This window comes from Nicotiana tomentosiformis, chromosome 8 (assembly GCF_000390325.3).
Source record: "Nicotiana tomentosiformis chromosome 8, ASM39032v3, whole genome shotgun sequence".
In the NCBI taxonomy this organism is placed as follows: Eukaryota; Viridiplantae; Streptophyta; class Magnoliopsida; order Solanales; family Solanaceae; genus Nicotiana; species Nicotiana tomentosiformis.
The window spans coordinates 142,979,225-143,045,508 of record NC_090819.1 but is presented as its reverse complement, the minus strand read 5'-3'; the positions used below and the strand labels follow the sequence as shown (position 1 = coordinate 143,045,508).

Below are 66,284 nucleotides of genomic sequence, written 5' to 3'. Positions count from 1 at the left end.
AGGTACAACTTCATACAGTTTGGAGCAGTATGTTTATTAATTACATTACCCCATTGCGACAAGAATATATGAAGGATCAAAGCTGGAAATTAACAGTAATGGAAGGTGTTTCAGAGTAGTATGCTTTTTAATGTCATGACAATTTTTAGTGGTATTGACATGTAAACATGTCCAAACTGGAGGTGTTATGGCATTGCAAGCATGTGAATTACATTACACAATAACAAGCTTTCAACATAATAGGCTATTGGTTTAGACTTCACTGGATACAAGTATTGTTCATGGAATTAGGAATCTACTTGGATTCTTGGTTGCTTACAGTTGATGGTGTTGCTTGGAGTTCCACTTCGCTAATTGGCTTTCAACAGGGGTTATCAAATTCCATCAAACAACAGGATCAACAACAATATTGGGTTCTACTGCAATAACTTCAAGGCAAAAGATAAGTACAATACAGTTTCATTCGTGCTAGCTTATTTATGTATTCTATAGTCTGCTAGGGCACTTTCCAGTGATATTAACATGTTATCATGTTCGGTGGTGTTCTAATGGGATATGGAGGTGTATATGCAAGCAGGAAGTGATTACTTAACCATACAATCATACAAGAACACAATTGGTTCTAAAGTCTAATACTAGGCTAGTACGTGCCATATGCAGTTACCTGTTATATTACTCCATATATATTCTATTATTATTATTATTATTATTATTTTTCTACTTATTTAGATGCGGGAGTTGGACTCTTCGTCGCCCTGCTTCCTGATTTACAATTAGGTCCCTTTTTTGGGATCAAAAGTCGGGGTATTTTCGTTACTCTGCTCACTTTGTACTTTCTGCAGCGTCTTTTCCCTTGGCACTCTCCTCGATACGCGCCTTTTTCATGGACGTGGAAGACAAACCGGCTCTTGCTTCTGCTGCTGTCAGTTGTTTCTCTAGATGTGTAACACCTGCTTTTGGATGGATATCCGATTAGGGATGACCGCCAATAATATCTGCAACAGCTTCTTTTGCTTGGGTTTTCTTTTCGTTTTTCCGCTTCCTGGCTTACTACTCTCTTCCTTTTGGTCTCTCTGCTTGCTGGCTGGAACAAGTGAGTACTTCTTGCATCTTGCTTCCTTCTTTATCTCCTCCTTTAGATTTCTGTGTGTTCCAACAGACTAAATTGAATTAAATTATTTTTACGACTCTACTTGATGCTGTACCAGTTTTTTGAACTAAATTATTTTTTCAGTTCTTGTCAGTTTTACTCTGTTCTTGCCTTTTTAACTGAACCATGTTATTTCCCTGAAATCTTGGTGGGTGCCCAGCAGTTTCTCCGTTTGTTCGGATATTTCAGTTCTGAATTTTCACATGCGTGTCAACCTTTGCACACTGATACATTGTAGGTGTTTGTTAATATGTCTTAATCAACAAAATCTTTTGATTTTATGCCTGTGCTGACCTTCTCTCAACGCTTTAATTTTTCCTTTTTTGTTTAAGTGTGCACTTATAGAAATACTCTTAAATCTGACCATTTCTTCCACCTATATTGTTGTTACTATTTGTCTTACTTTGTATTAGCAAGAAAAATTAGATACAGATATATGTATTTTCAGATTCATACCAACCTAAAAATATTAAATTAAATTATACAAAGCCGTGAAGTGTTTGGAATAGAAATGTGTGGCAACAAAGATACTATGGATTTATTTCTGTATTTTTCAAAAGACTGAGGAATGACAAATTGTCGCTACAAATTTTAGACATCCCACTGCAAACTTTGAGTTTACCGCAGGTGATGCAATTAAGGTGTTTGATGATATGCTTGGAAAAACTAAATGATTCTTATGCTCCTCTATGAAAGGAAAATCCATGAAAAGTAGAAGCCATTGTTAAAGGAATATAAACAATTTGAATGGATAATTTACTGTTAATGTCCAGGTTTTATGCAATAATGATTCTGGAATTGGATTGACTTTATTTGAACGTTCTTATAGGATTGTTGATAAATATTTGTTGAATTTCGAAGGCAAATTGACTGATCCTTTGAATGGACAATTTACTGTTAATGTCCAGGTTTTATGCAATAATGATTCTGGAATTGGATTGACTTTATTTGAACGTTCTTATAGGATTGCTGATAAATATTTGTTGAATTTTGAAGGCAAATTGACTGATCCTTTGAATGGACAATTTACTGTTAATGTCCAGGTTTTATGCAATAATGATTCTGGAATTGGATTGACTTTATTTGAACGTTCTTATAGGATTGCTGATAAATATTTGTTGAATTTTGAAGGCAAATTGACTGATCCTTTCCTTCTCAATAATTTTGCCTTTATTTTCAAGATATCTTCGCCTAAAATTAATCTTATTAAGCCTATTACTTCACTCCTAAAAGCTATATGCTATTGATGTTTTGCAGTAATAGTTCTACCTTCAAGTTTTCTGATTAGCTTCATATTCCCTATGAATAAAAATCTTGATCGGTGGATTTTCATGTTCTGTGGTAATATGAAATATAGAACATGTAGATGTTGGATTTTTGCCTTTTGTGCCAGGTATTTTTTTCGAGTTCTCTCGACTCCATCAGCATACTATAGTTTGCAGTGAGATTGGGTGATATTCCTTAGCTTTTAGCTTTAATTAACCCATTTTAGGCTTACTGTAGTTCCTCCCTCGCATGCATGTGGAATTGGTTTTTTGGCCAGCATGTATATATGTTGTGTGTGATTTTTCTGACTCACAATCTTTTTTGCAGTTTCCTACATATATAATCACTTTTCCAGTGTAAATCAATTTAAAACATATTTCATAGGAGAGCTGGAAAGAATTTAAAGTAAATTAGTGGATCATGAGTTCTCCAACTGTAAGAAGAAAGCTCTGTATTTGAGAGAATGAATATAACATCAACTCAAGTTAATGAATTTAGGAATAATTGTTTATTTTGTCAGACAAGTCAGCCAACTTTATGTGTCAGTTAATGTGCTAGAACGATATTTTTAGTGAGTAGTATTTATTAGAACACAAACAAAGAAGGGAAAGAAAGGGGAAACAATTTGCTTTCACCCTACGGAGATGAATTGAACCATAATTGTTTTTTAATGTTTGCTATGAATTATGATAAAAGACTGTTGCCAAACTCCGTAAGAAATTTTCCTTTTTTAAATCCTGAAAGGTTCTCTCATGAAAATTGGTGAATTACATATTATTTTGATCGGTTAATCAGTCCACATCATAAACTAATGGAATAACCCAGTAGCACACACTAACAACCTTTTTTCTTCCTTGTACCATTGCATTTGAGACAGTGACGTTGCGATTTCCGTACAAAATTATTTCTAAGAGTATTTTCGATGCCCAACATGTTCTACATGTTACCACGACTGAAATTGTTTTTTGGCTTTGTAGAATTGTTGACGTTTCTCTTACGTTCAATACAACCAACATACTTGCAGAAGAAGTTCAGCACTGTAAAGGCAACTCCCCTTGGTGCACTTTGTACCAACAATCAGTTTTGTTGAAGCGCTTGTCTTCAACTCCCGTTGATGCATTTTGTCATTAACACCTAATTTTGTTGAAGCGCATTGTCTTCAACTCATGTTGATGCACTTTGTTCCCAAAACCCAATTTTATTGAAGCACATGTGTTCAACTCATGTTGATGCACTTTGTTCCCAAAACCCAATTTTGTTGAAGCGCATGTCTTCAACTACCGTTGATGGCCTTTGTCACCGACACCCAATGTAGCAACCCCTTTGGGAGGATGCTACTAACGAAACAAATCTAATTTACTACTTACAACATTAAGAAGATATTAGTAAAAAAATTTAGAATAATCTAGTAGTAGAAATAGACCCACGCAATAAGGTTCAAAGTGCAATATTTTTTATTTTTTTGAAAATACACTTCATAATTTTCTTTTTGAAAATAAAATACAGTGTCAAAATATCAACATACGGTGATATAACCCTTCTTGAATAATCAACACGTTAAATCAACTTCCTAACAAAATTATACTTTTATTCAACATCACTATAAGTTTGTATTGTACATAAATTTCAAACTATCAGGTATAAAAAAGGAAAACTAGTTTTCTCCTTCGTACATATTTACAAGACAAAGTGTAAATACAGCATATTACAAGACTTGAGTTATTAACACACCCTAAAACAACAAAACAAGTTATCAAATTCAAGTTACAGGATTTTAGTTTTTAGATCCAAATATGGAGTGATGAGGGATCTTCCGGAATACGTACGTAGTCCCAAAATAAATATGCAAGACAAGGGGACCTCCCGGAATACGTCTGTAGTCTCAATTTAAATATGCAACGCAAGATGAAATGACATGTATGACATCGAGTTATACAGTTTATACTGAATACAGATAAGGAAAGTAGGGATTTAACTAAGCATGCCGCACAGAATGTCAAATAGGCAGTTAAAACACGTAAGCATGCTCTTCTAATCTAAGCTAAACAATTAAATGTATTAGTGCAATTTAATAAGGGAAAATAGTTTATGATTTAGAAAGATAAAACGATATTTTTGCAATAATAGTCCATGTACGTACTCGTCACCTCACGTACACGGCGCCCACACATCAATTAATATCAAACATCTTAAGGGAAAAGTCCTCAACACAAGGTTAGACAAGCCACTTACCTTGAACCGCTCAAATCAACTCGATATCATGTTCTTGCCACCAGTATCCGACTCCAAATGGCCCAAATCTATTCAAATTAATTGCATAATGTAAATATAACTACAAGTAACTAATTTAGCTAATTAATTCGAAGCTAAAGCGTGAAATTACGAAAAACGCCCAAAAAGTCTCCCTGGGCCCACGTCTCGAAATCGGGTAAAAATTATAAATTATGAACACCCATTCACTCACGAGTTCACTCGAACAAAAATCATCTAAATCCGATGTCAAATTCCCATTCAAATCTCAGATTTTCAATTGGGGAACCTTTTCCCCCATTTTCAAACTTCTACCCTCAATTTCCTTAATTAGACGAGGAAAACAACAATAGATTAATGTATTATGATCAAAATAGAGTTAGAATTCGTTACCCAATAGTTCTCCTTCAAAATCCCTCGAGAAATCATCTCCAACCAAGCTCTAAATCAAATTAGAGAAAAAATGAGGGATGAATCCTCAAAGCTGCCTCTTCAACCGAGCGATCTCCGCACCTGCGCTCATGGGGCCGCATCTGCGGTCACGCACCTGCAGAAAAATCATCGCATCTGCGCATTTCACTAAGGCAGCCAGGCTCCGCACCTACGCCCACGCTTCGCACATGCGGGCTCGCAGGTGCGGTCAAACTTGCGCACATGTGCTCCATCACCAGCCCCACCAGTTCCGCATCTGCGCACTCCCTCCGCACCTACGTCACTCGCACTTACGGCCTCCCTTCCGTAGGTGCGAAACACCAGAACCACCAAAGGCACCAGATTTTTCTTAAGTCCAAATTCATTCCGTTAAGCATCTGAAACACACCCGAGACCCCCGAGACCTCAACCAAACATACCAACCAATCCTAAAACACCGTACGAACTTAGTCGAGCCTTCAAACTACATCGAACAACACAAAAATCATGAATTAAGCACGGATTCAAGCATAAGAATTTAAATTTTTCAAATTCTTCTAACGACGCCGAACCACATCAAATCTAGTCTGAATGACCTCAAATTTTATGCACAGATCACAAATGACACTACGAACCTACATCCACTTTCGGAATTCCATTCCGAGCTCGATATCAAAATTTCCACTATCGGCCGAAATCGCCGAAAAACTAACTTTCGCCAATTCAAGCCTAAATCTACTACAGACCTCCAAAACACATTCCGGACGTGCTCTTAACCCCAAAACCACTCAACAGAGCTAACGAAGTCGACGAAATTCCATTCCAGATCCGTCTTCACACAGTTCCGACTACGGTCCAAACTCTAAGGCTTAAACTCACAGCTAGGGACTAAGTGTCCCAAAACTCTCTGAATTCCATAACCAATCACTCCGGCAAGTCCCAAAAGTAGAAACAAATATGGGGAAAGCATATATTAGGGGATCGAGGCTCTAATTCTCAAAACGACCGGTCGGGTCGTTACATCCTCCCCTCTTAAAACAATCGCTCGTCCTCGAACGAGTATAAAGACATACCTGAAATTGTGAAAAGATGAGGGTACTAGCTTCGCATATCCTGCTCGGTCTCCCAAGTCGCCTCCTCGACTGGCTGATCCCTCTATTGGACCTTTACTGAAGCAATATTCTTTGACCTGCGCTTTCTGATCTGCCTGTCCAAAATGGCTAATGGCTCCTCAATATAAGATAGATCTTTGTCCAACTGGACTGAGCTGAAATCCAATACATGAGTCAGATCACCGTGATACTTCTGGAGTATAGACACGTGGAATACCGGGTGAACTCCTGCTAGGCTGGGAGGCAAGGCAAGCTCATAAGCAACCTCCCCAACTCGCTGCAATATCTCAAAAGGACCAATGAGCCTCGGGCTCAGCTTTCCCTTCTTCTCGAACCTCATGACGCCCTTCATAGGCGATACCCAAAGCAATACCCGCTCACCAACCATAAATGCCAAGTCACTAACCTTCCGGTTTACATAACTCTTCTGCCTGGATTGGGCTGTGCGAAGTCTCTCTTGAATCACCTTCACCTTATCCAGGGCATCCTGGACCAAATTTGTACCCAACAATCAGGCCTCGCCCAGCTCAAACCATCCCAATGGGGACCGACACCGCCTACCATACAAAGCCTCATATGATGCCATCTGAATGTTGGACTAGTAACTGTTGTTGTAAGCGAACTCTACAAGTGGCAAGTATTGGTCCCATAACCCTCCGAACTCCATCACACAGGCACAAAGCATATCCTCAAGAATCTGAATCGTGCGCTCGGATTGCCCGTCCGTCTGAGGGTGAAAGGTTGTGCTCAACTCCACCCTAGTACCCAACTCATGCTGTACAGCTCTCCAAAACCGTGATGTGAAATATGTACCTCTGTCTGAAATGATGGATACTGGAATACCATGAAGGCGGACAATCTCTCTGATATAAATCTCAGCCAACGTCTCAAAAGAATAAGTGGTCAACACTGGAATAAAATGAGCTGACTTGGTCAACCGATCCACGATCACCCAAATAGCATCTAACTTTCTCAAAGTCCGTGGAAGTCCAACTACAAGGTCCATGGTGATCCACTCCCACTTCCACTCTGGGATCTCTAACCTCTGAAGTAATCCACTCGGCTTCTGGTGCTCATATTTGACCTGTTGACAGTTGAGACACTTGGCCACAAACCCAACTATATCCTTCTTCATCCTCCTCCACCAGTAGTGTTGTCTCAAATCTTGGTACATCTTCGTGGCACCTGGATAAATGGAGTACCGCGAGCTGTGGGCCTCCTCGAGAATCAACTCTCGAAGCCCATCTACATTGGGCACACAGATCCGGCCCTGCATCCTCATCACACCGTCATCACCAATAGTCACATCTCTGGCATCACCTCGCCGAACCCTGTCCTGAAGAACTAGAAGATGAGGATCATCATACTGGCGCTCCCTGATATGGTCATAAAGAGAAAACCGAGCAACCACACAAGCTAATACCCGGCTAGGCTCTGATACCAACTGTCACGACCCAAATTAACCCTTCGTAAGGTGTCGTGATGGTACCTAGTCTTTACGACTAGGTAAGCCTAATATTACGAAAAAGATAAAGAAAACACAACATTTTTAAATATCAACAGCAAATACAAAATAATTTCCCAAGACCCGGAATATCACTAAGTCACAAGCTACTATAATCTATGTAGCAGTCTCTAGGCGAGGGAGTAGAAGGGGACTCCGAAGATCTGCGGACACAAGCAGTAGTACCTTGAAGTCTTCTAAAATCAGCAGCATGCACTAACCCCGAGGCTGATAGCTCGCACCTGGATATGCACACGAAAACATGTGCATGGAAGGGCATGAGTACACCACAATGGTATCTAGTAAGTGCCAAGCCTAACCTCGGCCGAGTAGTGACGCAGTCAGGTCAAGGCCCTACCGGAGTAAATATAATAAATTAAATCGTAGAAGATATAAGTAAAATTTACGGTAACACGGTTCAAGAAATTCTTGAAAATTTAACAGTTAAGGGAGCCCTCGGCTTAGAACAAGGTAAACACAGTGGGAAATCTCCCGGGATACCGTCCCGTAGTTCCAAATGAATATGCAGTACAATGCAAGACAATGGAATCTCCCGAAATACGTCTGTAGTCCCAATTTAAATATGCAACGCAAGATGAAATGACAAGTATGGCATCGAGTTATACAGTTTATACTGAACACAAATAAGGAAAGTAGAGACTTAACTAAGCATGGCGCACAGAATGTCAAATAGGCAGTTAAAACACGTAAGCATGCTCCTATAATCTAAGCTAAACAATAAAACGTATTAGTGCTATTTAATAAGGGAAAACAATTTATGATTTAGAAAGGAAAAACGTGATTTTTGCAATAATACCCTATGTACGTACTCGTTACCTCACGTACACGGCGCCCATACATCAATTAATATCAAACATCTTAAGGGAAAAGTCTCCAACACAAGGTTAGGCAAGCCACTTACCTCGAACCATTCAAATCAACTCGATATCACGTTCTTGCTATGAGTATCCGACTCTAAATGGCCCGAATCTATTCAAATTAATTGCATAATGTAAATATAACTACAAGCAACTAATATTGCTAATTAATTCGAAGCTAAAGCGTGAAATTAGGAAAAACGCCCAAAAGGTCTCCCCGGGCCCACGCCTCGGTAAAAATTACAAATTATGAATACCCATTCACTCACGAGTTCACTCAAACAAAAATCATCTAAATCCGACGTCAAATTCCCATTCAAATCTCAGAGTTTCAATTGGGGAACCTTTTTCCCCATTTTCAAACTTCTACCCTCAATTTCCTTAATTAGACGAGGAAAACAACAATAGATTAATGTATTATGATCAAAATAGAGTTAGAATTAGTTACTCAATAGTTCTCCTTCAAAATCCCTCGAGAAATCGTCTCCCACCGAGCTCTAAATTGAATTGGTGAAAAAAATGAGGGATGAACCCTCGAAGCTCGCTCTTCAACCCAGCGATCTCCGCACCTGCGCTCATGGGGCCGCATCTGCGGTCACGTAACTGCGGAAAAATAATCGCAGGTGCGAAGGTCACTTATCTGGGCTGGGGCCGCATCTGCGGGCAAATTCCTTGCACATGCGGTCCAAATCGACGCATCTGCGCATTTCATTAAGGCAGCCAGGCTCCGCACCTGCGCCAACGCTTCGCATCCGCGGGATCGCAGGTGCGGTCAAACTTGCGCACCTGTACTCCATCACCAGCCCCACCAGTTCCGCATTTGCGCACTCCTTCCGCACCTGCGGCTCTCACACCTGCGGCCTCCCTTTCGTAGGTGCGAAACACCAGAACCAGCAAAGGCACCAGATTTTTCTCAAGTCCAAATTCATTCCGTTAATCATCCGAAACACCCAAGGCCCCCGGGACCTCAACCAAACATACCAACCAATCCTAAAATACCGTACGAACTTAGTCGAGCCTTCAAACCATATCGAACAACACCAAAATCATGAATTAAGCACGGATTCATGCCGAAGAATTTAAAATTTTCCAAATTCTACAAACGACGCCGAACCACATCAAATCTAGTCCGAATGACCTCAAAATTTACACACAGGTCACAAATGACACTACGAACCTATAGCCATTTTCTAAATTCCATTCCGAGCTCGATATCAAAGTTTTCACTATCGGCCGAAATCGCCGAAAAACTAACTTTCACCAATTCAAGCCTAAATCTACTACAGACCTCCAAAACACATTCCGGACGCGCTCCTAACCCCAAAATCACTCAACGGATCTAACGGAGTTGACGGAATTTCATTCCGGATCTGTCTTCACACAGTTCCGACTACGATCCAAACTCTAAGGCTTAAACTCACAGCTATGGACTAAATGTCCCAAAACTCTTTGAATTCCATAACCAATCACTCCGGCAAGTCCCAAAAACAGAAACAAATATGGGGGAAACAGATATTAGCGGATCAGGGCTCTAATTTTCAAAACAACCGGCTGGGTCGTTACATCCTCCCCCTCTTAAAACAATCGTTCGTCCTCGAACGAGTATAAAGACATACCTGAAACTGTGAAAAGATGAGGGTACTGGCTGCGCATATCCTTCTCGGTCTCCCAAGTTGCCTCCTCGACCGGCTGACCCCTCCACTCGACCTTTACTGAAGCAATATTTTTTGACCTGAGCTTTCTGACCTGCCTGTCCAAAATGGCTACTGGCTCCTTAACATAAGATAGATCTTTGTTCAACTGGACTGAGCTGAAATCCAATACATGAGTCGGATCACCGTGATACTTCCGGAGCATAGACACGTGGAATACTGGCCGCTAGGAACACCTCGTGCAGGAGACAGACTAGATATTGGCGGTGCATAATAAGGCTCCTGGGGTCTAGAAGGAGCTGGAACACAGCTGGAGGCTGAAAGAGCTGAATGAACGGGGCGACTCACATAACCCCTACCATGGCGAGCTGCTGGGACACGAGCACCAGAATAAGAACCAGTCTCTCGAGACCTCTTGGCCTCCCTCTCCTCTCTATCCCAGGCAAGCATGCCCTCCAATCTCCTGGAGATACTCACAACCTGTTGATAAGAAATATCCATCTCCAACTCCCTGGCCATACTAATCCTGATACTGGGGTGGAGTCCCTCAATAAATTGTCGAACCCTTTCTCTAACTGTGGCAACCAAGGCCGGTGCATGTCAGGCCAAATCACTGAAGCGGACTGCATACTCTGACACAATCATAGCACCCTGGCGCAACTGCTCAAACTCCGCGTGCCATGAGTCACTGAGGCTCTAAGGGACATACTCTCTCAAAAATATGTTCGAGAACTCAGTCCATGTAAGTGAAGCTGCCTTAGCCAGACTACCCAACTCATAAGCACGCCACCACTGATAGGCTGCTCCTCTAAGCTGGAAGGTAGTAAAAGAAACCGCGCTCGTCACCGCTATGCCCATAGTACGGAGAATACGATGACATTCCTCTAGAAAACGCTGAGCATCATGTGTAGCCAATCCATTGAAAGTAGGTGGGTGGTACTTCTTGTAGTCTGAGCTGCTCCGCCTCAGAAGCTGCTGCCCTAACCTCGGGCTGAGCTGGAGCTACCGGCTGTATTGGTACAATCTTTGGAACCTAGTCGACCTGAACCCGCTGCTCTAGAGTACTGGCGACGGGAGTCTATGCTCCTCCCCCGGCCTGAGATGTGGCAGGAGCAAGTGGAATCAATCCAGCCTGAGCTATGGTGTTGAACATGCTCAGAAACTAGGCTTGAGTCTCTTGGAGGGTTGGTGCAGGAACATGTATCTCAGGTGTCTGCCCTCCAGCTTGAGCTACTGGGGGCTCCTCTATAGCAGCTTGTGCGGGTGCTCTGGCTGCACTACGTGGACGTCATCGGCCTCTATCCCGGCCTCTCGCGGCTCTAGTAGGGGGCACGGGTGCTTGGTCATCAGATATGCTTGTACGTGTCCTCACCATCTGTGAGAGAATAGAATACAAAAGTTTATAATCTTTGAAGTCAACAAATGTTTCGCACGACAAGGAATCAAAGTAGTGAAATTTTCCTAATAGTTTCATAACCTCCCGAAGATGAGTACAGACGTCTCCGTACCGATCCGCGAGACTCTACTAAATCGGTTTGTGAATCACGACACCTATGAACCTAGAGCTCTGATACCAACTTGTCATGACCCAATTTCTCCTCTGTGTGACGTCGTAACGACACCTAGTCTCTACAACTAGGTAAGCCTAATATTTTGCGGAATAATAAAATAAAAATATAAATTTAACCAACTATTAAAAAATACACAACAAATTCCAAAACCCGAAACATTGTGAATCACAAACTACAGAAGGAAAACAAATCTAGTGTTTTTATACATGGGAGTCTAACAAGGAAAAATACAGAAGATAATGGACATGAGAAAGAGTAGAAGGGGACTCCGAGGTCTGCGGACACGACGGATATACCTTGAAGTCTCCAAAGCTATCCCGGCTCACTAATAGTGCGGCTGATAAGGTGCACCTAGATCTGCACAAGAAAAACATGTGCAAAGAGTAGCATGAGTACACCACAATCGGTACCCAGTAAGTGCCAAGCCTAACCTCGGTCGAGTAGTGACGAGGTCAGATCAGGGCCCTACGGGCAAATATATAATAAAAATAATATAGAGTGTAATACCGCAATAAAATAAAGGCTGGAATTTAACAACAATGAAATCATATAAGGTAACAGCTCAGTACACAGAAATCACAACATGGGATCTCCCGAGATACCGTCTCGTAGTCCCAAACGTAAATGTGGAGGGAGATCTCCCGCAATACCGTTCCGTAGTCCCCAAGTAAATATGCAGTATAGCGAAATCTCTCGGAATACCGTTCCGTAGTCCCAAAGTAAATATGCAGTACAAGGGATCTACCGGAATACCGTTCCGTAGTCCCAAAGTAAATATGCGGCGCGAATGATAGAAATACAACTACATCACGAAATTCTTACAATTTAGACTAAGTACCAATCAAGGAAGAAGCAGGAAATTCACTAAGCATGCTGCACAGAATTCACGTAAACTATTAAGACACGTAGACATGTTGTATTAGACTAAACATGATAGCTACACATATTGGAATAACTCAATTAAGAATGAAAATAGATTAGTACTCATTAAAATGGTACAACTCAAAATAACAGGAAACCATGTTGCTGCTCAATAAGAAAAGTCGGGTTTTACCACAACTAGCCTGTGTACGTACTCGTCACCTCACGTACACGGCGCTCACATATCACAATAGTTCCAAATCTTAAGGGGATTTTCCCCACACAAAGTTAGGCAAGCCACTTACCTCGAACCAAGCTCAATCAATCGGTCACAATGCCTTTCCCACGAATATTCTGCTCCGAATGGCCCAAATCTAGTCAAAAGCAATTACATATCATAAATACAACCAAAATAGACTCATCTAATTAATGAAATCAACACTTTAACAAAAATTTTGAAATTAACTCAAAAATTGCATGTGGGGCCCACGTCTCGGAATCGAGTAAAAGTTACAAAATAGGAATGCACATTCTACCACGAGTCTAACCATACCAAAATTACTAAATTCCGATAACAATTCGGCCCTCAAATCCTCAAATTCATCCAAGAGGGTTTTCAAACTTTCCCAACTTAATTCACCAATTAAATGATAAAAACAACCATGGATTCACGAACGCGAAGATTTACCAGCACAGACCTTCGCGAACACGACCACCACCTCGCGAATGCGTAAAACAAGGACCTGGGGTCCCCAAAAGCCTCACTCCTCTTCGCGAACACGACAACACTCACGTGTTCGCGATGCACACACAGACCATACCTTCGCGTTCGCGTCCTCCCCTTCGCGAATGCGAAGAACAAAACCTCACACTCAAAAAACACTTTTCGCGAACGCGTCCTACTTCTCACGTTTGCGATGCTTCCACTGTCCACACCTTCGCGAATGCGAGCTCTTCTTCGCGAACACGAAGAACAAACTTCTGCAACAAAAACCAGAAAAATCTACTACTTCTCTAAGTCCAAAAATGACCCGTTGAGCATCCGAAACACACCCGAGGCCCCCGGGACCTCAACCAAACATACCAACAAGTCCTAAAACACCATACGAACTTAGTCGAACCCACAAATCACATCAAATAATGCTAAAATCATAAAGCATCCTCTGATTCAAACTTAAAGAACTTGAAACTTCCAAATTCGATAACCGATGCTGAAACCAACCAAACCACATCCGATTGACCCCAAATTTTGCACACAAGTCATATTCAATACTACGGACCTACTCTAACTTCCGAAATTGGATTACGGCCCAGATATCAAAATTTCCACTACCGGTCCAAAACTTCAAAATTTCGACTTTCGCTATTTCAAGCCTAAATGAGTTACGGGCCCCCAAAACACATTCCGGACACGCCCCTAAGCCCAAAATTACCCAACAGAGCTAACAGAATCAACAGAATTCCATTCCAGAACCGTCTTCACACAGTTCCGACTACGGTCTAAATTCTAAGACTTAAATTCTCATTTAGGAACTAAGTGTCCCAAAACACTCCGAAACTCGAAACCAATCATCCCGGCAAGTCACAATAACAGAAATAGATATGGGGAAAGCAGTTAATAGGGGTTCGGGACTCTAACTCTCAAAACAACCGGCCGGGTCGTTACAGTTATAACACCCTGCGAACAAAACAAACGTAAGATCTATAATGATGCCTTTTTTAGTCAACCAAATTTTTTTTATCAGTGAACCACAATTTATATTGAAAAATATATTACATAATGTTAGTCAGTTATACCAATACAAGGGAAATAAAAGTGCAAGGTAGAAAGTATAAATCATTTCAAGCACAAGAATGTCTTAGAAAACCTGTACAGATAAAGTAGTATTACTTTATAAGTAATTTTTTATCAGGAATAAAAAGTGTAACAATACTGAATTGAACAATATAAGTCAGTCAATGCAGCAGTTATGCAATATATTATCATAGGAACTTAGAGAATTCTTTTCTAGGAATGAACACTGGAACATTAATGATGTTTAATGAAAGGTAGTGCACTTGAAATTTAGCTGAAAATGGGTTATCAACATTATCAACACAATAATGTTTGCCAATCACCAGGCAGATTAGGAGTCACATGAAACTATTGCTTTCTCTGTCTTTTCTTTTTGGATTGGCTACGGGAGGGTGTTGTTTGAAGAGGGTGAATGTGAGCGAATTAGAGCTTATGAATGAATATAGAATGGAATGGAATATGCAATAAATATTTTTATTTATTTAAAGTTTTTTTTGAGTTGTTTGTGCTTCAACTATAATCTGCCACTCCTACATCAAAAATCAAAGAATGTATTCTTGAACATGAACAACAAGCTCCTAAAAGTTTTACCTTTAAGTATGATGCACAAAACAATTTGTTTTCTTAGAAGTCAACCACTGTTAGTGATTCGATATTAAACAATCACAAATAATAGTATGATGGGATATTTTGGTTGCTTTGTCGAACTGATTCGATATTAAACAATCACAAATAATAGTAAATTGCTTTGTCGAACAGATTCGATATTAAACAATCACAAATAATAGTAAATTGCTTTGTCGAACTGATTCGATATTAAACAATCACAAATAATAGTAAATTGCTTTGTCGAACTGATTCGATATTAAACAATCACAAATAATAGTATTTACTGCTAGTCTTTCAACCCACTATTTACATCAGTTACAGGACCAATATATTTTTCCGGCTAACAAAAATATAAATGTACATGCCAGTAAGTTACACAAAGTGAACTGCATTGTCCATATTTTCTGCAATATTGGAAACAAAAGGACGTCAGTAACAGCAAGTGGCAACGTATTTGGTAGCTAAAAATAATAGGGGTTGTTCTTTGCATTACCTGTCAAACACAAGCTAGCGACCTTCAAACACGTATGTACATAGCATGAGAAAACGTATATACAGACATTTTACAGAGTTATTACACCCTGCGAACAAAACAAACGTAAGATCTATACTGATGCCTTTTTTCGTCAACCAAAATTATTTTTATCAGTGAACCACAATTTATATTGAAAACATGTTACATAATGTTAGTCAGTTATAACAATACAAGGGAAATAAAAGTGCAAGGTGGAAAGTAAAAATCATTTCAAGCACAAGAATGTCTTAGAAAACCTGTACAAATAAAGTAGTACTACTTTATAAGTAATTTTTTATCAGGAATAAAAAGTGAAACAATACTGAATTGAACAAAATAAGTCAGTCAATGCAACAATATATTATCATAGGAACTTAGAGAATTCTTTTCTAGGCATGAACACTAAAACATTACTGATGTTTAATAAAAGGTAGTGCACTTGAAATTTAGCTGACAATGGGGTTTCAACACAATAATGTTTGCCAATCACCAGGTAGATTAGGAGTCGCATGAAACTATTGCTTTCTCTGTCTTTTCTTTTTGGATTGGCTGCGGGAGGGCGTTGTTTGAAGAGGATGAATGTAAGCGAATTAGAGCTTATAAATGAATATAGAATGGAATATGCAATAGCTTTTTTTTATTTAAAGTTTCTTTTGAGTTGTTTATGCTTCAACTATAATCTGCCACTCCTACATCATAAATCAAAGAATTTACTCTAGAACATGAATAACAAGCTCCTACAAGTTTATCACCTTTAAGTATGATGCACAAAACAATTTCTTTTCTTAGAAGTCAACCACTGTTAGTGAGCATTGTTTTTCTTAGAAGAAACCCTTCGTCTAAACAATGCAAAGATAAATCTGCAGGTCACACATTATAAATGAATAGAATAGCAGAAGTTGAAAAAGAAAAATTGTCAATTCGAATAGGAGTTCGACAAAAGTTGAGAGTGGAGAACTGATTTGATATTAAGCAATCACAAATAATAGTATGATGGGATATTTTGGTTGCTTTGTCGAACTGATTCGATATTAAACAATCACAAATAATAGTATGATGGGATATTTTGGTTGCCTGAAGTCAAAGCTTATTTAGTCTATCAGTATAATTATATAAATTTGTTTTTTGTTTTGTTCAGGAAAAAAGAGCAAAAAGGTAACAGATATACAGATACACTAAAGAAATTTATATCTACCGGTAACTCATATTGCTAAAAATGGAAAACTGAACAGTATATATTTTTGCAGTCTAAAAGTATTAATGTAATTAGATTTCAGAAGCCAATGAGATATGTTTCTTATCCTCAATTATAGTAAGATCAATATAGCTTTTAATCCAATGAGTTTTTGAAAATTTTTAGATGTTGGAGAGAAAATTGGGAAATGAATGAATAATCTCTATTTGTTGGAATATGCCCCTTCTTATATATATATTTAAAGTTTCTTTGAGTTATTTTTCTATTTACTAATTCTTACAGTGGTGCAATTCACTAATGATGTTACTAAATAATCTCTATTTGTGTTTTTTTCTTGTTTTGCTAGGAAAGTGCTAATCTAAATTTATAATGGTGTACCTACTCAACAAAATTTTATGATTGTGTTAACTGAAATATCTACACATAGGAATTATATGGTCTATTTGTTGGTACAAACAAACATGATATTAGATATTGGAGCAGGCCGAAGGCTAAATTAGTTTCTCTCAAGTTATATATGATGAAGTTGGATACTAACCCAAGTAACTTACATGTCGAAGGTACTAAGAAGAACATGAGGCTGCAAAGTTTTTGTTTCGGTGCTAATGACGACATTGTTACATTTGTTTATATTCAATTTTTTCCCTTGAATTTTTTATTTTCCAAGCTAGAAAGAATAGTAATATGAGAATTGTCGAATTTGCTCGCACAAGAGTAGTTCACTAACCTTTATTTTTTCTCTTGTGCGAGCAAATTCGACAATTCTCATATTACTATTCTTTCTAGCTTGGAAAATAAAAAATTCAAGGGAAAAAATTGAATATAAACAAATGTAACAATGTCGTCATTAGCACCGAAACAAAAACTTTGCAGCCTCATGTTCTTCTTAGTACCTTCGACATGTAAGTTACTTGGGTTAGTATCCAACTTCATCATATATAACTTGAGAGAAACTAATTTAGCCTTCGGCCTGCTCCAATATCTAATATCATGTTTGTTTGTACCAACAAATAGACCATATAATTCCTATGTGTAGATATTTCAGTTAACACAATCATAAAATTTTGTTGAGTAGGTACACCATTATAAATTTAGATTAGCACTTTCCTAGCAAAACAAGAAAAAAACACAAATAGAGATTATTTAGTAACATCATTAGTGAATTGCACCACTGTAAGAATTAGTAAATAGAAAAATAACTCAAAGAAACTTTAAATATATATATAAGAAGGGGCATATTCCAACAAATAGAGATTATTCATTCATTTCCCAATTTTCTCTCCAACATCTAAAAATTTTCAAAAACTCATTGGATTAAAAGCTATATTGATCTTACTATAATTGAGGATAAGAAACATATCTCATTGGCTTCTGAAATCTAATTACATTAATACTTTTAGACTGCAAAAATGTATACTGTTCAGTTTTCCATTTTTAGCAATATGAGTTACCGGTAGATATAAATTTCTTTAGTGTATCTGTATATCTGTTACCTTTTTGCTCTTTTTTCCTGAACAAAACAAAAAACAAATTTATATAATTATACTGATAGACTAAATAAGCTTTGACTTCAGGCAACCAAAATATCCCATCATACTATTATTTGTGATTGTTTAATATCGAATCAGTTCGACAAAGCAACCAAAATATCCCATCATACTATTATTTGTGATTGCTTAATATCAAATCAGTTCTCCACTCTCAACTTTTGTCGAACTCCTATTCGAATTGACAATTTTTCTTTTTCAACTTCTGCTATTCTATTCATTTATAATGTGTGACCTGCAGATTTATCTTTGCATTGTTTAGACGAAGGGTTTCTTCTAAGAAAAACAATGCTCACTAACAGTGGTTGACTTCTAAGAAAAGAAATTGTTTTGTGCATCATACTTAAAGGTGATAAACTTGTAGGAGCTTGTTATTCATGTTCTAGAGTAAATTCTTTGATTTATGATGTAGGAGTGGCAGATTATAGTTGAAGCATAAACAACTCAAAAGAAACTTTAAATAAAAAAAAGCTATTGCATATTCCATTCTATATTCATTTATAAGCTCTAATTCGCTTACATTCATCCTCTTCAAACAACGCCCTCCCGCAGCCAATCCAAAAAGAAAAGACAGAGAAAGCAATAGTTTCATGCGACTCCTAATCTACCTGGTGATTGGCAAACATTATTGTGTTGAAAACCCATTGTGAGCTAAATTATAAGTGCACTACCTTTTATTAAACATCAGTAATATTCCAGTGTTCATGCCTAGAAAAGAATTCTCTAAGTTCCTATGATAATATATTGTTGCATTGACTGACTTATTTTGTTCAATTCAGTATTGTTTCATTTTTTATTCCTGATAAAAAATTACTTATAAAGTAGTACTACTTTATATGTACAGGTTTTCTAAGATATTCTTGTGCTTGAAATGATTTGTACTTTCTACCTTGCACTTTTATTTTTCTTGTATTGGTATAACTGACTAACATTATGTAACATGTTTTTCAATATAAATTGTGGTTCACTGATAAAAAAAAATTTGGTTGACGAAAAAAGGCATCATTATAGATCTTACGTTTATTTTGTTCGCAGGGTATAATAACTCTGTTAAATGTCTGTATATACGTTTTCTCATGCTATGTACATACGTGTTTGAAGGTCGCTAGCTTGTGTTTGACAGGTAATGCAAAGAACAACCCCTATTATTTTTAGCTACCAAATACGTTGCCACTTGCTGTTACTGACGTCCTTTTGTTTCCAATATTGCAGAAAATATGGACAATGCAGTTCACTTTGTGTAACTTACTGGCATGTACATTTATATTTTTGTTAGCCGGTAAAACATATTGGTCATGTAACTTATGTAAATAGTGGGTTGAAAGACTAGCAGTAAATATGACCTCTTTTTTGACTTGAATTTGTTTTCTTCGCTCTGCTATATATCCAAGTTTCTAAGACTAAATCGAAAGAAACTTACTGCCATCCAAAGGATCATTTAAAGTGATCGCGACGCTCTTCGTCTCATATATCATAATGTTTAACAAATCAACTCATATATCTCAATACATAATTGATCATAATGCAAGTTGCTCCCTACAGAAAGTATTTTATTTTCTTTATAAATTAATATAATCTACTATTTTTATGTAGTTTGGGCCCGAGCTCAGCACATGCCATTCCCACTAGTATAAAAAAGAGAAGTTGCTCAACCAGGGATAGTTTTGAAATTTCGCATATATTGAGGGATAAATTGGTAAATCTACCACTTAGGAGAGAAGTTGGTCGACCAAGGGTAGTTTCGAAGTTTCGCATATTTTGAGGGATAAATTAGTAAATCTACCACTTAGATCATAGATACTTCTTTGCATAATCTATATCTTTCCCTTTGAATCAATGTCTCTCTCTTTTAAGAAGCACTCCCTTAATCTCTCTCCCCATAAGCTAATTTTTCTGAGTTTACATATTTCTTCATCCTAAAGTACTTCTTTCCCTTTTCATTGTTTGTTATGTTTTTGTCTGTTTTTTTTCTCTATATCTGTTTCACAAGACATATATCTTGGTTATAATTTCCAAGGTACTTCCCCCCCCCCCCCCCCCCATAATTTTGGGCTAATTTTTATTAAACTATCAAAAAGGAATCTTTCTGATGTGGAAGATAGAACTTCACAAAAGAACTTGAAATATAGATTCTTTGTTGTAACAATTCACGGAATAGACGCCCCAATTTGTTTTAATCATTTGTATACCTAAGCTAATAAAATAATAAGAAAGGGCTATGCAGACAAAGAAGATAAATTTGGCTGAAATTGATTACACTAATGGAGCTAATCTTCCCTATATCGTGACAAAGAAATAAAAGCTATTGAAGTAGACTATGCATATATGGTATTTGATGATATGCCTTGTCCATCTTATGTTATTGTGTGCTTACCTATTCCTTTGAGCATTTGCTTTCACTATTCTGTTTTTATTTTATTTTATGAAGTTCTTCTTTTTTGACGGAGAGGGCACTTTCAATCAGGAGATTGTGAGTTTGAGTTACTCCAAAAGCAAGTGAAGAGTTTTTGGAGCGAGGGAGCCGAGGGTTTATCGGAAACAACCTCTCTATCTCAGGATAGGGTTAAGGTCTGTGTACACATTACCCTTTCCAGACCCTACTAATGGTATTATATTGGGTTGATAGTTGTTCTTTTCTTTTTTGATGAAGTTCTTTATTTACGCTTTTCTATGTCGAATCTAAAAAATGAACTTTTTTTATTGAAACATTTTATATATTTATGTTTCATCGTTATTGATATCTTTGAGACAAATATTTTCATTTATTGATTCGAAATTTCTTCGGTCTCTTTGAAAGTGTACGTGGAAGGTGATGCATCCACTAATAGCTACCTCCTAACTGATGTTTGATAGGATGGAACAAGAGAAAGCTCCAAGGAAGACATGAAGCTCGGCCTGTGGTCTTTTGTTCACATAAACGTAAAAAAATTAAAAAGAGGAAGTTGAAAATATGAGTGTCAAAGAGAGGTAACCGACAAAAAGATACTCTTTCAAGTAAGTCAGGATGAACTTTTAAAACAATTCTTTGTACTTGAAAGCAAAAAGGGTGCAGTTTTTTTTATTGTTCTACAGTGTTACCATTTAGTAATTCTGATGGTGTGTTAGTGTGAAGCCTTTTCTTTCACGCTGTTATATTGTGATGGTCCTTTTGAAGTTTAGATACATAGTATAAGATTTATTCAACAGTCTCCCCTTGCACAACACAAAATCCTAAGAATAAAGTTAAGAAAAGCAAAGGTTGTGGCTTCGGCCACCCTTGCTTCAGTTAATCGTCAAGACAGAGCCAAGTTGATTGCATATTTAAATGAAATGAAAGAAGTGAAAGTTAGGATGCTTGTGGTGTTGAATTATAATGTTTAAGGTCAATTTGACGGACCAACGTTTTAGGATATCCATATGGAAAACATCAATTTGTCTTCGATGGTTCTGTGACACTTTCGTCCGGAAGCCCTATGCATGTTAAGTTTGATGCTCTTTTTGTATTTAAAAAGGGAATCATTCATTTTTTTTTAATAAGATGTTGCATATATATACCTTTTCAATGCCAGGTACTATATAATTACAGTTAGGGGTGTACATGGACCGGATTGGTTAGATTTTTATCAAAATCAAATCAAACCAACTATATCGGTTTGGATTGGTTCGATTTTGTCGGGTTTTGTCGGATTTTTTGTTACTTAAATATTATTTCAATCTCACTTTATCAAATTTTTGATAAGTAAATATATGTTTAGTAAAAACATAAAAAATTGATAAATATATGATCTATTAAAATATTCTTATGGGAGAATTTTCTTAGTAACACATAATAGTTATTTTTTTAGTCGTCTAACAATAATTTTTCGTTGATGTACACTTTCAAGGTGAACCGAATTTAGTAATTAAACATAAAAATCAATATGATACCTAAATAATAACAATCACTTCACATTCGAAAAAGATATAAGAATTTAATAGATCTTAACATATGATATGAATATGGAAGAACAAAGAGATTGACGCATTTCATTAACACTTGAAAAGAAAGTGATCATACAATCAATTATTTAAGGTTAATAAATATGGAGCACTTCATATACTATTAAATATTATATCCCGCAAGTTAATCCCAAATATTTCTAGACATTTTTTTAAAGAAAATTCTATATAGAATCTAAAAAGTATATATAAAAATTGTTATTCCCATCAATATTGCTGTATTTGTAAATATTAATTCTGCAAAATATAAGTTAACGTAATGAAACAATAATAATAAATTCGAGCCCACTGAATTCACAGTGTTTCCTTAAGGAATTTAATCCCCTCCTAGTACCCAAGGTAACGGATTATTTCCTCCCAGGATAGAACGAATAACACACTGGTGTAGCGGTACTTCAAACCCCAGTGTTTCAGCGAACACAAAGTTCGGTAGCAAATCACACTTACAGTTGCTTTGTTTGAAGTTAAAAACAATGCAGAACGAAGGAGTATATACTCAGAAGAACGTATGGAAGTTCTGAGAGGAAGGAGTGCAATGTATAGCCAATTGTATGTTGAGTTCTTGGTAATTTCAGTTGAGTTCCGAGTGTTTCACTTCAACATTTGCTGCTCCTATTTATAGCAACCAAGAGGGAGTGCAAGCCAAACGTCCACCCTTCATGGTGGAGCAAGCATTACATTCATGTGGAGCAAGCACTTCATGTTTGTGGTGGAAAGACCATTATCCGGCTGCCAAATTATCAATACACGGATTGAAAAATATCCGTTACAAATACGAATAATCTTACGTTAATATTTACTATTAACAAATAAATTTGGTCCAAAAAATTAATCAATCAATCGATCATTTGACTAAATCCAAATCCAAATCCAAATCCAAATCCAAATCCAAATCCAAATCCAAATCCGAAACGAATAACACACTGGTGTAGCGGTACTTCAAACCCCAGTGTTTCAGCGAACACAAAGTTCGGTAGCAAATCACACTTACAGTTGCTTTGTTTGAAGTTAAAAACAATGCAGAACGAAGGAGTATATACTCAGAAAATCGTATGGAAATGCTGAGAGGAAGGAGTGCACTGTATAGCCAATTTGTTGAGCGAATTGTATGTTGTGTGTTGAGTGTCTTTCTTCAACATCTGCTGCTCATATATATAGCAGAAAAATGTTGAAGAAGACCAAACGTCCACCCTCCATGGTGGAGCAAGCATTACATGTTTGTGGAGCAAGCACTTCATGTTTGTGGTGGGAAGACCATTATCCGGCTGCCAAATTATCAATACACGGATTGGAAAATATCCGTTACAAATACGGATAATCTTACGTTAATATTTACTATTAACAAATAAATTTGGTCCAAAAAATTAATCAATCAATCGATCATTTGACCAAATCCAAATCCAAATCCAAATCCAAATCCAAATCCGAATCCGAAACGAATAACACACTGGTGTAGCGGTACTTCAAACCCCAGTGTTTCAGCGAACACAAAGTTCGGTAGCAAATCACACTTACAGTTGCTTTGTTTGAAGTTAAAAACAATGTAGAACGAAGGAGTATATACTCAAAAAATCGTATGGAAATGCTGAGAGGAAGGAGTGCACTGTATAGCCAATTTGTTGAGCGAATTGTATGTTGTGTGTTGAGTGTCTTTCTTCAACATCTGCTGCTCATATATATAGCAGAAAAATGTTGAAGAAGACCAAACGTCCACCCTCCATGGTGGAGCAAGCATTACATGTTTGTGGAGCAAGCACTTCATGTTTGTGGTGGGAAGACCATTATCCGGCTGCCAAATTATCAATGCACGGATTGGAAAATATCCGTTATAAATACGGATAATCTTACGTTAATATTTACTATTAACAAATAAATTTGGTCCAAAAAATTAATCAATCAATCGATCATTTGACCAAATCCAAAACCAAATCCAAATCCAAATCCAAATCCAAATCCAAATCCGAAACGAATAACACACTGGTGTAGCGGTACTTCAAACCCCAATGTTTCAGCGAACACAAAGTTCGGTAGCAAATCACACTTACAGTTGCTTTGTTTGAAGTTAAAAACAATGCAGAACGAAGGAGTATATACTCAGAAAATCGTATGAAAATGCTGAGAGGAAGGAGTGCACTGTATAGCCAATTTGTTGAGCGAATTGTATGTTGTGTGTTGAGTGCCTTTCTTCAACATCTACTGCTCATATATATAGCAGAAAAATGTTGAAACAGACCAAACGTCCACCCTCCATGGTGGAGCAAGCATTACATGTTTGTGGAGCAAACACTTCATGTTTGTGGTGGGAAGACCATTATCCGGCTGCCAAATTATCAATACACGGATTGAAAAATATCCGTTACAAATACGGATAATCTTACGTTAATATTTACTATTAACAAATAAATTTGGTCCAAAAAATTAATCAATCAATCAATCATTTGACCAAATCCAAAACCAAATCCAAATCCAAATTCGCATCCGATTCCGAATCCGAAACGAACAACACACTAGTGTAGCGGTACTTCAAACCCCAGTGTTTCAGCGAACACAAAGTTCGGTAGCAAATCACACTTACAGTTGCTTTGTTTGAAGTTAAAAACAATGCAGAACGAAGGAGTATATACTCAGAAAATCGTATGGAAATGCTGAGAGGAAGGAGTGCACTGTATAGCCAATTTGTTGAGCGAATTGTATGTTGTGTGTTGAGTGCCTTTCTTCAACATCTGCTGCTCATATATATAGCAGAAAAATGTTGAAGAAGACCAAACGTCCACCCTCCATGGTGGAGCAAGCACTTCATGTTTGTGGTGGGAAGACCATTATCCGGCTGCCAAATTATCAATACACGGATTGGAAAATATCCGTTACAAATACGGATAATCTTACGTTAATATTTACTATTAACAAATAAATTTGGTCCAAAAAATTAATCAAGCAATCGATCATTTGACCAAATCCAAATCCAAATCCAAATCCGAATCCAAATCCAAATCCAAATCCGAAACGAATAACACACTGGTGTAGCGGTACTTCAAACCCCAGTGTTTCAGTGAACACAAAGTTCGGTAGCAAATCACACTTACAGTTGCTTTGTTTGAAGTTAAAAACAATGCAGAACGAAGGAGTATATACTCAGAAAATCATATGGAAATGCTGAGAGGAAGGAGTGCACTGTATAGCCAATTTGTTGAGCGAATTGTATGTTGTGTGTTGAGTGCCTTTCTTCAACATCTGCTGCTCATATATATCGCAGAAAAATGTTGAATAAGACCAAACGTCCACCCTCCATGGTGGAGCAAGCATTACATGTTTGTGGAGCAAGCGCTTCATGTTTGTGGTGGGAAGACCATTATCCGGCTGCCAAATTATCAATACACGGATTGGAAAATATCCGTTACAAATACGGATAATCTTACGTTAATATTTACTATTAACAAATAAATTTGGTCCAAAAAATTAATCAAGCAATCGATCATTTGACCAAATCCAAAACCAAATCCAAATCCAAATCCAAATCCGAATCCGAATCCGAAACGAATAACACACTGGTGTAGCGGTACTTCAAACCCCAGTGTTTCAGCGAACACAAAGTTCGGTAGCAAATCACACTTACAGTTGCTTTGTTTGAAGTTAAAAACAATATAGAACGAAGGAGTATATACTCAGAAAATCATATGGAAATGCTGAGAGGAAGGAGTGCACTGTATAGCCAATTTGTTGAGCGAATTGTATGTTGTGTGTTGAGTGCCTTTCTTCAACATCTGCTGCTCATATATATCGCAGAAAAATGTTGAAGAAGACCAAACGTCCACCCTCCATGGTGGAGCAAGCATTACATGTTTGTGGAGCAAGCACTTCATGTTTGTGGTGGGAAGACCATTATCCGGCTGCCAAATTATCAATACACGGATTGGAAAATATCCGTTATAAATACGGATAATCTTACGTTAATATTTACTATTAACAAATAAATTTGGTCCAAAAAATTAATCAATCAATCGATCATTTGACCAAATCCAAATCCAAATCCAAATCCAAATCCAAATCCGAATCCGATTCCGAATCTGAAACGAATAACACGCTGGTGTAGAGGTACTTCAAACCCCAGTGTTTCAGCGAACACAAAGTTCGGTAACAAATCACACTTACAGTTGCTTTGTTTGAAGTTAAAAACAATGCAGAACGAAGGAGTACATACTCAGAAAATCGTATGGAAATGCTGAGAGGAAGGAGTGCACTGTATAGCCAATTTGTTGAGCGAATTGTATGTTGTGTGTGGAGTGTCTTTCTTCAACATCTGCTGCTCATATATATAGCAGAAAAATGTTGTAGAAGACCAAACGTCCACCCTCCATGGTGGAGCAAGCATTACATGTTTGTGGAGCAAGCACTTCATATTTGTGGTGTGAAGACCATTATCCGGCTGCCAAATTATCAATACACGGATTGGAAAATATTCGTTACAAATACGGATAATCTTACGTTAATATTTACTATTAACATATAAATTTGGTCCAAAAAATTAATCAATCAATCGATCATTTGACCAAATCCAAATCCAAATCCAAATCCAAATCCGAATTCGAATCCGAAACGAATAACACACAGGTGTAGCGGTACTTCAAACCCCAGTGTTTCAGTGAACACAAAGTTCGGTAGCAAATCACACTTACAGTTGCTTTGTTTGAAGTTAAAAACAATGCAGAACGAAGGAGTATATACTCAGAAAATCGTATGGAAATGCTGAGAGGAAGGAGTGCACTGTATAGCCAATTTGTTGAGCGAATTGTATGTTGTGTGTTGAGTGCCTTTCTTCAACATCTGCTGCTCATATATATCGCAGAAAAATGTTGAAGAAGACCAAACGTCCACCCTCCATGGTGGAGCAAGCATTACATGTTTGTGGAGCAAGCACTTCATGTTTGTGGTGGGAAGACCATTATCCGGCTGCCAAATTATCAATACACGGATTGGAAAATATCCGTTACAAATACGGATAATCTTACGTTAATATTTACTATTAACAAATAAATTTGGTCCAAAAAATTAATCAAGCAATCGATCATTTGACCAAATCCAAAACCAAATCCAAATCCAAATCCAAATCCGAATCCGAATCCGAAACGAATAACACACTGGTGTAGCGGTACTTCAAACCTAGTGTTTCAGCGAACACAAAGTTCGGTAGCAAATCACACTTACAGTTGCTTTGTTTGAAGTTAAAAACAATATAGAACGAAGGAGTATATACTCAGAAAATCATATGGAAATGCTGAGAGGAAGGAGTGCACTGTATAGCCAATTTGTTGAGCGAATTGTATGTTGTGTGTTGAGTGCCTTTCTTCAACATCTGCTGCTCATATATATCGCAGAAAAATGTTGAAGAAGACCAAACGTCCACCCTCCATGGTGGAGCAAGCATTACATGTTTGTGGAGCAAGCACTTCATGTTTGTGGTGGGAAGACCATTATCCGGCTGCCAAATTATCAATACACGGATTGGAAAATATCCGTTACAAATACGGATAATCTTACGTTAATATTTACTATTAACAAATAAATTTGGTCCAAAAAATTAATCAATCAATCGATCATTTGACCAAATCCAAATCCAAATCCAAATCCAAATCCAAATCCAAATCCGAATCCGAAACGAATAACACACTGGTGTAGCGGTACTTCAAACCCCAGTGTTTCAGCGAACACAAAGTTCGGTAGCAAATCACACTTACAGTTGCTTTGTTTCAAGTTAAAAACAATGCAGAACGAAGGAGTATATACTCAGAAAATCATATGGAAATGCTGAGAGAAAGGAATGCACTGTATAGCCAATTTGTTGAGCGAATTGTATGTTGTGTGTTGAGTGTCTTTCTTCAACATCTGCTGCTCATATATATAGCAGAAAAATGTTGAAGAAGACCAAACGTCCACCCTCCATGGTGGAGCAAGCATTACATGTTTGTGGAGCAAGCATTTCATGTTTGTGGTTGGAAGACCTTTATCCGGTTGCCAAATTATCAATACACGGATTGGAAAATATCCGTTACAAATACGGATAATCTTACGTTAATATTTACTATTAACAAATAAATTTGGTCCAAAAAATTAATCAATCAATCGATCATTTGACCAAATCCAAATCCAAATCCAAATCCAAATCCAAATCCAAATCCAAATCCGAATCCGAATACGAATCCGAAACGAATAACAAACTGGTGTAGCGGTACTTCAAACCCCAGTGTTTCAGTGAACACAAAGTTCGGTAGCAAATCACGCTTACAGTTGCTTTGTTTGAAGTTAAAAACAATGCAGAACGAAGGAGTATATACTCAGAAAATCGTATGAAAATGCTGAGAGGAATGAGTGCACTGTATAGCCAATTTGTTGAGTGAATTGTATGTTGTGTGTTGAGTGTCTTTCTTCAACATCTGCTGCTCATATATATAGCAGAAAAATGTTGAAGAAGACCAAACGTCCACCCTCCATGGCGGAGCAAGCATTACATGTTTGTGGAGAAAGCACTTCACGTTTGTGGTGGGAAGACCATTATCCGGCTGCCAAATTATGAATACACGGATTGGAAAATATCCGTTACAAATACGAATAATCTTACGTTAATATTTACTATTAACAAATAAATTTGGTCCAAAAAATTGATCAATCAATCGATCATTTGACCAAATCCAAATCCAAATCCAAATCCAAATCCGAATCTGAAACGAATAACACACTGGTGTTGCGGTACTTCAAACCCCAGTGTTTCAGCGAACACAAAGTTCGGTAGCAAATCATACTTACAGTTGCTTTGTTTGAAGTTAAAAACAATGCAGAACGAATGAGTATATACTCAGAAAATCGTATGGAAATGCTGAGAGGAAGGAGTGCACTGTATAGCCAATTTGTTGAGCGAATTGTATGTTGTGTGTTGAGTGTCTTTCTTCAACATCTGCTGCTCATATATATAGCAGAAAAATGTTGAAGAAGACCAAACGTCCACCCTCCATGGTGGAGCAAGCATTACATGTTTGTGGAGCAAGCAGTTCATGTTTGTGGTGGGAAGACCATTATCCGGCTGCCAAATTATCAATACACGGATTGGAAAATATTCGTTACAAATATGGATAATCTTACGTTAATATTTACTATTAACAAATAAATTTGGTCCAAAAAATTAATCAATCAATCGATCATTTGACAAAATCCAAATCCAAATCCAAATCCAAATCCAAATCCGAATCCGAATTCGAATCCGAATCTGAAACGAATAACATACTGGTGTAGCGGTACTTCAAACCCCAGTGTTTCAGCGAACGTAAAGTTCGGTAGCAAATCACACTTACAGTTGCTTTGTTTGAAGTTAAAAACAATGCAGAACGAAGGAGTATATACTCAGAAAATCGTATGGAAATGCTGAGAGGAAGGAGTGCACTGTATAGCCAATTTGTTGAGCGAATTGTATGTTGTGTGTTGAGTGTCTTTCTTCAACATCTGCTGCTCATATATATAGCAGAAAAATGTTGAAGAAGACCAAACCTCCACCCTCCATGGTGGAGCAAGCATTACATGTTTGTGGAGCAAGCACTTCATGTTTGTGGTGGGAAGACCATTATCCGGCTCCCAAATTATCAATACACGGATTGGAAAATATCCGTTACAAATACGGATAATCTTAGGTTAATACTTACTATTAACAAATAAATTTGGTCCAAAAAATTAATCAATCAATCGATCATTTGACCAAATCCAAATCCAAATCCAAATCCAAATATAAATCCGAATCCGAATCTGAAACGAATAACACACTGGTGTAGCGGTACTTCAAACCCCAGTGTTTCAGCGAACACAAAGTTCGGTAGCAAATCACACTTACAGTTGCTTTGTTTGAAGTTAAAAACAATGCAGAACGAAGGAGTACATACTCAGAAAATCGTATGGAAATGCTGAGAGGAAGGAGTGCACTGTATAGCCAATTTGTTGAGCGAATTGTATGTTGTGTGTTGAGTGTCTTTCTTCAACATCTGCTGCTCATATATATAGCAGAAAAATGTTGAAGAAGACCAAACGTCCACCCTCCATGGTGGAGCAAGCATTACATGTTTGTGGAGCAAGCACTTCATGTTTGTGGTGGGAAGACCATTATCCGGCTGCCAAATTATCAATACACGGATTGGAAAATATCCGTTACAAATACGGATAATCTTACGTTAATATTTACTATTAACAAATAAATTTGGTCCAAAAAATTAATCAATCAATCGATCTATTGACCAAATCCAAGTCCAAATCCAAATCCAAATCCAAATCCGAATCCAAATCCAAATCCGAATCCGAAACGAATAACACCCTGGTGTAGCGGCACTTCAAACCCCAATGTTTCGGCGAACACAAAGTTCGGTAGCAAATCACACTTACAGTTGCTTTGTTTGAAGTTAAAAACAATGTAGAACGAAGGAGTATATACTCAGAAAATCGTATGGAAATGCTGAGAGGAAGGTGTGCACTGTATAGCCAATTTGTTGAGCGAATTGTATGTTGCGTGTTGAGTGTCTTTCTTCAAAATCTGCTGCTCATTTATATAGCAGAAAAATGTTGAAGAACACCAAACCTCCACCCACCATGGTGGAGCAAGCATTACATGTTTGTGGAGCAAGCAGTTCATGTTTGTGGTGGGAAGACCATTATCCGGCTGCCAAATTATCAATACACGGATTGGAAAATATCCGTTACAAATACGGATAATCTTACGTTAATATTTACTATTAACAAATAAATTTGGTCCAAAAAATTAATCAATCAATCAATCATTTGACCAAATCCAAATCCAAATCCAAATCCAAATCCAAATCCAAATCCGAAACGAATAACACACTGGTGTAGCGGTACTTCAAACCCCAGTGTTTCAGCGAACACAAAGTTCGGTAGCAAATCACACTTACAGTTGCTTTGTTTGAAGTTAAAAACAATGCAGAACGAAGGAGTATATACGCAGAAAATCATATGGAAATGCTGAGAGGAAGGAGTGCACTGTATAGCCAATTTGTTGAGCGAATTGTATGTTGTGTGTTGAGTGTCTTTCTTCAACATCTGCTGCTCATACATATAGCAGAAAAATGTTGAAGAAGACCAAACGTCCACCCTCCATGGTGGAGAAAGCATTACATGTTTCTGGAGCAAGCACTTCATGTTTGTGGTGGGAAGACCATTATCCGGCTGCCAAATTATCAATACACGGATTGGAAAATATCCGTTACAAATACGGATAATCTTACGTTAATATTTACTATTAACAAATAAATTTGGTCCAAAAACTTAATCAATCAATCGATCATTTGACCAAATCCAAATCCAAATCCAAATCAAAATCCAAATCTGAATCCGAATCCGAAACGAATAACACACTAGTGTAGCGGTACTTCAAACCCCAGTGTTTCAGCGAACACAAAGTTCGGTAGCAAATCACACTTACAGTTGCTTTGTTTGAAGTTAAAAATAATGCAGAACGAAGGAGTATATACTCAGAAAATCGTATAGAAATGCTGAGAGGAAGGAGTGCACTGTATAGCCAATTTGTTGAGCGAATTGTATGTTGTGTGTTGAGTGTCTTTCTTCTACATCTGCTGCTCATATATATAGCAGAAAAATGTTGAAGAAGATCTAACGTCCACCCTCCAAGGTGGAGCAAGCATTACATGTTTGTGGAGCAAACACTTCATGTTTGTGGTGGGAAGACCATTATCCGGCTGCCAAATTATCAATACACGGATTGGAAAGTATCCGTTACAAATACGGATAATCTTACGTTAATATTTACTATTAACAAATAAATTTGGTCCAAAAAATTAATCAATGAATCGATCATTTGACCAAATCCAAATCCAAATCCAAATCCGAATCCGAAACGAATAACACACTGGTGTAGCGGTTCTTCAAACCCCAGTGTTTCAGCGAACACAAAGCTCGGTAGCAAATCACACTTACAGTTGCTTTGTTTGAAGTTAAAAACAATGCAGAACGAAGGAGTATATACTCAGAAAATCGTATGGAATTGCTGAGAGGAAGGAGTGCACTGTATATTCAATTTGTTGAGCGAATTGTATGTTGTGTGTTGAGTGTCTTTCTTCAACATCTGCTGCTCATATATATAGCAGAAAAATGTTGAAGAATACCAAACGTCCACCCTCCATGGTGGAGCAAGCATTACATATTTGTGGAGCAAGCACTTCATGTTTGTGGTGGGAAGACCATTATCCGGCTGCCAAATTATCAATACACGGATAGGAAAATATCCGTTACAAATACGGATAATCTTACGTTAATATTTACTATTAACAAATAAATTTGGTCCAAAAAATTAATCAATCAATCAATCATTTGACCAAATCCAAATCCAAATCCAAATCCAAATCCAAATCCGAATCTGAATCCGAATCCGAAATGAATAACACACTGGTGTAGCGGTACTTCAAACCCCAGTATTTCAGCGAACACAAAATTCTGTAGCAAATCACACTTACAGTTGCTTTGTTTGAAGTTAAAAACAATGCAGAACGAAGGAGTATATACTCAGAAAATCGTATGGAAATGCTGAGAGGAAGGAGTGCACTGTATAGCCAATTTGTTGAGCGAATTGTATGTTGTGTGTTGAGTGTCTTTCTTCAACATCTGCTGCTCATATATATAGCAGAAAAATGTTGAAGAAGACCAAACGTCCACCCTCCATGGTGGAGCAAGCATTACATGTTTGTGTAGCAAGCACTTCATGTTTGTGGTGGGAAGACCATTATCCGGCTCCCAAATTATCAATACACGGATTGGAAAATATCCGTTACAAATACGGATAATCTTAGGTTAATAGTTACTATTAACAAATAAATTTGGTCCAAAAAATTAATCAATCAATCGATCATTTAACCAAATTCAAATCCAAATCCAAATCTGAATCCAAATCCGAATCCAAATCGAATAACACACTAGTGTAGCGGTACTTCAAACCCCAGTGTTTAAGTGAACTCAAAGATCGTTAGCAAATCACACTTACAGTTGCTTTGTTTGAAGTTAAAAATAATGCAGAACGAAGGAGTATATACTTAGAAAATCGTATGGAAATGCTGAGAGGAAGGAGTGCACTGTATAGCCAATTTGTTGCGCGAATTGTATGTTGTGTGTTGAGTGTCTTTCTTCAACATCTATTGCTCATATATATAGCAGAAAAATGTTGAAGAAGACAAAACGTCCACCCTCCATGGTGGAGCAAGCATTACATGTTTGTGGAGCAAGCACTTCATGTTTGTGGTGGGAAGACCATTATCCGGCTGCCAAATTATCAATACAAGGATTGGAAAATATCCGTTACAAGTACTGATAATCTTACGTTAATATTTACTATTAACAAATAAATTTGGTCCAAACAATTAATCAATCAATCGATCATTTGACCAAATCCAAATCCAAATCCAAATCCGAAACGAATAACACACTGGTGTAGCGGTACTTCAAACCCCAGTGTTTCAGCGAACACAAAGTTCGGTAGCAAATCACACTTACAGTTGCTTTGTTTGAAGTTAAAAACAATGCAGAACGAAGGAGTATATACGTAGAAAATCGTATTAAATGCTGAGAGGAAGGAGTGCACTGTATAGCCAATTTGTTGAGCGAATTGTATGTTGTGTGTTGAGTGTCTTTCTTCAACATCTACTGCTCATATATATAGCAGAAAAATGTTGAAGAAGACCAAACGTCCACCCTCCATGGTGGAGCAAGCATTACATGTTTGTGTAGCAAGCACTTCATGTTTGTGGTGGGAAGACCATTATCCGGCTCCCAAATTATCAATACACGGATTTGAAAATATCCGTTACAAATATGGATAATCTTAGGTTAATACTTACTATTAACAAATAAATTTGGTACAAAAAATTAATCAATCAATCGATCATTTGACCAAATCCAAATCCAAATCCAAATCTGAATCCAAATCCGAATCCGAATCCGAATCCGAATCGAATAACACACTGGTGTAGCGGTACTTCAAACCCCAGTTTTTAAGCGAACTCAAAGATCGGTAGAAAATCACACTAACAGTTGCTTTGTTTGAAGTTAAAAATAATGCAGAACGAAGGAGTATATACTCAGAAAATTGTATGGAAATGCTGAGAGGAAGGAGTGCACTGTATAGCCAATTTGTTGCGCGAATTGTATGTTGTGTGTTGAGTGTCTTTCTTCAACATCTGCTGCTCATATATATAGCAGAAAAATATTGAAGAAGACCAAACGTCCACCCTCCATGGTGGAGCAAGCATTACATGTTTGTGGAGCTAGCACTTCATGTTTGTGGTGGGAAGACCATTATCCAGCTGCCAAATTAACAATACACGGATTGGAAAATATCAGTTACAAGTACGGATAATCTTACGTTAATATTTACTATTAACAAATAAATTTTGTCCAAAAAATTAATCAATCTATCGATCATTTGACCAAATCCAAATCCAAATCCAAATCCAAATCCGAATCTGAAACGAATAACACACTGGTGTAGCGGTACTTCAAACCCCAGTGTTTCAGCGAACACAAAGTTCGGTAGCAAATCACACTTACAGTTGCTTTGTTTGAAGTTAAACACAATGCAGAACGAAGGAGTATATACGCAGAAAATCGTATGGAAATGCTGAGAGGAAGGAGTGCACTGTATAGCCAATTTGTTGAGCGAATTGTATGTTGTGTGTTGAGTTTATTTCTTCAACATCTGCTGCTCATATATATAGCAGAAAAATGTTGAAGAAGATCAAACGTCCACCCTCCATGGTGGAGAAAGCATTACATGTTTGTGGAGCAAGCACTTCATGTTTGTGGTGGGAAGACCATTATCCGGCTACCAAATTATCAATACATAGATTGGAAAATATCCGTTACAAATACGGATAATCTTACGTTAATATTTACTATTAACAAATAAATTTGGTCCAAAAAATTAATCAATCAATCGATCATTTGACCAAATCTAAATCCAAATCCAAATCCAAATCCGAATCCGAATCCGAATCCGAAACGAATAACACACTGGTGTAGCGGTTCTTCAAACCCCAGTGTTTCAGCGAACACAAAGCTCGGTAGCAAATCACACTTACAGTTGCTTTGTTTGAAGTTAAAAACAATGCAGAACGAAGGAGTATATACTCAGAAAATCGTATGGAAATGCTGAGAGGAAGGAGTGCACTGTATAGCCAATTTGTTGAGCGAATTATATGTTGTGTGTTGAGTGTCTTTCTTCAATATCTGCTGCTCATATATATAGCAGAAAAATGTTGAAGAATACCAAACGTCCACCCTCCATGGTGGAGCAAGCATTACATGTTTGTGGAGCAAGCACTTCATGTTTGTGGTGGGAAGACCATTATCCGGCTCCCAAATTATCAATACACGGATTGGAAAATATCCGTTACAAATACGGATAATCTTAGGTTAATACTTACTATTAACAAATAAATTTGGTTTAAAAAATTAATCAATCAATCGATCATTTGACCAAATCCAAATCCAAATCCAAATCTGAATCCAAATCCAAATCCGAATCCGAATCTGAATCGAATAACACACTGGTGTAGCGGTACTTCAAACCCCAGTGTTTAAGCGAACTCAAAGATCGGTAGCAAATCACACTTACAGTTGCTTTGTTTGAAGTTAAAAATAATGCAGAATGAAGGAGTATATACTCAAAAAATCGTATGTAAATGCTGAGAGGAAGTAGTGCACTGTATAGCCAATTTGTTGCGCGAATTGTATGTTGTGTGTTGAGTGTCTTTCTTCAACATCTGCTGCTCATATATATAGCAGAAAAATGTTGAAGAAGACCAAACGTCCACCCTCCATGGTGGAGCAAGCATTACATGTTTGTGGAGCAAGCACTTCATGTTTGTGGTGGGAAGACCATTATCCGGCTGCCAAATTATCAATACACGGATTGGAAAATATCCGTTACAAGTACGGATAATCTTACGTTAATATTTACTATTAACAAATAAATTTGGTCCAAAAAATTAATCAATCAATCAATCATTTGACCAAATCCAAATCCAAATCCAAATCCAAATCCAAATCCAAATCCAAATCCAAATCCGAATCCGAAACGAATAACACACTGGTGTAGCGGTACTTCAAACCCCAATGTTTCAGCGAACACAAAGTTCGGTAGCAAATCACACTTACAGTTGCTTTGTTTGAAGTTAAAAACAATGCAGAACGAAGGAGTATATACGCAGAAAATCGTATGGAAATGCTGAGAGGAAGGAGTGCACTGTATAGCCAATTTGTTGAGCGAATTGTATGTTGTGTGTTGAGTGTATTTCTTCAACATCTGCTGCTCATATATATAGCAGAAAAATGTTGAAGAAGACCAAACGTCCACCCTCCATGGTGGAGAAAGCATTCCATGTTTGTGGAGCAAGCACTTCATGTTTGTGGTGGGAAGACCATTATCCGGCTACCAAATTATCAATACATAGATTGGAAAATATCCGTTACAAATACGGATAATCTTACGTTAATATTTACTATTAACAAATAAATTTGGTCCAAAAAATTAATCAATCAATCAATCATTTGACCAAATCCAAATCCAAATCCAAATCCAAATCCAAATCCAAATCCGAATCTGAATCCGTATCCGAAATGAATAACACACTAGTGTAGCGGTACTTCAAACCCCAGTGTTTCAGCGAACACAAAATTCGGTAGCAAATCACACTTACAGTTACTTTGTTTGAAGTTAAAAATAATGCAGAACGAAGGAGTATATACTCAGAAAATCGTATAGAAATGCTGAGAGGAAGGAGTGCACTGTATAGCCAATTTGTTGAGCGAATTGTATGTTGTGTGTTGTGTGTCTTTCTTCAACATCTGCTGCACATATATATAGCAGAAAAATGTTGAAGAAGACCTAACGTCCACCCTCCAAGGTGGAGCAAGCATTACATGTTTGTGGAGCAAGCACTTCATGTTTGTGGTGGGAAGACCATTATCCGGCTGCCAAATTATCAATACACGGATTGGAAAATATCCGTTACAAATACGGATAATCTTACGTTAATATTTACTATTAACAAATAAATTTGGTCCAAAAAATTAATCAATCAATCGATCATTTGACCAAATCTAAATCCAAATCCAAATCCAAATCCGAATCCGAATCCGAATCCGAAACGAATAACACACTGGTGTAGCGGTTCTTCAAACCCCAGTGTTTCAGCGAACACAAAGCTCGGTAGCAAATCACACTTACAGTTGCTTTGTTTGAAGTTAAAAACAATGCAGAACGAAGGAGTATATACTCAGAAAATCGTATGGAAATGCTGAGAGGAAGGAGTGCACTGTATAGCCAATTTGTTGAGCGAATTATATGTTGTGTGTTGAGTGTCTTTCTTCAATATCTGCTGCTCATATATATAGCAGAAAAATGTTGAAGAATACCAAACGTCCACCCTCCATGGTGGAGCAAGCATTACATGTTTGTGGAGCAAGCACTTCATGTTTGTGGTGGGAAGACCATTATCCGGCTCCCAAATTATCAATACACGGATTGGAAAATATCCGTTACAAATACGGATAATCTTAGGTTAATACTTACTATTAACAAATAAATTTGGTTTAAAAAATTAATCAATCAATCGATCATTTGACCAAATCCAAATCCAAATCCAAATCTGAATCCAAATCCAAATCCGAATCCGAATCTGAATCGAATAACACACTGGTGTAGCGGTACTTCAAACCCCAGTGTTTAAGCGAACTCAAAGATCGGTAGCAAATCACACTTACAGTTGCTTTGTTTGAAGTTAAAAATAATGCAGAATGAAGGAGTATATACTCAAAAAATCGTATGTAAATGCTGAGAGGAAGTAGTGCACTGTATAGCCAATTTGTTGCGCGAATTGTATGTTGTGTGTTGAGTGTCTTTCTTCAACATCTGCTGCTTATATATATAGCAGAAAAATGTTGAAGAAGACCAAACGTCCACCCTCCATGGTGGAGCAAGCATTACATGTTTGTGGAGCAAGCACTTCATGTTTGTGGTGGGAAGACCATTATCCGGCTGCCAAATTATCAATACACGGATTGGAAAATATCCGTTACAAGTACGGATAATCTTACGTTAATATTTACTATTAACAAATAAATTTGGTCCAAAAAATTAATCAATCAATCAATCATTTGACCAAATCCAAATCCAAATCCAAATCCAAATCCAAATCCAAATCCAAATCCAAATCCGAATCCGAAACGAATAACACACTGGTGTAGCGGTACTTCAAACCCCAGTGTTTCAGCGAACACAAAGTTCGGTAGCAAATCACACTTACAGTTGCTTTGTTTGAAGTTAAAAACAATGCAGAACGAAGGAGTATATACGCAGAAAATCGTATGGAAATGCTGAGAGGAAGGAGTGCACTGTATAGCCAATTTGTTGAGCGAATTGTATGTTGTGTGTTGAGTGTATTTCTTCAACATCTGCTGCTCATATATATAGCCGAAAAATGTTGAAGAAGACCAAACGTCCACCCTCCATGGTGGAGAAAGCATTACATGTTTGTGGAGCAAGCACTTCATGTTAGTGGTGGGAAGACCATTATCCGGCTACCAAATTATCAATACATAGATTGGAAAATATCCGTTACAAATACGGATAATCTTACGTTAATATTTACTATTAACAAATAAATTTGGTCCAAAAAATTAATCAATCAATCGATCATTTGACCAAATCCAAATCCAAATCCAAATCCAAATCTAAATTCGAATCTGAATCCGAATCCGAAATGAATAACACACTAGTGTAGCGGTACTTCAAACCCCAGTGTTTCAGCGAACACAAAATTCGGTAGCAAATCACACTTACAGTTACTTTGTTTGAAGTTAAAAATAATGCAGAACGAAGGAGTATATACTCAGAAAATCGTATAGAAATGCTGAGAGGAAGGAGTGCACTGTATAGCCAATTTGTTGAGCGAATTGTATGTTGTGTGTTGTGTGTCTTTCTTCAACATCTGCTGCACATATATATAGCAGAAAAATGTTGAAGAAGACCTAACGTCCACCCTCCAAGGTGGAGCAAGCATTACATGTTTGTGGAGCAAGCACTTCATGTTTGTGGTGGGAAGACCATTATCCGGCTGCCAAATTATCAATACACGGATTGGAAAATATCCGTTACAAATACGGATAATCTTACGTTAATATTTACTATTAACAAATAAATTTGGTCCAAAAAATTAATCAATCAATCGATCATTTGACCAAATCTAAATCCAAATCCAAATCCAAATCCGAATCCAAATCCGAATCCGAAACGAATAACACACTGGTGTAGCGGTTCTTCAAACCCCAGTGTTTCAGCGAACACAAAGCTCGGTAGCAAATAACACTTACAGTTGCTTTGTTTGAAGTTAAAAACAATGCAGAACGAAGGAGTATATACTCAGAAAATCGTATGGAAATGCTGAGAGGAAGGAGTGCACTGTATAGCCAATTTGTTGAGCGAATTATATGTTGTGTGTTGAGTGTCTTTCTTCAATATCTGCTGCTCATATATATAGCAGAAAAATGTTGAAGAATACCAAACGTCCACCCTCCATGGTGGAGCAAGCATTACATGTTTGTGGAGCAAGCACTTCATGTTTGTGGTGGGAACACCATTATCCGGCTCCCAAATTATCAATACACGGATTGGAAAATATCCGTTACAAATACAGATAATCTTAGGTTAATACTTACTATTAACAAATAAATTTGGTTTAAAAAATTAATCAATCAATCGATCATTTGACCAAATCCAAATCCAAATCCAAATCTGAATCCAAATCCGAATCCGAATCCGAATCTGAATCGAATAACACACTAGTGTAGCGGTACTTCAAACCCCAGTGTTTAAGCGAACTCAAAGATCGGTAGCAAATCACACTTACAGTTACTTTGTTTGAAGTTAAAAATAATGCAGAACGAAGGAGTATATACTCAAAAAATCGTATATAAATGCTGAGAGGAAGGAGTGCACTGTATAGCCAATTTGTTGCGCGAATTGTATGTTGTGTGTTGAGTGTCTTTCTTCAACATCTGCTGCTCATATATATAGCAGAAAAATGTTGAAGAAGACCAAACGTCCACCCTCCATGGTGGAGCAAGCATTACATGTTTGTGGAGCAAGCACTTCATGTTTGTGGTGGGAAGACCATTATCCGGCTGCCAAATTATCAATACACGGATTGGAAAATATCCGTTACAAATACGGATAATCTTACGTTAATATTTACTATTAACAAATAAATTTGGTCCAAAAAATTAATCAATCAATCAATCATTTGACCAAATCCAAATCCAAATCCAAATCCAAATCCAAATCCAAATCCGAAACGAATAACACACTGGTGTAGCGGTACTTCAAACCCCAGTGTTTCAGCGAACACAAAGTTCGGTAGCAAATCACACTTACAGTTGCTTTGTTTGAAGTTAAAAACAATGCAGAACGAAGGAGTATATACGCAGAAAATCGTATGGAAATGCTGAGAGGAAGGAGTGCACTGTATAGTCAATTTGTTGAGCGAATTGTATGTTGTGTGTTGAGTGTATTTCTTCAACATCTGCTGCTCATATATATAGCAGAAAAATGTTGAAGAAGACCAAACGTCCACCCTCCATGGTGGAGAAAGCATTACATGTTTGTGGAGCAAGCACTTCATGTTTGTGGTGGGAAGACCATTATCCGGCTACAAAATTATCAATACATAGATTGGAAAATATCCGTTACAAATACGGATAATCTTACGTTAATATTTACTATTAACAAATAAATTTGGTCCAAACAATTAATCAATCAATCGATCATTTGACCAAATCCAAATCCAAATCCAAATCCAAATCCAAATCCAAATCCGAATCTGAATCCGAATCCGAAATGAATAACACACTAGTGTAGCGGTACTTCAAACCCCAGTGTTTCAGCGAACACAAAATTCGGTAGCAAATCACACTTACAGTTACTTTGTTTGAAGTTAAAAATAATGCAGAACGAAGGAGTATATACTCAGAAAATCGTATAGAAATGCTGAGAGGAAGGAGTGCACTGTATAGCCAATTTGTTGAGCGAATTGTATGTTGTGTGTTGTGTGTCTTTCTTCAACATCTGCTGCTCATATATATAGCAGAAAAATGTTGAAGAAGACCTAACGTCCACCCTCCAAGGTGGAGCAAGCATTACATGTTTGTGGAGCAAGCACTTCATGTTTGTGGTGGGAAGACCATTATCCGGCTGCCAAATTATCAATACACGGATTGGAAAATATCCGTTACAAATACGGATAATCTTACGTTAATATTTACTATTAACAAATAAATTTGGTCCAAAAAATTAATCAATCAATCGATCATTTGACCAAATCTAAATCCAAATCCAAATCCAAATCCGAATCCGAATCCGAAACGAATAACACACTGGTGTAGCGGTTCTTCAAACCCCAGTGTTTCAGCGAACACAAAGCTCGGTAGCAAATCACACTTACAGTTGCTTTGTTTGAAGTTAAAAACAATGCAGAACGAAGGAGTATATACTCAGAAAATCGTATGGAAATGCTGAGAGGAAGGAGTGCACTGTATAGCCAATTTGTTGAGCGAATTGTATGTTGTGTGTTGAGTGTCTTTCTTCAATATCTGCTGCTCATATATATAGCAGAAAAATGTTGAAGAATACCAAATGTCCACCCTCCATGGTGGAGCAAGCATTACATGTTTGTGGAGCAAGCACTTCATGTTTGTGGTGGGAAGACCATTATCCGGCTGCCAAATTATCAATACACGGATAGGAAAATATCCGTTACAAATACGGATAATCTTACGTTAATATTTACTATTAACAAATAAATTTGGTCCAAAAAATTAATCAATCAATCGATCATTTGACCAAATCCAAATCCAAATCCAAATCCAAATCTGAATCTGAAACGAATAACACACTGGTGTAGCGGTACTTCAAACCCCAGTGTTTCAACGAACACAAAGTTTGGTAGCAAATCACACTTACAGTTGCTTTGTTTGAAGTTAAAAATAATGCAGAACGAAGGAGTATATACTCAGAAAATCGTATGGAAATGCTGAGAGGAAGGAGTGCACTGTAAAGCCAATTTGTTGCGCGAATTATATGTTGTGTGTTGAGTGTCTTTCTTCAACATCTGCTGCTCATATATATAGCAGAAAAATGTTGAAGAAGACCAAACGTCCACCCTCCATGGTGGAGCAAGCATTACATGTTTGTGGAGCAAGCACTTCATGTTTGTGGTGGGAAGACCATTATCCGGCTGCCAAATTATCAATACACGGATTGGAAAATATCCGTTACAAGTACGGATAATCTCACATTAATATTTACTATTAACAAATAAATTTGGTCCAAAAAATTAATCAATCAATCGATCATTTGACAAAATCCAAATCCAAATCCAAATCCAAATCCAAATCCAAATCCAAATCCGAAACGAATAACACACTGGTGTAGCGGTACTTCAAACCCCAGTGTTTCAGCGAACACAAAGTTCGGTAGCAAATCACACTTACAGTTGCTTTGTTTGAAGTTAAAAACAATGCAGAACGAAGGAGTATATACGCAAAAAATCGTATGGAAATGCTGAGAGGAAGGAGTGCACTGTATAGCCAATTTGTTGAGCGAATTGTATGTTGTGTGTTGAGTGTCTTTCTTCAACATCTGCTGCTCATATATATATAGCAGAAAAATGTTGAAGAAGACCAAACGTCCACCCTCCATGGTGGAGCAAGCATTACATGTTTGTGTAGCAAGCACTTCATGTTTGTGGTGGGAAGACCATTATCCGGCTCCCGAATTATCAATACACGGATTGAAAAATATCCGTTACAAATACGGATAATCTTAGGTTAATACTTACTATTAACAAATAAATTTGGTCCAAAAAATTAATCAATCAATCGATCATTTGACCAAATCCAAATCCAAATCCAAATCTGAATCCAAATCCAAATCCGAATCCGAATCCGAATCCGAAACGAATAACACACTGGTGTAGCGGTACTTCAAACCCCAGTGTTTCAGCGAACACAAAGTTCGGTAGCAAATCACACTTACAGTTGCTTTGTTTGATGTTAAAAACAATGCAGAACGAAGGAGTATATACTCAGAAAATCGTATGAAATGCTGAGAGGAAGGAGTGCACTGTATAGCCAATTTGTTGAGCGAATTGTATGTTGTGTGTTGAGTGTCTTTCTTCAACATCTACTGCTCATATATATAGCAGAAAAATGTTGAAGAAGACCAAACGTCCACCCTCCATGGTGGAGCAAGCATTACATGTTTGTGGAGCAAGCACTTCATGTTTGTGGTGGGAAGACCATTATCCGGCTGCCAAATTATCAATACACGGATTGGAAAATATCCGTTACAAATACGGATAATCTTACGTTAATATTTACTATTAACAAATAAATTTGGTCCAAAAAGTTAATCAATCAATCGATTATTTGACCAAATCCAAATCCAAATCCAAATCCAAATCCGAATCCGAATCCGAAACGAATAACACACTGGTGTAGCGGTTCTTCAAACCCCAGTGTTTCAGCGAACACAAAGCTCGGTAGCAAATCACACTTACAGTTGCTTTGTTTGAAGTTAAAAACAATGCAGAACGAAGGAGTATATACTCAGAAAATCATATGGAAATGCTGAGAGAAAGGAGTACACTGTATAGCCAATTTGTTGAGCGAATTGTATGTTGTGTGTTGAGTGTCTTTCTTCAACATCTGCTGCTCATATATATAGCAGAAAAATGTTGAAGAATACCAAACGTCCACCCTCCATGGTGGAGCAAGCATTACATGTTTGTGGTGCAAACACTTCATGTTTGTGGTGGGAAGACCATTATCCGGCTGCCAAATTATCAATACACGGATAGGAAAATATCCGTTACAAATACGGATAATCTTACGTTAATATTTACTATTAACAAATAAATTTGGTCCAAAAAATTAATCAATCAATCGTTCATTTGACCAAATCCAAATCCAAATCCAAATCCGAATCCGAATCTGAAACGAATAACACACTGGTGTAGTGGTACTTCAAACCCCAGTGTTTCAGCGAACACAAAATTCGGTAGCAAATCACACTTACAGTTGCTTTGTTTGAAGTTAAAAACAATGCAGAACGAAGGAGTATATACTTAGAAAATCGTATGGAAATGCTGAGAGGAAGGAGTGCATTGTATAGCCAATTTGTTGAGCGAATTATATGTTGTGTGTTGAGTGTCTTTCTTCAACTTCTGATGCTCATATATATAGCAGAAAAATGTTGAAGAAGACCAAACGTCCACCCTCCATGGTGGAGCAAGCATTACATGTTTGTGGAGCAAGCACTTCATGTTTTGTGTGGGAAGACCATTATCCGGCTGCCAAATTATTAATACACGGATTGGAAAATATCCGTTACAAATACGGATAATATTATGTTAATATTTACTATTAATAAATAAGTTTGGTCCAAAAAATTAATCAATCAATCGATCATTTGACCAAATCCAAATCCGAATGAGAAACGAATAACACACTGGTGTAGCGGTACTTCAAACCCCAGTGTTTCAGCGTACACAAAGTTCGGTAGCAAATCACACATGCAGTTGCTTTGTTTGAAGTTAATAATAGTGCAGAACGAAGGAGTATATACTCAGAAAATCGTATGGATATGCTGAGAGGAAGGAGTGCACTGTATAGCTAATTTGTTGAGCGAATTGTATGTTGTGTGTTGAGTGTCTTTCTTCAACATCTGCTGCTCATATATATAGCAGAAAAATGTTGAAGAAGACCAAACGTCCGCCCTCCATGGTGGAGCAAGCATTACATGTTTGTGGAGCAAGCACTTCATGTTTGTGGTGGGAAGACCATTATCCGGCTGCCAAATTATCAATACATAGATTGGAAAATATCCGTTACAAATACGGATAATCTTACGTTAATATTTACTATTAACAAATAAATTTGGTCCAAACAATTAATCAATCAATCGATCATTTGACCAAATCCAAATCCAAATCCAAATCCAAATCCAAATCCAAATCCGAATCTGAATCCGAATCCAAAATGAATAACACACTAGTGTAGCGGTACTTCAAACCCCAGTGTTTCAGCGAACACAAAATTCGGTAGCAAATCACACTTACAGTTACTTTGTTTGAAGTTAAAAATAATGCAGAACGAAGGAGTATATACTCAGAAAATCGTATAGAAATGCTGAGAGGAAGGAGTGCACTGTATAGCCAATTTGTTGAGCGAATTGTATGTTGTGTGTTGTGTGTCTTTCTTCAACATCTGCTGCTCATATATATAGCAGAAAAATGTTGAAGAAGACCTAACGTCCACCCTCCAAGGTGGAGCAAGCATTACATGTTTGTGGAGCAAGCACTTCATGTTTGTGGTGGGAAGACCATTATCCGGCTGCCAAATTATCAATACACGGATTGGAAAATATCCGTTACAAATACGGATAATCTTACGTTAATATTTACTATTAACAAATAAATTTGGTCCAAAAAATTAATCAATCAATCGATCATTTGACCAAATCTAAATCCAAATCCAAATCCAAATCCGAATCCGAATCCGAAACGAATAACACACTGGTGTAGCGGTTCTTCAAACCCCAGTGTTTCAGCGAACACAAAGCTCGGTAGCAAATCACACTTACAGTTGCTTTGTTTGAAGTTAAAAACAATGCAGAACGAAGGAGTATATACTCAGAAAATCGTATGGAAATGCTGAGAGGAAGGAGTGCACTGTATAGCCAATTTGTTGAGCGAATTGTATGTTGTGTGTTGAGTGTCTTTCTTCAATATCTGCTGCTCATATATATAGCAGAAAAATGTTGAAGAATACCAAATGTCCACCCTCCATGGTGGAGCAAGCATTACATGTTTGTGGAGCAAGCACTTCATGTTTGTGGTGGGAAGACCATTATCCGGCTGCCAAATTATCAATACACGGATAGGAAAATATCCGTTACAAATACGGATAATCTTACGTTAATATTTACTATTAACAAATAAATTTGGTCCAAAAAATTAATCAATCAATCGATCATTTGACCAAATCCAAATCCAAATCCAAATCCAAATCTGAATCTGAAACGAATAACACACTGGTGTAGCGGTACTTCAAACCCCAGTGTTTCAACGAACACAAAGTTTGGTAGCAAATCACACTTACAGTTGCTTTGTTTGAAGTTAAAAATAATGCAGAACGAAGGAGTATATACTCAGAAAATCGTATGGAAATGCTGAGAGGAAGGAGTGCACTGTAAAGCCAATTTGTTGCGCGAATTATATGTTGTGTGTTGAGTGTCTTTCTTCAACATCTGCTGCTCATATATATAGCAGAAAAATGTTGAAGAAGACCAAACGTCCACCCTCCATGGTGGAGCAAGCATTACATGTTTGTGGAGCAAGCACTTCATGTTTGTGGTGGGAAGACCATTATCCGGCTGCCAAATTATCAATACACGGATTGGAAAATATCCGTTACAAGTACGGATAATCTCACATTAATATTTACTATTAACAAATAAATTTGGTCCAAAAAATTAATCAATCAATCGATCATTTGACAAAATCCAAATCCAAATCCAAATCCAAATCCAAATCCAAATCCAAATCCGAAACGAATAACACACTGGTGTAGCGGTACTTCAAACCCCAGTGTTTCAGCGAACACAAAGTTCGGTAGCAAATCACACTTACAGTTGCTTTGTTTGAAGTTAAAAAAATGCAGAACGAAGGAGTATATACGCAAAAAATCGTATGGAAATGCTGAGAGGAAGGAGTGCACTGTATAGCCAATTTGTTGAGCGAATTGTATGTTGTGTGTTGAGTGTCTTTCTTCAACATCTGCTGCTCATATATATATAGCAGAAAAATGTTGAAGAAGACCAAACGTCCACCCTCCATGGTGGAGCAAGCATTACATGTTTGTGTAGCAAGCACTTCATGTTTGTGGTGGGAAGACCATTATCCGGCTCCCGAATTATCAATACACGGATTGAAAAATATCCGTTACAAATACGGATAATCTTAGGTTAATACTTACTATTAACAAATAAATTTGGTCCAAAAAATTAATCAATCAATCGATCATTTGACCAAATCCAAATCCAAATCCAAATCTGAATCCAAATCCAAATCCGAATCCGAATCCGAATCCGAAACGAATAACACACTGGTGTAGCGGTACTTCAAACCCCAGTGTTTCAGCGAACACAAAGTTCGGTAGCAAATCACACTTACAGTTGCTTTGTTTGATGTTAAAAACAATGCAGAACGAAGGAGTATATACTCAGAAAATCGTATGAAATGCTGAGAGGAAGGAGTGCACTGTATAGCCAATTTGTTGAGCGAATTGTATGTTGTGTGTTGAGTGTCTTTCTTCAACATCTACTGCTCATATATATAGCAGAAAAATGTTGAAGAAGACCAAACGTCCACCCTCCATGGTGGAGCAAGCATTACATGTTTGTGGAGCAAGCACTTCATGTTTGTGGTGGGAAGACCATTATCCGGCTGCCAAATTATCAATACACGGATTGGAAAATATCCGTTACAAATACGGATAATCTTACGTTAATATTTACTATTAACAAATAAATTTGGTCCAAAAAGTTAATCAATCAATCGATTATTTGACCAAATCCAAATCCAAATCCAAATCCAAATCCGAATCCGAATCCGAAACGAATAACACACTGGTGTAGCGGTTCTTCAAACCCCAGTGTTTCAGCGAACACAAAGCTCGGTAGCAAATCACACTTACAGTTGCTTTGTTTGAAGTTAAAAACAATGCAGAACGAAGGAGTATATACTCAGAAAATCATATGGAAATGCTGAGAGAAAGGAGTACACTGTATAGCCAATTTGTTGAGCGAATTGTATGTTGTGTGTTGAGTGTCTTTCTTCAACATCTGCTGCTCATATATATAGCAGAAAAATGTTGAAGAATACCAAACGTCCACCCTCCATGGTGGAGCAAGCATTACATGTTTGTGGTGCAAACACTTCATGTTTGTGGTGGGAAGACCATTATCCGGCTGCCAAATTATCAATACACGGATAGGAAAATATCCGTTACAAATACGGATAATCTTACGTTAATATTTACTATTAACAAATAAATTTGGTCCAAAAAATTAATCAATCAATCGTTCATTTGACCAAATCCAAATCCAAATCCAAATCCGAATCCGAATCTGAAACGAATAACACACTGGTGTAGTGGTACTTCAAACCCCAGTATTTCAGCGAACACAAAATTCGGTAGCAAATCACACTTACAGTTGCTTTGTTTGAAGTTAAAAACAATGCAGAACGAAGGAGTATATACTTAGAAAATCGTATGGAAATGCTGAGAGGAAGGAGTGCATTGTATAGCCAATTTGTTGAGCGAATTATATGTTGTGTGTTGAGTGTCTTTCTTCAACTTCTGATGCTCATATATATAGCAGAAAAATGTTGAAGAAGACCAAACGTCCACCCTCCATGGTGGAGCAAGCATTACATGTTTGTGGAGCAAGCACTTCATGTTTTGTGTGGGAAGACCATTATCCGGCTGCCAAATTATTAATACACGGATTGGAAAATATCCGTTACAAATACGGATAATATTATGTTAATATTTACTATTAATAAATAAGTTTGGTCCAAAAAATTAATCAATCAATCGATCATTTGACCAAATCCAAATCCGAATGAGAAACGAATAACACACTGGTGTAGCGGTACTTCAAACCCCAGTGTTTCAGCGTACACAAAGTTCGGTAGCAAATCACACATGCAGTTGCTTTGTTTGAAGTTAATAATAGTGCAGAACGAAGGAGTATATACTCAGAAAATCGTATGGATATGCTGAGAGGAAGGAGTGCACTGTATAGCTAATTTGTTGAGCGAATTGTATGTTGTGTGTTGAGTGTCTTTCTTCAACATCTGCTGCTCATATATATAGCAGAAAAATGTTGAAGAAGACCAAACGACCACCCTCCATGGTGGAGCAAGCATTACATGTTTGTGGAGCAAGCACTTCATGTTTGTGGTGGGAAGACCATTATCCGGCTGCCAAATTATCAATACACGGATAGGAAAATATCCGTAACAAATACGGATAATCTTACGTTAATATTTACTATTAACAAATAAAATTGGTCCAAAAAATTAATCAATCAATCGATCATTTGACCAAATGCAAATCCAAATCCAAATCCAAATCCGAATCCGAAACGAATAACACACTGGTGTAGTGGTACTTCAAACCTCAGTGTTTCAGCGAACACAAAGTTCGGTAGCAAATCACACTTACAGTTGCTTTGTTTGAAGTTAAAAACAATGCAGAACGAAGGAGTATATACTCAAAAAATCGTATGGAAATGCTGAGAGGAAGGAGTGCATTGTATAGCCAATTTGTTGAGCGAATTGTATGTTGTGTGTTGAGTGTCTTTCTTCAACTTCTGATGCTCATATATATAGCAGAAAAATGTTGAAGAAGACCAAACGTCCACCCTCCATGGTGGAGCAAGCATTACATATTTGTGGAGCAAGCAGTTCATGTTTGTGGTGGGAAGACCATTATCCGGCTGCCAAATTATCAATACACGGATTGGAAAATATCCGTTACAAATACGGATAATCTTACGTTAATATTTACTATTAACAAATAAGTTTGGTCCAAAAAATTAATCAATCAATCGATCATTTGACCAAATCCAAATCCAAATCCAAATCTGAATCAGAAACGAATAACACACTGGTGTAGCGGTACTTCAAACCCCAGTGTTTCAGCGTACACAAAGTTCGGTAACAAATCACACTTACATATGCTTTGTTTGAAGTTTAAAACAATGCAGAAGAAGGAGTATATACTCAGAAAATCGTATGGAAATGCTGAGAGGAAGGAGTGCACTGTATAGCCAATTTGTTGAGCGAAATGTATGTTGTGTGTTGAGTGTCTTTCTTCAATATCTGCTGCTCATATATATCGCAGAAAAATGTTGAAGAAGACCAAACGTCCACCCTCCATGGTGGAGAAAGCATTACATGTTTGTGGAGCAAGCACTTCATGTTTGTGGTGGGAAGACCATTATCCGGCTGCCAAATTATCAATACACGGATTGGAAAATATCCGTTACAAATACGGATAATCTTACGTTAATATTTACTATTAACAAATAAATTTGGTCGAAAAAATTAATTAATCAATCGATCATTTGACCAAATCCAAATCCAAATCCAAATCCGAATCTGAATCTGAATCTGAAATGAATAACACACTGGTGTAGCGGTACTTCAAACCCGAGTGTTTCAGCGAACACAAAGTTCGGTAGCAAATCACACTTACAGTTGCTTTGTTTGAAGTTAAAAACAATGCAGAACGAAGGAGTATATACTCAGAAAATCATATGGAAATGCTGAGAGGAAGCAGTGCACTGTATAGCCAATTTGTTGAGCGAATTGTGTGTTGTGTGTTGAGTGTCTTTCTTCAACATCTGCTGCGAATATATATAGCAGAAAAATGTTGAAGAAGACCAAACGTCCACCCTCCAAGGTGGAGCAAGCATTACATGTTTGTGGAGCAAGCACTTCATGTTTGTGGTGGGAAAACCATTATCCGGCTGCCAAATTATCAATACACGGATTGGAAAATATCCGTTGGAAATACGGATAATCTTACGTTAATATTTACTATTAACAAATAAATTTGGTCCAAAAAATTAATCAATCAATCGATCATTTGACCAAATCCAAATCCAAATCCAAATCCAAATCCGAATCCGAATCCGAATCCGAAACGAATAACACACTGGTGTAGCAGTACTTCAAACCCCATTGTTTCAGCGAACACAAAGTTCGGTAGCAAATCACACTTACAGTTGCTTTGTTTGAAGTTAAAAACAATGCAGAACGAAGGAGTATATACTCAGAAAATCGTATGGAAATGCTGAGAGGAAGGAGTGCACTGTATAGCCAATTTGTTGAGCGAATTGTATGTTGTGTGTTGAGTGTCTTTCTTCAACATCTGCTGCTCATATATATAGCAGAAAAATGTTGAAGAAGACCAAACGTCCACCCTCCATGGTGGAGCAAGCATTACATGTTTGTGGAGCAAGCACTTCATGTTTGTGGTGGGAAGACCATTATCCGGCTGCCAAATTATCAATACACGGATTGGAAAATATCCGTTACAAATACGGATAATCTTACGTTAATATTTACTATTAACAAATAAGTTTGGTCCAAAAATTTAATCAATCAATCGATCATTTGATCAAATCCGAATCCAAATCCGAATCTGAATCCGAATCTGAAACGAATATCACACTGGTGTAGCGGTACTTCAAACCCCAGTGTTTCAGCGTACACAAATTTTGGTAGCAAATCACACTTACAGTTACTTTGTTTGAAGTTAAAAACAATGCAGAACGAAGGAGTATATACTGAGAAAATCGTATGGAAATGCTGAGAGGAAGGAGTGCACTGTATAACCAATTTCTTGAGCGAATTGTATGTTGTGTGTTGAGTGTCTTTCTTCAACATCATCTGCTCATATATATAGCAGAAAAATGTTGAAGAAGAGCAAACGTCCACCCTCCATGGTGGAGCAAGCATTACATGTTTGTGAAGCAAGCACTTCATGTTTGTGGTGGGAAGACCATTATCCGGCTGCCAAATTATCAATACACGGATTGGAAAATATCCGTTACAAATACGGATAATCTTACGTTAATATTTACTATTAACAAATAAAATTGGTCCAAAAAATTAATCAATCAATCGATCATTTGACCAAATCCAAATCCAAATCCAAATCCGAATCCAAATCCAAATCCAAATCCGAATCCGAATCCGAATCCGAAACGAATAACACACTGGTGTAGCGGTACTTCAAACCCCAGTGTTTCAGCGAACACAAAATTCGGTAGCAAATCACACTTACAGTTGCTTTGTTTGAAGTTAAAAACAATGCAGAACGAAGGAGTATATACTTAGAAAATCGTATGGAAATGCTGAGAGGAAGGAGTGCATTGTATAGCCAATTTGTTGAGCGAATTGTATGTTGTGTGTTGAGTGTCTTTCTTCAACATCTGTTGCTCATATATATAGCAGAAAAATGTTGAAGAAAACCAAACGTCCACCCTCCATGGTGGAGAAAGCATTACATGTTTGTGGAGCAAGCACTTCATGTTTGTGGTGGGAAGACCATTATCCGGCTGCTAAATTATCAATACACGGATTGGAAAATATCTGTTACAAATACGGATAATCTTACGTTAATATTTACTATTAACAAATAAATTTGGTCCAAAAAATTAATCAATCAATCGATCATTTAACCAAATCCAAATCCAAATCCAAATTCGAATCCGAATCTGAAACGAATAACACACTAGTGTAGCGGTACTTCAAACCCCAGTGTTTCAGCGAACACAAAGTTCGGTAGCAAATCACACTTACAGTTGCTTTGTTTGAAGTTAAAAACATTGCAGAACGAAGGAGTATATACTCAGAAAATCGTATGGAAATGCTGAGAGGAATGAGTGCACTGTATAACCAATTTGTTGAGCGAATTGTATGTTGTGTGTTCAGTGTCTTTCTTCAACATCTGCTGCTCATATAGATAGCATAAAAATGTTGAAGAAGACCAAACGTCCACCCTCCATGGTGGAGCAAGCATTACATGTTTGTGGAGCAAGCACTTCATGTTTGTGGTGGGAAGACCATTATTCGACAGCCAAATTATCAATACACGGATTGGAAAATATCCATTACAAATACGGATAATCTTACATTAATATTTACTATTAACAAATAAATTTGGTCCAAAAAATTAATCAATCAATCGATCATTTGACCAAATCCAAATCCAAATCCAAATCCGAATTCGAATTCGAATCCGAATCCGAAACGAATAACACACTGGTGTAGCGGTACTTCAAACCCCAGTGTTTCAGCGAACACAAAGTTCGGTAGCAAATCACACTTACAGTTGCTTTGTTTGAAGTTAAAAACAATCCAGAACGAAGGAGTATATACTCAGAAAATCGTATAGAAATGCTGAGAGGAAGGAGTGCACTGTATAGCCAATTTGTTTTGCGAATTGTATGTTGTGTGTTGAGTGTTTTTCTTCAACATCTGCTGCTCATATATATAGCAGAAAAATGTTGAAGAAGACCAAACGTCCACCCTCCATGGTGGAGCAAGCATTACATGTTTGTGGAGCAAGCACTTCATGTTTGTGGTGGGAAGACCATTATCCGGCAGCCAAATTATCAATACACGGATTGGAAAATATCCGTTACATATACGGATAATCTTACGTTAATATTTACTATTAACAAATAAATTTGGTCCAAAAAATTAATCAATCAATCGATCATTTGACCAAATCCAAATCCAAATCCAAATCCGAAACGAATAACACACTCGTGTAGCGGTACTTCAAACCCCAGTGTTTCAGCGAACACAAAGTTCAGTAGCAAATCACACTTACAGTTTCTTTGTTTGAAGTTAAAAACAATGCAGAACGAAGGAGTATATACTCAGAAAATCGTATGGAAATTTTGAGAGGAATGAGTGCACTGTATAGCCAATTTGTTGAGCAAATTGTATGTTGTGTGTTGAGTATCTTTCTTCAACATCTGCTGCTCATATATATAGCAGAAAAATGTTGAAGAAGACCAAACATCCACCCTCCATGGTGGAGCAAGCATTACATGTTTGTGGAGCAAGCACTTCATGTTTGTGGTGGGAAGACCATTATCTGGCTGTTAAATTATCAATACACGGATTGGAAAATATCCGTTACAAGTACGGATAAGCTTACGTTAATATTTACTATTAACAAATAAATTTGGTCCAAAAAATTAATCAATCAATCGATCATTTGACCAAATCCAAATCCAAATCCAAATCCTAATCCGAATCCGAATCCGAAACGAATAAAACACTGGTGTAGCGGTACTTCAAACCCCAGTGTTTCAGCGAACACAAAGTTCGGTAGCAAATCACACTTACAGTTGCTTTGTTTGAAGTTAAAAACAATGTAGAACGAAGGAGTATATACTCGGAAAATCATATGGAAATGCTGAGAGGAAGGAGTGCACTGTATAGCCAATTTGTTGAGCGAATTGTATGTTGTGTGTTGAGTGTCTTTCTTCAACATCTGCTGCTCATATATATAGCAGAAAAATGTTGAAGAAGAACAAACGTCCACCCTCCATGGTGGAGCAAGCATTACATGTTCGTGGAGCAAGCACTTCATGTTTGTGGTGTGAAGACCATTATCCGACTGCCAAATTATCAATACACGGATTGGAAAATATCCGTTACAAATACGGATAATCTTACGTTAATATTTACTATTAACAAATAAATTTGGTCCAAAAAATTAATCAATCAATCGATCATTTGACCAAATCCAAATCCGAATCCGAATCCGAATCCGAAACGAATAACACACTGGTTTAGCGGTACTTCAAACCCCAGTGTTTCAGCGAACACAAAGTTCGGTAGCAAATCACACTTACAGTTGCTTTGCTTGAAGTTAAAAACAATGCAGAACGAAGGAGTATATACATAGAAAATCGTATGGAAATGATGAGAGGAAGGAGTGCACTGTATAGCCAATTTGTTGAGCAAATTGTATGTTGTGTGTTGAGTGTCTTTCCTCAACATCTGCTGCTCATATATATAGCTGAAAAATGTTGAAGAAGACCAAACGTGCACCCTCCATGGTGGAGCAAGCATTACATGTTTGTGGAGCAAGCACTTGTTGTTTGTGGTGGGATGACCATTATCCGGCTGCCAAATTATCAATACACGGATTGGAAAATATTCGTTACAAATACGGATAATCTTACGTTAATATTTACTATTAACAAATAAATTTGGTCCATTAAATTTATCAATCAATCGATCATTTGACCAAATCCAAATCCAAATCCGAATCCGAATCCGAAACGAATAACACACTGGTGTAGTGGTACTTCAAACCCCATTTTCAGCGAACACAAAGTTCGGTAGCAAATCACACTTACAGTTGCTTTGTTTGAAGTTAAAAACAATGCAGAACGAAGGAGTATATACTCAGAAAATCGTATGGAAATGCTGAGAGGAAGGAGTGCACTGTATAGCCAATTTGTTGAGCGAATTGTATGTTGTGTGTTGAGTGTCTTTCCTCAACATCTGCTGCTCATATATATAGCTGAAAAATGTTGAACAAGACCAAACGTCCACCCTCCATGATGGAGCAAGCATTACATGTTCGTGGAGCAAACACTTCATGTTTGTGGTGGGAAGACCATTATCCGACTGCCAAATTATCAATACACGGATTGGAAAATATCCGTTACAAATACGGATAATCTTACGTTAATATTTACTATTAACAAATAAATTTGGTCCAAAAAATTAATCAATCAATCGATCATTTGACCAAATCCAAATCCGAATCCGAATCTGAAACGAATAACACACTGGTGTAGCGGTACTTCAAACCCCAGTGTTTCAGCGAACACAAAGTTCGGTAGCAAATCACACTTACAGTTGCTTTGCTTGAAGTTAAAAACAATGCAGTACGAAGGAGTATATACTTAGAAAATCGTATGGAAATGATGAGAGGAAGGAGTGCACTGTATAGCCAATTTGTTGAGCAAATTGTATGTTGTGTGTTGAGTGTCTTTCCTCAACATCTGCTGCTCATATATATAGCTGAAAAATGTTGAAGAAGACCAAACGTCCAACCTCCATGGTGGAGCAAGCATTACATATTTGTGGAGCAAGCACTTCTTGTTTGTGGTGGGATGACCATTATCCGGCTGCCAAATTATCAATACACGGATTGGAAAATATCCGTTACAAATACGGATAATCTTACGTTAATATTTACTATTAACAAATAAATTTGTCCAAAAAATTAATCAATTAATCGATCATTTGACCAAATCCAAATCCAAATCCGAATTCTAATCCGAATCCGAAACGAATAACACACTGGTGTAGCGGTACTTCAAACCCCAGTGTTTCAGCGAACACAAAGTTTGGTAGCAAATCACACTTACAGTTGCTTTGTTTGAAATTAAAAACAATGCAGAACGAAAGAGTATATACTCAGAAAATCGTATGGAAATGCTGAGAGGATTGAGTGCACTGTATAGCCAATTTGTTGAGCGAATTGTATGTTGTGTGTTGAGTGTCTTTCTTCAACATCTGCTGCTCATATATATAGCAGAAAAATGTTGAAGAAGACCAAACGTCCACCTTCCATGGTGGAGCAAGCATTACATGTTTGTGGAGCAAGCACTTCATGTTTGTGGTGGGAAGACCATTATCCGGCTGCCAAATTATCAATACACGGATTGGAAAATATCCGTTATAAATACGGATAATCTTACGTTAATATTTACTATTAACAAATAAATTTGGTCCATTAAATTTATCAATCAATCGATCATTTGACCAAATCCAAATCCAAATCCAAATCCAAATCCGAATCTGAATCCGAAACGAATAACACACTGGTGTAGCGGTACTTCAAACCCCAGTGTTTCAGCGAACACAAAGTTCGGTAGCAAATCACACTTACAGTTGCTTTGTTTGAAGTTAAAAACAATGCAGAACGAAGGAGTATATACTCAGAAAATCGTATGGAAATTCTGTGAGGAAGGAGTGCACTGTATACCCAATTTGTTGAGCGAAATGTATGTTGTGTGTTGAGTGTCTTTCTTCAACATCTGCTGCTCATATATATAGCAGAAAAATGTTGAAGAAGACCAAACGTCCACCCTCCATGGTGGAACAAGCATTACATGTTTGTGGAGCAAGCACTTCATGTTTGTGGTGGGAAGACCATTATCTCGCTGCCAAATTATCAATACACGGATTGGAAAATATCCGTTACAAATACGGATAATCTTACGTTAATATTTCCTATTAACAAATAAATTTGGTCCAAAAAATTAATCAATCAATCGATCATTTGACCAAATCCAAATCCAAATCCAAATCCAAATCCAAATCCAAATCCAAATCCAAATCCGAAACGAATAACACACTGGTGTAGCGGTACTTCAAACCCCAGTGTTTCAGCGAACACAAAGTTCGGTAGCAAATCACACTTACAGTTGCTTTGTTTGAAGTTAAAAACAATGCAGAACGAAGGAGTATATACTCAGAAAATCGTATGGAAATGCTGAGAGGAAGGAGTGCACTGTATAGCCAATTTGTTGAGCGAATTGTATGTTGTGTGTTGAGTGTCTTTCTTCAACATCTGCTGCTCATAAATATAGCATAAAATTGTTGAAGAAGACCAAACATCCACCCTCCATGGTGGAGCAAGCATTGCATGTTTGTGGAGCAAGCACTTCATGTTTGTGGTGGGAAGACCATTATCCGGCTGCCAAATTATCAATACACGGATTGGAAAATATCCGTTACAAATACGGATAATCTTACGTTAATATTAACTATTAACAAATAAATTTGGTCCAAAAAATTAATCAATCAATCGATCATTTGACCAAATCCAAATCCGAATCCAAATCCAAATCCGAAACGAATAACACACTGGTGTAGCGGTACTTCAAACTCCAGTGTTTCAGCGAACACAAAGTTTGGTAGCAAATCACACTTACAGTTGCTTTGTTTGAAGTTAAAAACAATGCATAACGAAGGAGTATATACTCAGAAAATCATATGGAAATGGTGAGAGGAAGGAGTGCACTGTATAGCCAATTTGTTGAGCAAATTGTATGTTGTGTGTTGAGTGTCTTTCTTCAACATCTGCTGCTCATATATATAGCAGAAAAATGTTGAAGAAGACCAAACGTCCACCCTCCATGGTGGAGCAAGCATTACATATTTGTGGAGCAAGCACTTCATGTTTGTGGTGGGAAGACCATTATCCGACTACCAAATTATCAATACACGGATTGGAAAATACCCGTTATAAATAGGGATAATCTTACGTTAATATTTACTATTAACAAATAAATTTGGTCCAAAAAACTAATCAATCAATCGATCATTTGACCAAATCCAAATCCAAATCCAAATCTGAATCTGAATCCGAATCCGAAACGAATAACACACTGGTGTAGCGGTACTTCAAACCCCAGTGTTTCAGCGAACACAAAGTTCGGTAGCAAATCACACTTACAGTTGCTTTGTTTGAAGTTAAAAACAATGCAGAACGAAGGAGTATATACTCAGAAAATCGTATGGAAATGCTGAGAGGAAGGAGTGCACTGTATAGCCAATTTGTTGAGCGAATTGTATGTTGTGTGTTGAGTGTATTTCTTCAACATCTGCTGCTCATATATATAGCAGAAAAATGTTGAAGAAGACCAACCGTCCACCCTCCATGGTGGAGCAAGCATTACATGTTTGTGGAGCAAGCACTTCATGTTTGTGGTGGGAAGACCATTATCCGGCTGCCAAATTATCAAAACACGGATTGGAAAATATCCGTTACAAATACGGATAATCTTATGTTAATATTTACTATTAACAAATAAATTTGGTCCAACATATTAATCAATCAATCGATCATTTGACCAAATCCAAATCCAAATCCAAATCCAAATCCAAATTCAAATCCGAATCCGAATCCGAATCCGAAACGAATAACAAACTGGTGTAGCGGTACTTCAAACCCCAGTGTTTCAGTGAACACAAAGTTCGGTAGCAAATCACACTTACAGTTGCTTTGTTTGAAGTTAAAAACAATGCAGAACGAAGGAGTATATACTTAGAAAATCGTATGGAAATGCTTAGAGGAAGGAGTGCACTGTATAGCCAATTTATTGAGCGAATTGTATGTTGTGTGTTGAGTGTCTTTCTTCAACATCTGCTGCTCATATATATAGCAGAAAAATGTTGAAGAAGACCAAACGTCCACCCTCCATGGTGGAGCAAGCATTACATGTTTGTGGAGCAAGCACTTCATGTTTGTGGTGGGAAGACCATTATCCGGCTGCCAAATTATCAATACACGGATTGGAAAATATCCGTTACAAATACGGATAATCTTACATTAATATTTACAATTAACAAAAAAATTTGGTCCAAAAAATTAATCAATCAATCGATCATTTGACCAAATCCAAATCCAAATCCGAATCCGAAATGAATGACACACTGGTGTAGCGGTACTTCTAACCCCAGTGTTTCAGCGAACACAAAGTTCGGTAGCAAATCACACTTACAGTTGCTTTGATTGAAGTTAAAAACAATGCAGAACGAAGGAGTATATACTCAGAAAATCGTATGGAAATGCTGAGAGGAAAGAGTGCACTATATAGCCAATTTGTTGAGCGAATTGTATGTTGTGTGTTGAGTGTCTTTCTTCAACATCTGCTGCTCATATATATAGCAGAAAAATGTTGAAGAAGACCAAACGTCCACCCTCCATGGTGGAGCAAGCATTACATGTTTGTGGAGCAAGCACTTCATGTTTGTGGTGGGAAGACCATTATCCGGCAGCCAAATTATCAATACACGGATTGGAAAATATCCGTTACATATACGGATAATCTTACGTTAATATTTACTATTAACAAATAAATTTGGTAAAAAAATTAATCAATCAATCGATCATTTGACCAAATCCAAATCCGAATCTGAATCCGAAACGAATAACATACTGGTGTAGCGGTACTTTAAACCCCAGTGTTTCAGCGAACACAAAATTCGGTCGCAAATCACACTTACAGTTGCTTTGTTTGAAATTAAAAACAATGCAGAACGAAGGAGTATATACTCAGAAAATCGTATGGAAATGTTGAGAGGAAGGAGTGCACTGTATAGCCAATTTGTTGAGCGAATTGTATGTTGTGTGTTGAGTGTCTTTCTTCAACATCTGCTGCTCATATATATATCAGAAAAATGTTGAAGAAGACCAAACGTCCACCCTCCATGGTGGATCAAGCATTACATGTTTGTGGAGAAAGCACTTCATGTTTTTGGTGGGAAGACCATTATCCGGCTGCCAAATTATCAATACACGGATTGGAAAATATCCGTTACAAATACGGATAATCTTACGTTACTATTTACTATTAACAAATAAATTTGGTCCAAAAAATTAATCAATCAATCGATCATTTGACCAAATCCAAATCCAAATCCAAATCCAAATCCAAATCCAAATCCGAATCCGAAACGAATAACACACTGGTGTAGCGGTACTTCAAACCCCAGTGTTTCAGCGAACACAAAGTTCGGTAGCTAATCATACTTACAGTTGCTTTGTTTGAAGTTAAAAACAATTCAGAACGAAGGAGTATATACTCAAAAAATCGTATGGAAATGCTGAGAGGAAGGAGTGCACTGTATAGCCAATTTGTTGAGCGAATTGTATGTTGTGTGTTGAGTGTCTTTCTTCAACATCTCCTGCTCATATATATAGCAGAAATTTTTTGAAGAAGACCAAACGTCCACCCTCCATGGTGGAGCAAGCATTACATATTTGTGGAGCAAGCACTTCATGTTTGTGGTGGGAAGACCATTATCTGGCTGCCAAATTATCAATACACGGATTGGAAAATATCCGTTACAAATACGAATAATCTTACGTTAATATTTACTATTAACAAATAAATTTGGTCCAAAAAATTAATCAATCAATCGATCATTTGACCAAATCCAAATCCAAATCCAAACCCAAATCCGAATCCGAATCCGAAACGAATAACACACTGGTGTAGCGGTACTTCAAACCCAGTGTTTCAGCGAACACAAAGTTCGGTAGCTAATCACACTTAAAGTTGCTTTGTTTGAAGTTAAAAACAATGCAGAACGAAGGAGTATATACTCAGAAAATCGAATGGAAATGCTGAAAGGAAGGAGTGCACTGTATAGCCAATTTGTTGAGCGAATTGTATGTTGTGTGTTGAGTGTCTTTCTTCAACATCTTCTGCTCATATATATAGCAGAAAAATGTTGAAGAAGACCAAACGTCCACCCTCCATGGTGGAGCAAGCATTACATGTTTGTGAAGCAAGCACTTCATGTTTGTGGTGGAAAGACCATTATCCGGCTGCCAAATTATCAATACACGGATTGAAAAATATCCGTTATAAATACGGATAATCTTACGTTAATATTTACTATTAACAAGTAAATTTGGTCCAAAAAATTAATCAATCAATCGATAATTTGACCAAATCCAAATCCAAATCCAAATCCAAATCCGAATCCGAAACGAATAACACACTGGTGTAGCGGTACTTCAAACCCCAGTGTTTTAGCGAACACAAAGTTCGGTAGCAAATCACACTTACACTTGCTTTGTTTGACGTTAAAAACAATGCAGAACGAAGGACTATATACTCAGAAAATCGTATGGAAATGCTGAGAGGAATGAGTGCACTTTATAGCCAATTTGTTGAGTGAATTGTATGTTGTGTTGAGTGTCTTTCTTCAACATCTGCTGCTCATATATATAGCAGAAAAATGTTGAAGAAGACCAAACGTCCACCCTCCATGATGGAGCAAGCATTACATGTTTGTGGAGCAAGCACTTCATGTTTGTGGTGGGAAGACCATTATCCGGCTGCCAAATTATCAATACACGGATTGGAAAATATCCGTTACAAATACGAATAATCTTACGTTAATATTTACTATTAACAAATAAATTTGGTCCAAAAAATTAATCAATCAATCGATCATTTGACCAAATCCAAATCCAAATCCAAATCCGAATCCGAATCCGAAACGAATAACACACTGGTGTAGCGGTACTTCAAACCCCAGTGTTTCAGCGAACACAAAGTTCAGTAGCAAATCACACTTACAGTTTCTTTGTTTGAAGTTAAAAACAATGCAGAACGAAGGAGTATATACTCAGAAAATCGTATGGAAATGCTGAGAGGAATGAGTGCACTGTATAACCAATTTGTTGAGCGAATGGTATGTTGTGTGTTTCGTGTCTTTCTTCAACATCTGCTGCTCATATATATAGCAGAAAAATGTTGAAGAAGACCAAACGTCCACCCTCCATGGTGGAGCAAGCATTACATGTTTGTGGAGCAAGCACTTCATGTTTCTGGTGAAAAGACCATTATCGAGCTACCAAATTATCAATACACGGATTGGAAAATATCCGTTACAAATACGGATAATCTTACGTTAATATTTACTATTAACAAATAAATTTGGTCCAAAAAATTAATCAATCAATCGATCATTTGACCAAATCCAAATCCCAATCCGAATCCGAAACGAATAACACACTGGTGTAGCGGTACTTCAAACCCTAGTGTTTCAGCGAACACAAAGTTCGGTAGCAAATCACATTTACAGTTGCTTTGTTTGAAGTTAAAAACAATGCAGAACGAAGGAGTATATACTCAGAAAATCGTATGGAAATGCTAAGAGGAAGGAGTGCACTGTATAACCAATTTGTTGAGCGAATTGTATGTTGTGTGTTGAGTGTCTTTCTTCAACATATGCTGCTCATATATATAGCAGAAAAATGTTGAAGAAAACCAAACGTCCACCCTCTATGGTGGAGCAAACATTACATGTTTGTGGAGCAAGCACTTCATGTTTGTGGTGGGAAGACCATTATCCGGCTGCCAAATTATCAATACACGGATTGGAAAATATCCGTTACAAATACGGATAATCTTACGTTAATATTTACTATTAACAAATAAATTTGGTCCAAAAAATTAATCAATCAATCGATCATTTGACCAAATCCAAATCCAAATCCAAATCCGAATCCGAAACGAATAACACACTGGTGTAGCGGTACTTCAAACCCCAGTGTTTCAGCGAACACAAAGTTCGGTAGCAAATCACACTTACAGTTGCTTTGTTTGAAGTTAAAAACAATGCAGAACGAAGGAGTATATACTCAGAAAATCGTATGGAAATGCTGAGAGGAATGAGTGCACTGTATAGCCAATTTGTTGAGCGAATTGTATGTTGTGTGTTGAGTGTCTTTCTTCAACATCTGCTGCTCATATATATAGCAGAAAAATGTTGAAGAAGACTAAACGTCCACCCTCCATGGTGGAGCAAGCATTACATGTTTGTGGAGCAAGCACTTCATGTTTGTGGTGGGAAGACCATTATCCGGCTGCCAAATTATCAATACACGGATTGGAAAATATCCGTTACAAATACGGATAATCTTACGTTAATATTTACTATTAACAAATAAATTTGGTCCAAAAAATTAATCAATCAATCGATCATTTGACCAAATCCAAATCCAAATCTAAATCCAAATCCAAATCCAAATCCGAAACGAATAATACACTGGTGTAGCGGTACTTCAAACCCCAGTGTTTCAGCGAACACAAAGTTCGGTAGCAAATCACACTTACAGTTGCTTTGTTTGAAGTTAAAAACAATGCAGAACGAAGGAGTATATACTCAGAAAATCGTATGGAAATGCTGAGAGGAAGGAGTGCACTGTATAGCCAATTGGTTGAGCGAATTGTATGTTGTGTGTTGAGTGTCTTTCTTCAACATCTGCTGCTTATATATATAGCAGAAAAATGTTGAAGAAGACCAAACGTCCACCCTCAATGGTGGAGCAAGTATTACATGTTTGTGGAGCAAGCACTTCATGTTTGTGGTGGGAAGATCATTATCCGGCTGCCAAATTATCAATACACGGATTGAAAAATATCCGTTACAAATACGGATAATCTTACGTTAATATTTACTATTAACAAATAAATTTGGTCCAAAAAATTAATCAATCAATCGATCATTTGACCAAATCCAAAACCAAATCCGAAGCCGAAGCCGTGCCGAGCGAGCGACGACGACAACGGCGCGATACTTGCTTTCTTCTTAACTCTTTAAGAGCTACAAGAAGAGCAATTATATATATACCAAATCCGAAGCCGAAGCCGAGCGAGCGACGACGACGACGGCGTGAGGCTTGCTTTCTTCTTAACTCTTTAAGAGATACAAGAAGAGCAATTATATATATACCCACCAAAAATGTCTTCCTCTTCCAATATGGGACAATGTCTCATTGTTAAGAGGGGGAAACTTAAAATTTTACTCAAAATTTCATTTTCTCTCCATTTCCCATTCACCCTTATTTTAAGAATATTCATCTTAAAATAAAACCTTAACAAAAATTATATATGTATATGTCGGTTTGGTTCGGATTTTTTTACTCAAAACCAAATCAAACCTAGTCGGGTTTTTTAATCGGTTTGATTTGACTTTTCGGTTTGGTGCGATTTTTCGGTTCAGTTTGTACGCCCCTAATTACAGTATCTCATGGATTGTGGATTCTTTTCTTATAATACAATTTGATGTGTTATCTAAGTGAACTTCATTAATCCAAATCAAACATATCTAACATAAATACCTGTGCACTTAGCATTACTCATACACACTGAATGATGTTTTTTCCCTTTTCTTCTTATGTAGCACTTACATTGTAGCTAGTATTATTGCTTATATTGCAACATATGCAGATACATGTAGGTACTAATATCGCCTATATTGACCAGTCTTGTTATTAACTTATTCATCTGAGTAGCAACTTGGTTCTGGCAAACTTACTAATTTTTCATGTTTATGTGAGGCTCTTGCCTTGATCATAAACAGAAGTATGAATAATCTGACCATACTTTTTCTTTTGTTGAGAACGAATACTTTATCATCAATATTTATTTATCAAATAATATATAATATTTAACAGAGGCACAATTACACTAGCAACATATAGTACTACTCACTATAAAACTATTTATGTGCAGTTGTTGCCTTAGTCTTGAACAGAAGTATGAACAATCTGACCGTACTTTTTCTTTTGTGGAGAAAGAATACTTTATCATCAATATTTATGTATCAAATAAGAACCTTCTATAACATTTAACAGAGGTATGGTTACAATGACAACATATGGTACTACTCACTATAAAATTATTTATGTGCAGCTCTTGCCTTGGTCGTGATCAGAAGTATGAACAATCTATCCGTACTATTTCTTTTGTTGAGAAAGCATCAATATTTGTGTATCAAATAAGAAGCTTCTATGACATTTAACAGAGATATGGTTACATTGACAATATATGATAATACTTACTAAAACTACGTTTCTACTTTCTACTAAACTTAGTTGATTAAGACATCAAACCTTACAAACTTTACTCACTAATGGACTATTAGTGCGTTATGTGGTGAGGTTAACCGGAACATCAATACAACCTATAATTCAAACTTTACTCAATTTTGTTCATGAAGTGGCTCAATTATACATATTTAACACTATAGTAACGATGCTATCTACAGGATTTCAAATATAGATGTTTTAAGTTATGAGGTGAGAGAATGGATTCTAAAATGTATATTTATTTTATTTTTAGGGCATATATATATATATATATATATGGTTCCACCTTGATGGACATGATTCTATCAAACCCGCAAACTCATGGTTAGATCCGCTACTTATAAAAAATTGACATTGTTGCTAGACCATGCACAAAAGTTAAAAACATCGGTGTACAATGAAGACTGGTCATTTGAATACCCTTTATCGAAAAATTATACAGTGATATAAAAAATTATATTGCATATGTAAATAAAAAATTACTTATTATACATGTATATTAAATCTTGAACATTTTAAGCGGAATTCCCGGCTTATTTGTCGAAAATCTTGACATCTAAGGCTCCACCAAGTACAAATAATTAAATTTGAAAATATGGATAGTTGACTTTTATCTTTAGGTGACAGATGAAGTGAATTGCATTTTGTGAATTATTCAACAAAGTCTTCGAGTGAAGTTTGTACAAAGACAGGCGCACTAGTAACGTAACTTGTATACTGCAAATGCCATTATTAAAGCTGCTGTTTTTTAATCTTCTTCAATTCAATTTCAAGTAACTCAAACAATCTTGGCAACACTTTAAAAG

General features: G+C 37.2%; 4 long non-coding RNA genes across 4 annotated transcripts; 3 read left to right on the top strand and 1 right to left on the bottom strand.

Annotated features, from left to right (window-relative positions):
• The first annotated feature begins 743 nt into the window (after window positions 1-743).
• On the top strand, window positions 744-3,640 carry LOC108948848 (uncharacterized). Its single transcript, XR_001973635.3, has 2 exons — window positions 744-1,093; window positions 3,394-3,640. It is a non-coding gene; the product is annotated as an uncharacterized lncRNA (long non-coding RNA).
• Window positions 3,641-18,412: 14,772 nt separating this feature from the next.
• LOC108945229 (uncharacterized) lies at window positions 18,413-19,675 on the top strand. Its single transcript, XR_001969360.3, has 2 exons — window positions 18,413-19,438; window positions 19,528-19,675. It is a non-coding gene; the product is annotated as an uncharacterized lncRNA (long non-coding RNA).
• A 443-nt stretch (window positions 19,676-20,118) lies between these two features.
• LOC138896987 (uncharacterized) lies at window positions 20,119-21,862 on the top strand. Its single transcript, XR_011410687.1, has 3 exons — window positions 20,119-20,236; window positions 20,780-20,883; window positions 21,169-21,862. It is a non-coding gene; the product is annotated as an uncharacterized lncRNA (long non-coding RNA).
• LOC138896986 (uncharacterized) lies at window positions 21,689-64,752 on the bottom strand. The gene is made up of 2 exons (XR_011410686.1): window positions 64,618-64,752; window positions 21,689-21,866 (listed from the first exon to the last, which is right to left on the bottom strand). It is a non-coding gene; the product is annotated as an uncharacterized lncRNA (long non-coding RNA).
• Between the last annotated feature and the right edge of the window lie 1,532 nt (window positions 64,753-66,284).